The sequence below is a fragment of the Manacus candei genome, unplaced genomic scaffold (genome assembly GCF_025592945.1).
Source record: "Manacus candei isolate 608988 ecotype Guabito, Panama unplaced genomic scaffold, ASM2559294v1 h1tg000014l, whole genome shotgun sequence".
Taxonomy (NCBI): Eukaryota; Metazoa; Chordata; class Aves; order Passeriformes; family Pipridae; genus Manacus; species Manacus candei.
The window spans coordinates 77,134,463-77,206,551 of record NW_026138062.1 but is presented as its reverse complement, the minus strand read 5'-3'; the positions used below and the strand labels follow the sequence as shown (position 1 = coordinate 77,206,551).

General features: G+C 37.3%; 1 long non-coding RNA gene across 1 annotated transcript; it reads right to left on the bottom strand.

Moving 5' to 3' along the window:
* Positions 1 to 11,461: 11,461 nt before the first annotated feature.
* Positions 11,462 to 41,463, bottom strand: LOC127467475 (uncharacterized). The gene is made up of 3 exons (XR_007903144.1): positions 41,217 to 41,463; positions 35,102 to 35,229; positions 11,462 to 11,577 (listed from the first exon to the last, which is right to left on the bottom strand). It is a non-coding gene; the product is annotated as an uncharacterized LOC127467475 (long non-coding RNA).
* Between the last annotated feature and the right edge of the window lie 30,626 nt (positions 41,464 to 72,089).

Below are 72,089 nucleotides of genomic sequence, written 5' to 3'. Positions count from 1 at the left end.
GAGGAGACTCAGTAAGCAGAAAATAGGTTTAAACCCACACTGCATTCCCCAGCTTCATTCTTCTGCATTCAGGATTGTCCTGGAAGGGTGGAGGCTGCTCCAGCACATCCCAACAATGGCGTAGGAGATGAGAGGCCACCCAAGGGATGGGTGGAACACCTTCCGAAGGAAAGGAATCAGGCTATTAATAAAGGTATTAATGGAGATAGGATAAGGTTTGAAGTAAGATTTCGAAAAAAAAGCTTTGAACTGTGGATTTTATGCATGTTGGAAGAGAGAAAATCCAAGTCTTGGCAAAGACATTACAAGGCATCGTTTTATCTCATTTTGGGTCCTCACTCATCCACGCCACCAGGAAAGGATACAATCACATGCATCTTGCACCTATTTTCAGTGTGAAAGCTACAGGTAAGAGAGAAGCATTTGATTTGTTTCTGCTCTCCAGGACAGTTCTGATGGCAAATAAACTGACTTTGAAACTGGTCTCGGTAAGCCTTGAACAGTGACTTTCACTGCTTCCTCACTTTACTTAAATCTCTTTCGGGAACTAAAGATATTCTGGAAACAAGAAAACTGATGTTACTCCCTGGCAATCCAAGGCATATGCCTTGGGTGTTGGGTATTCCGACTGAATTTTAGCTCTTTCTATGCAGCCATTTGATATCAGATCTCTATGTAGGGATAAAAATAAAGAAATCAATCCAGTTAATAGTCTCTTATAGCCCAAAGAAAAAGAAATAAGGTGTGGTATTTAGTCTTTCAAATGCCTGTTTGGGGAATTTCTCTCCATTTTTCTATGCACACAGGAGCAACAGCTCTCCCGGCTGTACCATACTTAAAATTTTCAATATAATTATCCCCATAAGACTTAGTAGAGATGGAAAACACAGAAATACTAGTGACTGCTTGAAGTGCAGAAGTGCCATTAATCCAAATTTACCAGTCGTGGGCTAAGGTCAAGTGAGGTTAAATAATTTACTTCAAAACATACAGTAAATTGGTAAAATAGTCACTTCAACAAGTGATTTACAACAAGTGATTCAACAAGTGATTTACAACACTTCAAATTTTGCTTGAAAAAGCTATAAACTTGAAAACTAAATGTTTCAGTTCTCAATGAAAATTGTTTCACAGGACCTATGAAGATTATCGGCATTTGACAAAATTTGACATAAATAAATGGGCAGCTGTAATTTTGAATTAATTGGTACATGATTTAAATTGTTCAAATTTGATATTGGTGAAAAAAAGTTATTTGCATACTTCTATAACCTTTTAAGCCTCTCTGGACACTTTCCATCCTGAAAGATGAACTGATCTTAAGACATACTAATCACAAGACAATTGTTTCAAATAATAAACTTCTTACTCTCTTTCAAAAGACTTTAACCCCTCCAAGATCTGATTTGTATTTTTTTCACTCTACTAAAGAGAAGAGTCCAAGGATGCCGCATTTCCTTCCCAATTTCTGTTGCAAGGGTTGTCAGCAACTAGATGTAGAATTCTAATGCTCATTAGACAGAAGAGATTTGCACATATGTGTTTAAAAGCAAAAGAACTGTATTGGTCTCAGTTGCACATTGCATTAAATTAGCAACATGCTACTGAGAAGGCTTTTTTAATACAAGATTCTATTAGATCTTGAAATAAAGCCCTCTGAAGTATATGTAGTAGAGAATGTTTATGGCAATGAATTTGGGGGGAAATTGTAGGAATAACAAGATTTTTCAGATAATAATCTTTGTTAAATTTTTGAGTCCTAGCCTTTTCTAAAATTCCGCTTTAACTTAAAAATACCAATTTTTTTCCTCACAGGATATTAAGACTTTGCAGGCAGCTGAGCCATGACACTTTCAAATCACTAAGATTAAGTGGCTTTCATGGCTGAGCTGGGAGCTGAAATTCCTCAAGTCATTGACTTGTTCAGCCTATTTCTATTATGAAAGTCGGGTACTTGTTTTCCCATCTCTTACTTGCTGGTTGAATGAAGTAAGCTTTAACTTATTTCTCACTTCTCAACAGCAACTATGTCCCAGGTACAGTTCAAGTCTGCCCAGGGACAAATGACCAACAAAGCAAATGCTGCCTTATTGTGAGAGAATAAAGAAATACATCAAGAATTAGAGTCACATTAAGCCTAGAAACATCCCCAGGTTCAATGCCAGTTTGTTTCATTAAGCTTATATTTATGTTTTTTTTCTCATAACTTCCATTTTAAAGCCTGCTGCAGGACATAATTTCCCTATATTGGCAATCCTGTTTTTATATTCTTTAGATTAATTTAAAGCTTTATCTTTTTCTCTGCTATTTAGGAAGGCTATTCTATTTTAGTGGAATAATATTTGAGTGAGTCTGGCATGGCTCTCTTTGCAATTAGTCATTCTACAAGGAGGATAAATGTCAATAATGGAAGAGAAATGTAATGATCTCTGGAAATCTAAGTTGGCTTCAGGTATTGTTACATTGCTCTTCAAAGGTTTTCTGAAAATACATTCTAGTAAAGTACAACATTGGTTATCTCACACCAGACTTGATCTCCTCTTCTTAAGGACATTATAATTCATTTATTTCAGCAACACTCATATCTGTGTTAACCTTGTACTCTACCCAAGCATTTGAATACTATAAAATACATATGTTATCCCTCTGCAAGAGTGCACAGAACTCTTGTGGGGTAGAAAAGACATCAATAATTTCTCACAGTTGGATATTCTGGGTTTCTTTGCCAGTTGTCATTACTATCCTGCCATTAAAACCAGCAAATTATACACATATTACATTTTTTATATAACAGATGCATGAAAGAGAGAAAGGTAGTGAAGAGGCATTGATTCAGTTTTAGTTCTTTAGCATTTTGTGGAGACTCAGAGACACACAGGGATGCTGAACCATTCCCAAATCCCATGAATGCAAATGAGGATTATGAATGGTTAAACCTCAGAAAAAGGAAGGCATTTTTGGAAGGTGCCACAGACACTGAGACATCTCCACAGTTCATGCTAATATCAAGGACGTCTTCAGATTCTGTGTCTGAAGATTTTTTTCTCAATTCTGACTAAAAACTGACACAGCTCTGCTTAGAAATTTCCTTCTGTTAATCTAACTTCAGAATGTACCCTTATTATATTATACTGGCAATAGGCATCTATATTAGACCTCCAAAATTTGAGACAATCAACATTTTTAGGAATGTGAGCAAAAAGATTTCTACAGTAACAGAAAAACCCCTAACCTTCTAGCTCTGAACAGTTGCATCCTGTAACTTGCATTCTCTAAACACTCTGGATGATTTTTTGATAGCCCATTCCATAACAAGTAGATTATATAATCTTCAGAGCTCTCAGAAGTGACAGATCTGAAAACTATGGAAAACAAAAGTTGGAAACATAATACTTTCATTTTAAAAATGCAGTGCTTAAGCTTTTCCATCACAGAGAAAACCATCAGGTTACCTCACCTGAAGGACATTAAATGCTAAATCAGACAAATCAATGCTATTAATATTAATTTAAAGCTGTTTGGATCCTTCTCTGGGTTTTCTCCTTGCAATGCACAGGACTTCATAGTGGCAGCAATTCAGAACAGAGAGGCAAAGCAGTTTCCTTGACAACAGAACTACAACTTGATGCATGAGATATAATTAAAAGGTCCAGAACATCTCCCTTGCAGCCCAGCTCTCTTCTCATTATAATGCTTCACATCATAGATCACTTGGGTGACCAGGCACCTGGGTTCTCTATACTTTTAGCTTTCCCTAGTCATGTTGGAAAGCAGCAAGTAGAAATTGTGTTCTCCTAATTAGGGAGTTCACTCACCTTTCAAATAGCAGCCAAGCTGCTGAGGCAGAATCTGTTGTTACTGAACTGCCTCTAAAGAGGGAAGGGTGAGAAAAAGCATTAAAAGCCAGAGAGAAGCCTAAATCAAATATTTCCTTAAGTGTCCTAGCTTTCTGGGAATACAGTCTTTGAAATACTTTTCTTGATTCTAGAGGCTAAAAAAATACATTGTTTTTTCCATCTGCCTCAGCTGCTTCTCATCTTTGCATAAAAAAAGCCAGGCTGTGCAAGTTCTGCACAGCTGCAGTGAGCAAGGCTTGATCAGTAACACATCCCTTTCGATTCCAAAGTGAAAGAATTTGGCTGGATCCTGATGCTCACAGTACAATCCACACAACATCACCCTGCAAGGATGGCAGACTCTGCCACCCAATGGTTTTTTATGCTTTATGGAACATCTACTACTCTTTCTTAACCGCACAGAGTTTTAAATTCATTAAAATTGCAGCAATATTAAAAATTATTAAAAATGTTAAAAATTACTAATTATTAAAGGCTAAATTATCACTTCCATTCAAAATCTTTCCCAAGCAATGTAGCTCAAAATAAAAGAAGAAAAAAAAAAGAAAAAGAGGGAACATTACAAACTTCCATTTGATGCAGAGGAACTTTTCAACTGAGTCAGCTGTAGGTTATCCACCATGTGACATTAAAGTGTGTCCAGAGGAGGGCAACTGATATGGAGAAAGGCCTCAAGGGCAAAACTTATGTGGAGCAGCTAAGTCCACTTGGATTGTTCAGCTTGGACTCATCACATCCTACATCCCATTCCCTACAAGGGAAGGGATAGAGGAGGGGGAGGTGCTGACCCCTTCCCTGTGGTGACAAAAGGAAATGCATCAGAGGAAGTTCAGATTTGACATCAAGAAAAAGTTCTTCACTGAAAGGGTGGTGAATTTTATGAGGAGAAGCTGACGGAATTGGGATTGTTTAGCCTGGAGAAAAGGAGGTTTCGGGGGTGGACCTTATTGCTCTCTATAACTCCCTGAAAGGAGGGTGTAGCCAGATGGGGGTCAGGCTCTTCTCCCACATAACAAGTGATAGGACAAGAGGAAACAGCCTCAAGTTGTGCCAGGGGAGGTTCGATTAAGTATCAAAAAGTGGTCAAGCATTGGAACAGGCTGCCCAGGGAAGTGGTAAAATCACCATTCCTGGAAGTGTTCAAAAGATGTGTAGATGGGGTCCTTAGGGACATGGTTTAGGCTCTAGTCACTGTTGCTTATTTTACATAGTTTCCTGGCTAAAATATTTGAGACCTTCTTGATACTGTCATTAAAGACAGTACTTTACTTTTAAAAATATGGACAGGAAGATAAGCTTCATCACTAGACTTAAACGTTAGGTACATTGCTGATGTATATATTTGTTTGGATTTTTTTCTTTGCTTGAGTTTTGCCAGATCCCAGAGCAATATTCAGTAGCATAATTCTACAAACATGGCACAACACTGAAGGAAGTTATTTTTGCTGAATTAAAAAATAAAGACATTGGATTAACTAAAACAGGTCTCCTAAGTAAGGGCAATATGACCGTATTAAAATCAACATATGAACACATAAGTAAACTCCATAAATTTGTTATTTCTTAGCACTCCAGTGCTTCACTTTCCAACCTAAACAATGCTTATGACCACAGCTCTTTGCACATATGGGTGTTTTTTTCTTCCAAAGTAGACTTAAAGGGTCTAAATACCTATTTTAGCACAGCTATACTACTGCTGTGGTTACTGAACTAATTTCAGGGAATGGCGAGGCAGGAGAGAGTGGGTGCTTTCCCTCCCTGCTGTTTTATGAGTCCAGTAGATGCAGCATCATCTGCTGCTTTGCAGAAGATAGCAGAAAATGTGCTCTTTCAAAGGTGTCTCCCAAACTGACTGGATTTCCTCTGTCTGATAGCAAAGGCTTTTTCCAAACACTGCACGGACTAATATTGTTCAAAGAAAAGGTCACACAAATCCTTTCTGATGAGAGAAGCAAGCATTAAGTGACTTGGCCAACCCAGCTGATAAACAGCAGCTCCTATAATATTAGTCAGCAGTGGCTGAGGCTTAGTTATTAACAGGACTAAAATATTCTGTGGTATTTGTACTGTGACTTCACCTAGTGCTAAGCAGGGATACCATGATTCCTTACCAGAAGCTGAGCACAGACCTTTCCCCTTTTAAAGCCTTACTTAGGCTTTAGGGTGGGAATAATGTGTGCTGGATCCCTGAACATCTCTTAGTGCCAGGTTAGTGGGAAAATGTCATGTTCATTTTTAAATAAAAATTTCCTGACTTTCCTACTCAAGCACACTGTAGCTCCAAGTTACATTTGTCTTTCTTTTCTATTCATTACAAAGCTTTTCGTTATATTCACTTCCTTAACATGAAGAGGACGTATATTCCATTCCTGATTTATCCATATCACTCTATTAACAGAGAAGTATGAAAGTACCCAAGGGCAAAATCTGGATTATTATGCAGTAAATGCCTTAACTTGTGTCTTGAAAATATGAAAACCTTATCACAACTATCTTTCTATAGACCAACCTCTTTTACCCTCACAGATAGCACAGCATATGCAACAGTGAGGTCTCATTAGTAAGATTTCATTACCTTGATAATAGATTACCAACATAGAATAAAATAATATTATAGTGTATATTATAAATAAAATATAAAGTATGTTAAAATAATAATTTTTGTAGTAAAGAAACACTGTGGTGCAGTTACTTTGAATTTTCTTTGTGTCTGTTCATTTATTTGTTAATTTACAGAATTCAATAAACTGCTGTAAGTGTCCAAGTGGGTTGTGAGACTTGGTAAGATTTTAATGTACTACAGTACAGCATTGTTCACTGTGTAATTAAGAAATAAATTAATCAAGCAGTACTTTAAATATATGGTCAAGCCCACTTACCAGCTCACAGTTGTCTCAGATAGATATCTATTTCCATGTACAAACCATCCTGCATTAGTGCAAGGTAAATCTGCTCATTTAATATAATTTGTAATAATAACGATTTCCGTTTTTAATGTCAAGAGAAAAATCACTGGTTGCTTGCTCCAAAGAGCACTTAATGTCCATTATTACACATGGCACAAATGACTTTGCAAATTTAAATGGACTTTTCAGCAATAGTTATTATCTTCAGTCTATCTAGACAGTGCAGGTATGGTAAAAGCTATTTATTGTATTTTTATTCATAGGCATAAAAGCATTTTAAAGTCTTCAAGATACCAAGAGTCTTTACATTTTAAAGATTGCAGAGCTATTTAAACATATAAAAAGTGAAAATCCCTTTTATGTACTCTACTTCAATGACCATAAGTTGTGTTGATTTTATATAATTGTCGCCTCCCAGTTTAAGGTTGGGAAAAATACTTATATTTTCAGTAGGTTTCTTCTATAGTCTTTCTTCCCCAGAAGACTTTGTTATATTCTGCTTTCCCATTATTCCCAGCAAATAATGAATTGAATTTAAATTTAACATTTTGGTGTCAATTTTACCTTCCCAAAGACCTTTCCACTTGATCGTTACAGTATCCTTAGCAAAGCTGTGCTTCTTCCAACAGATGAACTTTGGTGTTGTTTTTTATAGCACTAGTATGTCCTCCATGCATGAAACATTAGGATTATGACAGGTTGCCAGTCTGGAGGCAACAGACTGGTTTAAATGCCTCAGGGGTGCCATGCCAATCAATTCTCTTGTCTCACTCTTTCTGGTCCTAGAAATATATATTAATGAAGGGTGAATAATTAAAGAGAGGGGATGAATTACAAGGGACAAGACAATGTCACAAAAATGGGAATTCAAAAGGAGTTAAAGACCCAGTCTGCTGAAACTAGGTCTCAAAAATGCAGTAACATTCACAGTGTGACACTTGAAACAGCCACACATTTCCTCCTCATCTGACTCATTTTGAAACTTCAAAGCACCTGCATCTGAAGGTGCCAGGAGCTGATCTGAAGGGCTGCAGAGAGATGAAAACTATTTATCCACAGAAGTCCTACAATATTCAGAAGTAATTCTATTTGCTGTTACTGACTTCACAGCAGAGTAGTCCTCCTAGTTCTTTCAGAAGCCTCATACAGGAAAGTACTGTGTGCTCTCCAAATGCTGGACTCAAGTTTCTATAGAATGCACGTTTGAAGGCTGTAAGAGGAGTGCCTCCTTCACCAGTTTAAGTTGCTTTAAGCACACTCTTATCTCAAGAAATACTGGAGAGGAAGGAAATGTCAAAGAAATATTGTCAAACAGTTTTGGCCTTCAGAAAAGACCTGCTCATCAGGGGTCCCTCTCAACTCGGCACGTCGGTCTGGATTTGTGTTTCGAATGATGTGGCTGAGCCTGGAGTATACATCTAGAAATAATAATAATCATCTCTGAGGCAGTCAGCAACCTCAGCAAACCTCAATTTTAGTTATTATTCTTGGTACAGGAATAATAACTATACACCTCTTTCATTAGATATCCTTGATCTCCTTCCCTTTTTATTCTCAGAATCGCACAGTGAAAGGCAAAACAAATTCTGTAATGATTCTCTGCATTTATCCCCATGTTCAGCTCTGGGTGAACCTACCACTCTGTCAAGTAATCGAGAAAGCAAATCAACCAATTCTCAGAAGTACTAAATTTTATTCTCTTTTTGAACATAGAAACACCTTTGGCAAAGTCCACAGAGGCTCAGCCAAAACTATTGGAATGGTCAGCTTAACACCATCTTTAAGCACAGTTCCTTTCCATATTCATGGAGTTGAATTAGGTTCTGTCTTATATGTAGTTGCAAGGTAATGCTGTCTCCAAGAGTAAAGGTAATTATGAATAAAGTCAAGAACAATACAAAGTAAAATACAAGGCTAATACAATTACGTATTAGGTTCAGATATCAAAACCAACTTAATAAACCAAGTAGAAACAGCTTGCAGTCCAAACTAAGTCTGTATAAGTTCTGTACACAAAACCTGTGATGTTTATCACTAGTAATTGTACAGAGTGGAAAAAAAAAAGCTGAATTTGTGTGGAATACTGATTAAAGTAATAATAAAAATGTTTATCCAGTTGACAGCCAAATTATTTTTTTCCACCTACTATGAAAACACAGCATGATATTATAACAGAGAGTTTAAGAAAAAAGTATATTTCTCAGAGGTTTTTTTTTGTGATCACATAGGTTGGGACTCTCCATGTATAATAAGTAAAATTCATGTTTATGCCCTGACACAGGATGCTTTATGAATACGGAATACAATGAATGGAGTAGATGAAACACTTAACAATGGATGCCACTTGCTAACTGGTGACTGCATTGGTGGATAATGGGAAGTGGGATTCAAAAAAGGATAGAAAAAATGAAAGTACTAAATGTGGTGATTTAAAGTAAGATTAGTTTAGAGCCCACAGAGCTAATATGCTAAGGTATTGTACTCTGGCAGAATGGAAAACAAACTTTACTCATTCTTGAACAAACTAGTTCTTATTTCCAAGAAGTTCCTGAATTAGAGGCCTTTCTTGTGCCATTTCACTTGCTAAAAGGCTAACAGTTTTCTCAACGACTATCCCAAGAGAGCAATATTATACAGAAAATCTTACTGTTCTCTGATGCAGATTTAAATATTCATCTTTAAACAGCAGTTAGTTGCAGGAATCTAAGATAATGGATTATTTCACACACAACCAGGTAGAAGCCAGTAGTCTTTAGTGGATGTTTATTTCCCTATAGATTGTTTTCCAGAATTTGTTTACAATTATATGGTACTGTTAGCAAAGAAGTTATAATTTCCACAGAAACTGAATTTCTCAATAACTGATGAAGTTTTAGAGCACTCAAAGGCAGTCAGATGTTGAAATGCTGTTGAACAGTGAGCAAAATTCCTCCTTTGTGGTTAAAGTGTAGCTCATCCAAAAAACTTCAGCCTCTGAAAATGACAGAGCAGTAATCTTTCTTTGAACCTTAACATATAGCAGCTTGTTTTTGCTTTAATTTCACTGGCATTTGGAGCAGTGGCTCAGTGACATTTGTTAGATTAGTTACGACACATTCCATTGCAATCCCAGAAGGAGAAGCAGCAACATCCCGGTGCTTGATTGCCAGCACTTTGAACATATAGTGAGCCTCTTCCTGAAGACCTTGCAACCATTTGTAAAGTGAAATGTAGGTCCCAGATACTTTGTATTCCAAAGCACCGTGCACAAGAATATGCCCAAATCCTAAGTTAACAAAATATAATTAAGATCATGATAGTAACCTGTAGATCGTCCCCATTTTTCTACAAAGTTTTCTGCTTTTCCTCATGGTTTGTTTTGGAGAGTATGTAAGGCATAACACATTTTCTACAACTGGCCACAGTCAGTAGAAATGCATAACAAAAAACGGAGCACAAAGATGAAAATCCTATTGTAAGTACTACCAGCACTACTGTAAACCTTGCTGGATTAAACCAGAATTACAGCAGAGTTCTGCAGGAATTACCATACCTGCAGAACAGGGTTGTAATCAGATTTAAAGGATCATTATTTTTACCTTCCCATTTACCAGGCTTCAGACTACTCTGGAGATATGTGGTAATATTGCCTGAGCAAATACTGCTCCTGGCTCTACCACCTGAATGTTGATGACCTTCAGCCCTTCCTCTATTCTCCACATATCTTGTTTTCCTTTGTGTTTCTGAATTTGAAAAACAAAACAACCCACAAAAACAAACAGACAAAACAAAAACCCAACAAAACTCCTCCAAAACCCCCCAAACAAACAAACAAAAAACCCCACTACATTTGGTTATAATTACTTTCAGGCTACCCATTTTCTGTCTTCTGATTTTTCTAGCATCCCACTATTCATAAATACAAATATCTATATCTATATGTATATATCTTTTTTAACCCTCTCAATGCAATGTAGTACTAAACTATGAGTTTAACACTCCATTTGTATTGTTCTTGTCAATTTTATGCATATAACTAATATCTGTTAAACTTTTTAATTATTTTCAGTAGGTGCAGACTATTGGTGTTCCAGGTCTAGTGTCATTTGTAACTCCTATTCATGCCTGCAGAAAAATAAATTAAAAGTTGACCTATTTGTAAAAGTTTATTATTGAACTGCTTTACTTAACATGGTGATCTAATTTAGTAAAGTTGAATCAGAGGGTAAATGTACTTGAAAAGGGTAGTTTTACTTCCTCAGTAGGGAAAAATGAAGGGCAGTGATGTGCTAACAGAAATGATGTTCTTATGTGCAGAAAAAATTGAGAGAAGCACCGTGCTTAAGAGTCTTCTGATTTTACCATTGGCTCTCAAATACAAAGGAAAAATGTAAAACCTTTCCAATGTAGCATAAAGTTAATCCCTGTAAGGAGGTAATCAAGCTGCTAATGTTTGGCTAAGTATCATCCTTAGCTGATACAGTGCTGTGTAGGCAAAGGAGAGTAAATGACTTACCTCAGCATCTCACACAACTGAACATTTATTACTGCAGTAAAGGCCAGTGAGAATATCAGTCAAATTACTCTGGTGAGGGTTGCCCTTACACAAGCCATAGCAGAGCAGAAAACCAAAATACTGGTTCTAATTAACAGCAAAGACACTTACACTTACCCTACAACTGGTTTTCTGCCTGCTTGACCTTCTTAACTCTCCTCTTAGCCACTTAAAACCATTTTCCTTATTTAGGCTTGATTAGTCATCATCTCATGCCCAACCTTGGCAGTGGAATCAATAAATGTATATGTGTTTTGAGGAAGTTCCCTCACAAAACAAACTAGAAGAAAAACAATGTGGACATCTCAGGGCAAAAATACACACACTGATTCTCTGTTGATTGCTATAAACGGTTACTGCACATTTTGTAGTGATTATTTTGCATGTGTTACAAGACAGCAGGGGGCCACATAATGTAAGACATCAGGCAAATGAACACAAAACGGGTTAGAAAAGGTGGTCACAAAAGAGGAGAGAGCAATACAATTTTTGAGGATAAAAGCGTGAGAGAATGGCAGCAGTAAGTTACATTTCAAAAATTAACGTTATCATAATACAAAGTGCCTAGAAAACCAACTTGGAAAGCTTTAAAGTCTGCCAATCATTTAAATTAAATACTAGAGCAAAACAAACTAAGAAATAGTGGATATATGATTAGATTAGGTGTGACAAGAAAAGGTTCCTGCACAGGGAAGAAGGGCGTCTCATTCAGGCTTTTTTCACAAGTTAGCTCCCTCCTTTTGGAAGTAAATACTTGTTCATGCCACAGGTTGGTCCAAAACTACCCCTACTTATAACTATTAATGAGAAATAACATCTATTTACAAAACCTGACAACTGTTTTAAGGTACTAAGGTAACTCTGAAGTTGGATGGCCTGCAATCAATGAATACACTCCTGCAATTCTCTCTGTGATGTTGACACAGAGTCATAGAATGATTTGGGTTGGAAGGGACCTTAAAGATCATAATCATAATTACCATGGTTTCCACGAAGTTAGGTATTAGAACCACAATAATAATAATAATAATAATAATAATAATAATAATAATAATAATAATAATAATAATAATAATAAATTATAATAATGTATAATTAAAAATTAGAACCCACTCTGGATTAATAAAATGTCCTACAAAACCTGTTCACCTCTCAAGTGTGATTTGTTAGTGTAAATGAGGATTCTTAATGAAAAAAAGGATCCTCACATGTTCAATTCTTCATCCTCTCTCACTGATTTAACAACAGCTTTTACAAACAGAGCAAGACTTGAAAAGAATTACTACACACTTCTTTACCTGCTTCTCAGAAAGTGATTTTTCAAGATGAAATTAGCAAAATACACACCTAATACCCAAGAATATGTTGTCTATTCACTTATTTTAGAAAAAACGGGTAAGGATATGGAAAAAAAAATAAAAAAATTATGCACTTACTTGAAAAATAACCTTGAATAAAAAACTTAAACACTGGCTAAAGAGAGAAAAAGAAATGCCAAAGCAAACAACAAAATCTCTGTGGTTTTAATTATTTTTAATTAAAATTATATTATTTTTAATTAAAATAATTTACATTTAAACTAATTAAAATTTTAAAATATTTTTTGAAATAAATTATATTTTAATTAAAAATTACTGCACACTGTGGTGGATAAGCCTTTATGACAAATTGAGCAGAGCTACAGGGAAAAAATAATTGTTGCCTTACATTAGAGCAATGTAAACCCCATATTTCCTAAGTGATATGAGACATTGGAAGCAGTAGTGAATAACTTATATCTTTAAAGAAGAAGAATGATATAAGCAGAGATAAAAAGGCTCTACTCCTTTCTACTGCATTGCAAAAGCATCTCTTCTGACCTTGAAAAAAGAAAGTGTTTGGTTTGAAAATGTAATGGATTCAAAACATTTGTTTTCTTTATAACTATCTTAATAATTTTCTGCTTTATTTCGAAATTTAAAAGAGAATTATTACCATTTTACTTATTTTCCTGCAGGTGCAAAATTTGGGTACAAGTAACCATCTAAATGACAGCTGATACTATTTAACTAAAATATTTTAAAAGTATTTCCATGTGATATGCTGACTGTCATCATACTTCCGTCTACGATCAGTCTTTCCAACTTCTCAGTTTCAATAAAAAAGTACAACTGGGGTTCAACTTAGAAAGGTCTTTACTCTTTCATTGCATTTCTTAATGAAGTGTGTGAAGTGAAACAGAGAATTAGATAACAGATATGATAGTGAAATACAATGTTAAGAGTAGCAAGTAGGGACAGGAAACACCTTCCCTAGGAGTTAAAACAGCCTTCCAGGGTTAGAAAGCAAAAATGTAGCTGAGGGAATGTGATAGGCTGGGAAGCTCCAAAACAAAAACTGTAAAAGCCCTGATAAAACTGAAGCACAAAAACATTTGGTGTTGTAGAAAGACATCAGTTAGTACTGTTTTGATCACCAAAGAGGAAAGTATTTTAAATTTCCACTAGATTGTATGTTTTACATGTATTTAAGCTAATGAACGAAAGAAAACTGGTGTCAGAGGAATCTCATCTGATGGCACTGCATCAACATCTGTAATTAAAGTAATGTCTGATGACTTTCCCTGTTCTCTGATACAGAAAACCCAACTTTTTTATTATCATTCCCTGGAGGAGTCAATATGAATGAACTCAATGAATCTCTTTAACTTCTGTAGACTTGGGAAAGAATAACCCAAGTGTAAATACTTCACAAAGGATCTCCTGTTTTTCTGAGGAGTATCACACATTGTGTACACCACATCAACATTCATAAAAGCTTGGTGACTGTGATAATACTTTCACATCTGAGAGCACAGTGTTTCAAGACCAGCAAGGCACATCAGCCCACAGTGGGCACTTATTTTTCCCAGTACACTCAAAGGTCACAGAGTAAATCTGCAGGAGTAAAATAGTCAGGATTGGACAGATGGACAAATAAAAGTGTTCATTCTGCCACAACCACAAAACCAACCAATACAGGTTGGTCTGAATGACCCAGTGAGACAGCTGTTAAAGAACTGCCATGTTTTACCCCTCATTAGGCATATTTACATGAAGAATAAAATCAATAAAATAAGAAAACCCACATAAACACTACCTGTAGCACAGCGAATCTCTTGCCAAGAGGTTTCATTACTAAAACTTACATATAAGTGATTCAGATGAGAAGTACCATCTGGTCTGCATTTTGATACAGGCATTGTTTTTCTACCACTGAAGACACATGAATGGACTTGCAGGATAATGGAAAGTTCAAATATCTGTCAAAAGTAGCTATGACATCACACTACTGTGTTTCTTCCCATTCTTGTCTTAGAATAATGTAGAATTAATTTTTAAATGAAATTTTCTCACTTTGCCAAGTAGCAAGACAACCTTTATTCAAAATAAACAGACAGAATTTTCTTTAACATTCATATTGCAAGATCCATGAGCCACAAACAGACATTCCAACACAGGAAATTCCAATAATATAGTAGGGGGGGAAAAAAATCACCATGAGGACACATAAACACTGAAACAGATTGTCCAACTAAGTTTTCAAGTTTCCTTTTGTGTTGATTTTCAAATTTTAACTTGTCAAAAAATCTGACCAAAGTTCAGAGTCACCCAGAATTTCAGTGGGTGTTTGGATGTTCAGAGTTTTTTCCAACCGCTATACAACTCTATGAAACTATCAGAAACTATCAGTGAGACAACAAAAAATCTATCAGTGATCCTGTTCTCCTTGCAAAGCACAACTCCAGTTTCAAATGTGAAGTTGTTGAGGAGTCTTTCCTTCCTCTCCATGAGGAAAGAAGTGGTCAATAATGCCAAAGAAGGAAGATATTCCTGCCAGACATGAGCATTAAAAATCAGTGCCCACTTCCAACACTGTCTCCTAAATATCTGAAACCCAGAAACTTTTTATTTCAAATAACAAGCTCCTGGTACCTTATTAAATACCCAGACTTTATCAGGAAGAAACAAAGTATTATCAAGATTGAGTGTACATAGAGAAATTAAGAAAAAAGATTTGAAACATTCACAAATTTTGGTTGCAAATAAGACAAATACCTAAGAGGATACCACATAAATAATGTTTCTGGAATTAGAATTGTTTAAACCTATCTATAGCAGGATATGGCCATTTTATCATGGTCTTCAGGCTCATATATCTGTAACGTTCCCAAAATATAGCATTTTACTCAAAGCTCCTTGAATACATTTAAAAAATCATTTGTAAATATACTCTAAACAAAAAAAGAACTGATGCAGGTGGTTATAATTCTGAGTTTTGTAATAAATATTTGAATGTGTGTGCACTGTTGTTAGCATTCATATAGCATTTGAAAATCCAATCATCTCCTCAGATGGCATAAGAGACACACTTTTTAATTACTAAAAGTGTTTCAGGGATCAAAAACAACGCACAGGTTAGGTCCTTAAATATAAAAGGTGCATCAAGAGAGCTTGGGATGTAAAACTTCTGTTATGAGCCTGTAGTCTAAATTATTTTAATCTAATTAATTAAATGATAGCTAAAACACATTCTAAGTATCTAGAAAGCACTTAGACAACAGAGAGGCTAAAATTACAGAGCTGTTGTTTCTATGTAAATGGCTCTGCCTTAACCATCATCCTCATTTCAAGTAATATTTAAGCAAGTGTGCTTACTGCTTAGGTTTTGGGGTAGTTGTTTTTTTAACAAGTATCCAAAAGTTGAAAATCTACCCCACTTACTTGTTGAAAAACTTTGGAATTTTATGATTTCTGAAATTTCCAAAGGGAAGAAATCAAGGCAGTTGAAGACAATTGCTTGGCACTTCCCCTTTGCTTGTCTTCACTGAGCAGTAATTTTCAGGGGGGTGGGTGGGAAACAAAGGTTGTCAAGTGCTTTTGAAAATCTGTGTCTCATTTCAGGGCCTCTCCTTATTTAGCAACAATTCCACTTTGGAATCCTAATCTTAACTTCAGGTACAAAATACGGTTGGATGAGTGGACTGGAATGGGGATAAACCAGAGCAGCAGAGGGGAGAGAGGTGAAAATATGGGCTTTGGGGGCCTGGCATCTTCAGCAAATTCCTTTTTCCCCTCAGGATTGAAATGACTGAAGAATTCTTATCAATTCTGAGGTATATGACCTCAATCCCACCCTTCTTTCAGGCCACATATAAAGAGGTAACTTTAGACCTTCCTCTGAGATGTGATTAAATGGTAAATGCTCCCTTCATTCTTTTGTTATTTCTAAAATACACAAGTGCAGTAGGAATGCCATGACAATGCCAACAACTTATTTCAAGGTATTGGGTGTATGGTGTCACTGGCACTTCCTCTTTAATTCCAGTTATGGACATCAGCACTGGTTTCCACTCCTGTTGTGCCATGTTGATAATTATGCTTTCTCTGCACAGCTCCTACTCTTCAGCTTAGCTGAGCTGCATGACCTGGCAAGAAAAAGCCCTTGCTCTCCTAGGTGGAAAGAAGACTAACATATTTCAAGTGTCAAGATTCCATTTGTTAGTATTGCACCTCTAATGCAGAGGATTTATCCACTGAAACGTTGAAACTTTTAATCAAAGCAAGCAGAGCTTCTGAATATCAGTCTCGGATAGCAAAACCCATCTAATATAGCTGCTTTCCTTAACAAAATCTGCTACTTCAATCTTGCATTTGCTAATAAAATTCTAAGGTACAGCAAACAAAAACAAAGCAAGTCAATCAAAGTGACACTGCATATCCAGACTGCAATTTGCACTCAATTGCCCTGTCCTGAATTCCAAGGTTTTGTTCTAGTATCTTGATATCCTTGATACCAACTCCCAATAACAGAGCACGTTTGAGTGCTGCCTCTTTTACATTATTGTGTCATTTAAGTTAAAACAAAGCATGTTCATTTGTTTGCTTGACTGAATAAATAAAATAAATAAAACTACCATGAGTGATAAATAACTTAGAATGAAATTTAAGGTACATTAATTTTTAATGATTTTCCCACAGTTCATTTTAATTTGGCTCTATGCATCATTTACCTTCTTAATTTTTCTGTTTAGTGAATTTATATCCAAACAAATCCTCTTTTACAGGGGAGAGATATGGAGTTAGTCTTTCCTTGCATGGAAATCATTGATCATTTATTTACAAGTAGTAGGTAGTGAAAGAAGATTAATACAGAATGCACCCTGTTACATGGAAATATATGATTATTTTTGTCTCTGACAACCTCTCCTTGTTGAAGGTAATTACTTTTGTGTCTACTTTATTAACCATAATTAACAGCTAATGTGTGGGAACATGCATTTTATTTGTAATTAAATGGTATTTACCAAGTCAAAACAAGTCAGTATTTGAAGGAAAAGTTCTCCTATTAAATCTGTTATTTTAAGTTTTCAATAATTATCTAATATTGCATTGGCTTTCCAAACTGTTTCTTTTCACAAATTTATGCTAGAGTGAGCAGGTCTGCAGTGGCAGAATAAACAGTTTTGAGGATAAAAACCCTCATACAATAAATATGAAAATTCTTTAAATGTCCTTTTTCCTCTCTAGTGCAAAACAAATAAAAATCAAGCTATCAAGAGCATTTATCCAGTTGTACAAGCATGACTTACAGGAGAACTTCATTCCATTTGAGCCTATTCTTACAAAATTACATCTGGCACTCAGCTGTCAGAATTTCTATTTTGATATCTTGAAGGTACATAATATCCCATTATTCTCAGTGTGAAAAAGTGTTTTCTAATCAGCAAATTTCACTGTTACACAATCCTGTCTGCACTTTGCAATCCTTATAGCCCTTTTACTCTCAGACAGCTGTAGAATAACATTAAATGCTTTGGAGAGAATCAAATCTAAGGGTCTCCAAGAGCCAGAAATGTTGGTTTGGCTGCACATCAAATAATACCTGGGTGGTCCCTTTAGAGAGTTTTTGTCAATGTTATTTTTATTAAAAAGTTCCATCCCCCCCAAAAAAACCCCAGATCCTTCCTTCTTCTATCTTTTTTGATCCTGTTCCTAAGTTCCAAAGTGTAACAGATAATGAAAACAGAAAGATCGTTCAAAGCAGTGTTTTGATCTTGTAGCTGACATCCATCAAACTCCTTGAGAGTCCTGTGTCAGCCTGATTTCCCCTCTCTCACTCATGAGTCTCTGTGAAATAATTTCTTGAAGTGTGGTCTTGATAAAATGAGCCATGTACAACGGAGAATAGCAAAAACGTGACACTAACAAGAACCAAAAATGAAACAAAATTCTGTGTCTAATAGGAAAACACTCAATTCTAAAATGTACCCATTTATTACACATTCACTAATTTTTCTTTCACATTCATTAAATTCTGAGGAGGTAATTATTTCCTACTTATTTTAAGGCTGCTATAAGTAACATGAGCAGTTTCTATACTTTTGGATACCTTTTCCTAAAGGGAGAATATTTGTTAAAGCTGACCTTTTCTTGAGAAAGGTTTTGATTTTGATGAACTGAGTTTGTTTTTGTTTTGGTTTGTTTTGGTTTTTTTTTTTTTTTTTTAACAGACAAATACCTTACATAAATCTGAACAAGCTCAAAATTAAAGTCTGTCACTGGCAGCATCTCTCCTGTAGGAGCACACGAGCCCAATGCAGTTCTGTAACCCAGGCAGAACATGCTCCTCCATGCAGGACACACAGTCACAGAGGATCTGCCCCCATCAAACTCTGTTATCACTGGTGAGAGCTGCACGGGAGTTCAGTTCCACTGAACACTTGGGGATTATTTCTAACCTGCAGATTGATTTGTCATGTTCTGCAGCAGCACCTTTGAACTCTGAAGACTGAAAGGAAGGGTAGAATGTAATATTCTCATAAATCTTGAAGGTTACTCCTTTCTTAAAATTTTTCCACTGTGTACACAAAATTCTCTGAATCAGAGTACTGAGGGAGCACAGCACTGAACTTTACTGCTCCAGTCTGCTCTGCATGGATAGTCACACAGCATTCATTAAAGTGATTTCTCTACAGTTTTCTTCAAGCATGCAGTTTGCAGCTTGGTTGTAAACTGAAGATTTCACCTAAGCTTGGCTTTCTGACATTTATCCAAATCCGAACTCTAAAAACCTTTAAGGATTTATTTCATAATTTAAACTCTAAAAAATCCATCTTAAGTTATTTCCAAAACCAGGTTTGCTATACAAGTTGGCAGAGCCATTGTCAATGTCACTAAACAAAGTATTCCTAAACTAGACTTTCAAGCCAACAAAAATAATTGCCTTCAGAACAATATAATAAAGACCAAATTCTTATGCCCCTAGAAGAAAGTGATATATTACTGAACCTTTTCTACAAGTCATAGGAAGTACTGTACACTTAAAAATTAAGCGTATTTGAAACAGTATTCATTAAAATGCAGCAGTTCAGAAAGATCAGCAAATTACTGATGCATTTTTGAGTGGTTCTGCGCATATATGTGTTTCACCCACATGTGTATGAGTGAACATATGGACATACACATTTATGAGCACATGTGTACATGTGACAGATTATCCTGTAAAGCTTAATCAACTTCTCGTTCTTCCCACCTCAACCTCCTCATGCTCCAAGAAACATCTATTATTCCTACATCACACTCTCCAGTGATTTTCATCGAAACATAGAATTGTTAAACTTGGAAAAGACCTCCAAGATCATCAAGTCCAACTGTTGACCCAGTACTGCCAAGTCCACAATTAAACCAGGTCCCCAATAGCTGCAGTCACATGTTTTGGTTCCACCAGTTCCTTGGACAGCCTGTTCTAATGCCTGACCACCCATTCAGTGAAGAAATATTTTCCCAATACAAACCTAAACCTCCTCTGGCACCACTTGAGGCCATTTTCTCTTGTCCTGTCACTTGTAACCCAGGAGAAGAGGGTTCACCTGGTATAGCCTCCTTTCAGGGAGTTGTAGAGAAAAACAAAGTCTCCCCTGAGCCTCCTTTTCTCCAGGCTAAACACCCCCAGCTTCCTCAGTCATCCCTTATAAGACTTGTGCTCCGTTAGAGCCCTGGAAGAAAAAATACCCCTGGACAGTGTATTTTGATTGTTTTCATCTTCTCCAAAATTGTGTAGGCTTTGGGACCTAAGTGGAGAGCTAAGGTAAAATGCATATTTCCAGAGCCATCACGTTCACAGCAGAAGATGCTCTTGATGTAGAGTCAATGGTTGGGCTATTAATGTCTGAAAATTAGGAAAACATTTTCTCGTAGCACATTTAAAACCTAAATTCACATTGAATCATACATTGAAAGATATTACAGTTTATAAATGGCTACAAAGTAGCTATTATAAAGTCTTCCATCGAGTTTCTAATTAATCTCTAAATTGTAAAGCAAAAAATGTGTCAATTAGCTATCAAAGAAAAAAAAAATCCCAGCAGAATTCTCCCAAAAAACTTGTGGGCTATTCAAGCAGCTTTGTAATGTGACCCTGTAGGATGTCAAGGCAGCCTGCTGAAAGTTACTGAGATGTAACAGAGTTATGAGCCCTGGTGCAACCTGATGTACTTTAGGGGATTTCTATGCTGGATTCAGTGCTGCAGACACTTTTATGACTTTACTTACTGATCTCTGTACTGCTGCTGAAATCAAAGATCCAGAAAAGAGGTAGGCATTACCCTCTGAGCATCCAGCTTTCCAGAGTAGGGTATGCAAGATGTAATTAAGCACTCTCGTGAATTTTTCTTCAGCTTGGATGCTCAAATTTGGCTCCTACATCTATACAAGTGACCTATTTTTTAAATATGCTGAGTGCCTGCAATTCCCAGCAATTTGTGCGATCAATCATCGTTAAATTGTATGAAAATACTGATGAAACCCAACTTGCCCACAGGCATTTATTTCTTCTCTTTGTTACTATTAAAGCAAGTAGCATTTATTCTGAGAAACACTCCTGTGTTTAAGGAACAAAAATGCATTTTTAAATGTTGAAAAGTCGCATACCATTCACTTTGTTTCAGGAGGGAGGAAATATTCTTGTGATACTTGACTATAGTGTATCACTGAATAATTAAATGGATCATATCTCCAAACTTTAAAATGGTGAAAATATATAGGGGAAAATATATAGCAGATTCTTGAAATAAAGTATGACTGCCCTGCTTGGATCAAATGTGAAACAGCAAGACAGACTGCCCCTCAGCTTTCTTAACAAACTACTATTACTTTCTCTTCTCAGAATCTTAAGCACACTAAATTTCCCTCCTCCCTTTGGTGAAAGCAACTAGAGAACAGATAGAAATGTGGATCATGGAAATGCCCCAGGTCTTCAGCTGATGGAGAGGAACTGCTTTATAGTAACTCTATGGCACTGCTTAGAATAGGGCCATATTCTGAAACATGACACATTTAAACAAGAGGTTTTGGCCTGAAAATGCATCTTCTAAAAGGGTGAAGGATACACTCACTCCTATACAGAAGCAAACAATTTTGCTTCTAAGTTTTCTAATTTTCATACTGTGCTGGTTTTGGCCAGGGTAATTTTCTTCCCAGTAGCTGGGATGGGAATATGTTCTGGATTTTCTGCAAACAGTGTGGATAAATGGGGGATGTTTTTGTTATTGCTGAGCAGGGCTTGCACAGCACATCAAGGCCCTTTTCTGCTTCTCACTCCACCAACCAGTGGGTTGGGAGGGGGCACAAGAAGCTGGGAGAGGACACAGCCAGGACAGGTGAGCCCAAGTGATCAAAGGGATATCCCACACCATATGGCATCATGCTGGGCATATAAAAGCAGAGGAAGAAGAGGGAAGGGGGGGGGACATTCAGAGTTATGGCATTTGTCTTCCCAAGTCACCATTACAGCTGATGGACCCCTGCTGAACACCTGTCTGCCCATGGGAAGTGGGAAATTAATTCCTTGTTTTGCTTTGGTTAGCAGTTTTTACTTTGCCTATTAAACTGTCTTTAACTCAACCCATGAGCTTTCTCACTTTTACCCTTCTTTTTCTCTCCCCCTTCCCACTGGCAGAGCGTGAGCCCCACAGCTACGTGGGGCTTTCTTGCTGGTTGGGGTAAAACCATAAAACCTACAAAAAAATTCAGTTAAGGAAACAGAAAATTGACACTGGACTTTTTGAGATCCCTGAGATAGCAGTTCTTCAAAACATGGTATGAATATATTGTGATGTGTGGAGTTTTAGTTATAAGAGCATCCTAATTTTTTATAGACCTGATGAGAGCACATATCCTTGGTGAAGTGAAACACTGACATCCCTGAGACAGCCTGAGCAGTCAAGTGAACTAAGAGGGTTAATGAGAGGTTCAAATGCTCTCCATTCAGGTGTCTGAATACCAGCACATCTTGGTCCTTGTGGATATACTATGAATACAAAAACAAAGTTAATGACATTTATTTACACCTATGCTGACATTTCTCTGTATGCAGAGGAAAATCATCAACATATTTTCTTAAAGGTCAAAAGCCTTTGCATAATATATTTCACTACATGGAATGGATACCCTCTGATAGAATTCAGTTGCTGTGTTTATCTTGTGTTATCCCTAAAGAAACGAGTCTTTACTCTTTTTAATATAATTGTGTATTTTCTGTATTTTATTTCCCATTTTGGAATTATATTCTTTATTATCTCAGCATATAGCATATGTTTACTGTTCAGTTTGAGTTGAAATATTTTAATTTTTGTGTTTTTCCTATCCAGTTTCTCTATCATCATTTATTACACTGTGATATATTACATATATATGTATATACATATATATTACATATATTTGTGCCTCATATGCCTTCAAAACCAGTGGTATCCTCCCTGATTCTCCCTATAAATTTCCTTATACTTTCATATTCTTAGATATTAAAGATGCCACCATTTTTTCCTTCATCTGGATGGAAACAGCACTGAGGTTTTTTAATTCATATAGCATCTTTCTTTAGGGATCCCACTTCTGTGGCTTTGTTTCTGAAAAAGCAGACTGCAGTGAAATGTTCTGTAGTAAGCAGAACATCAGAGGAAAAGATTTGCCTGGTGTATGAGTACAAGGATGGTATTCGATATTTTTATTCTAATCATTTATATTGTGTGGGATGATATTTCCAAATCTGCTCTGATATCTGCTGTTCGACCTCTAAGTCTGTCATAATCAGGCCTTGCATACAAAACAATAGGGACAATCTTATTCCAGATGGCTCAGAGCCAAAATTTAGCTGAGGTCAGAATTTAACAGAGGGGGGAAGGGAAGAAAAATGTAGTAGAAATTACACTATTTACAGTATCTGTCACTCTCATCAATTTTAATTTAAAAACAGGACATCAGTTTACAAAAACTTCAAACTTCTTGTTTATCCTTTTGTATTATTAGCCTTTGTTCTTCAATTAATTTAGTTTTCAATTTTTTTTCATTTAACATCCATTATCTCAGGGGGTTTTAAACATTTTGGTAAGATATGTAATGTAGTATTATTTCATAAGGAGTAAATATTTAATAAAGCTCTTCAGAGCCATTTTTCCAAAGCACACTGAGAACTTTGTGGCATATACAGCCCTTTTCTGGTAAAACCTGAGTACAATCAAACAACATTATTCACTAATTCCTTCCTTCCTCAGCATTTGTGCGACAGTTACTATGGTAATTGCTTGGTATTAAATGACACTGAAAGTAAATGCATTAAATTGATACTATTTATAAGAGCCTAAGTTACCTGGACCCAGGTAGTGGTTAAACAGATGCTTACACTGGGACAATATTTACAGAGACTTGAAAGAATGAATGCATTTAGTATGTTAAGTGATTTCTCATCTCACTTCTCATCTAATGGTGTTCCTTGATGAGGAACTACGTAAGAATCAGACCTTTGTCAGAGGGGGAGAGAAAAGAGTTAAGGGTGCAATGAGACAGTTTTGTTCTGGAATGGATTTTAGAAACATGCAAACACTGTGTAATCTCCACCAAGCCTGAATAAGCAGAGGAAGAGCAAAGCATTTGAGTTCCTACGTGCCAAGGCAGAGTTAATCTGGCAGACAGAGTAGCAGAGGGAATTTTATCAGAGGACTTGCATCTTCCCACTCAGACACAAGTGACACTACACACTTCCGGAATTGAGTTAGGGTTAGGAGGCATATGAAAACAGGAACAGATTTTTCTCTTTCAAGCAGAAACAAAAGTAGATCTGGGCTTGAACCACCCTTCAGGTTTCTGGACAGTGGTTTGGGTCAACAGAGACCTTTATATAAAAAGAAGGATCATAGGGAGGCGCTACACTCAAAATCTTGTTGTGGCCTAAAAACACACCTCATAGTTAAGTCAAGAATTTGCTGCTACTACACCTGAAACGTTAATAGCTTAAACAATGAACTATTATTAATTCACATCTAATTATTACAAAAACAGAAAATGAGAGAATATGAGGGAAAGTTTTTATTATTCTTCTTCTTCCTTCACTGCTATTAAATTATCTCTCTGATGTATGGGGTGGGAGGTGTACAGTGACTCCTCAGTATTCTGAGTCTCCTTCTCTGGGAGGAGTCTGATGTTGATGATTTCTACCTCCTCCCCATTCTAGGATGGGCTTGGGGTCGTGTCTGGATATATGTTAACACATATTTACACCTCGATCTTTCTTCGTTGGTGTGCAGGGTGACATTACATCCAAATGTACTATAAAAGACATTCTTTACATATGTTGGATGGTCACCTTTGCTTTCGTTGTTGTCCTAAAACTCATTGTACTCAGTTCCATGCCTATAATTCTATAATTGGCCATTACTAACTACAGTGCCACTACATTTCCCTTTTCCTAACATCTCATGTCTGGACTCCTTTCCACTGCATCCTATATACCTACTTGAAAGGAATTGGCTGTAATACCAGGACTGCATTCCTCCACACTATATCTTTATGATACAATCATAAATATTTCAGTCTAACAGAATAACTACTTATTGCTATTATCTGTGTAAAAATCATGGCTATACCACACTAAGATAAGCAAAGGGAAATGCAAAGTCCTGCACCTTGGGAGGAAAAAGCTCAGCCTACAGAAGAGAAGGCTCACTAGGGGATCTTATCAATGTACATAAATATCTAATGAGAAGAATAAAGAGCCAGAGACAGACTCTTCTCAGAGGTATCCAGTGAATGGATAAGAGACAATGGAAACCAAATGAAATACATGAAATTCCATTTCAATGTAACCAAAATTTGTTTTTACTGTAAGGGTGGTGAAACATTGGAGCATGTTGCCCAGACAGACTGTGGGGTTTCAGTCCTTGGAGATATTGAAAACTTGACTGGACATTGTCCTCAGCAACCTGCTCCAGCTGACCCTGCTTGAGCAGGGGGTTGGACTAGACAAGCCCCACAGGCAGCTTCCAAACTTTATGAGCCTTGATTCTGTGAGGAGTAAAACAAATTAGTCATATCCTCCTGGCTGGCAAGCCAAAACAACACCCCAGGCAGTTCAAGGCAAGTTAAGGCAAATTAAGCTTCACAAATTCCAGTTTGGAGGGTCTGGAACTTCAGTATATCTGTTTATAGTACAGGCTATTGAGGTGTTCTTTTGCTGTTTTTTTTTTTTTTTTAAAAAGCAGGTGTAAGTGAATAACATGAAACTATTCAATTCTATTGAATTTCCTGTGTATTTCTCTTTACCGTATCTGCAGGATGCTGCACAAAATAACTTTTGCTCATTTTTAATTAATTTTGTCCAATGTCACATGTTTATCCTGTGACTAATTCATTGATCATGAATTATCTGTTTGCATTGAATAAACTCTCCTTGGAACAGCATTAGAAGCATAAAGGATTTGGATATTAACACTTCAGGATTTTTTATTTATAGTTGTCATTCAACATTCAGGCACTGCACTGTTCTGAGGCCTTTTACCCACTTAGTCCAAATCAAACAAAGTTAGACTTCTGAATAAGGAAGAACATTTTGATAATGGAATGCCTCCTCCAAGATGAATTTTTTTAATTCTGTTTTACAGTAAATTACCTTAAAATTATTTAAAACATAAAATATTGACCCCATAGTGCTAAGTTTCACAGTCCTCAAGAATTTCACTCTGGTTTGCATTTAATTTCATTCTGGAAAGCCAGCAATTCTTTTAGTGAATTTAAACTCTGTTTCACTATATGGAAAAGCTTAATCCTACAATGCATTTTTTAATATCTGCCTTCTAATAGGAAATGGTTTAATTAATTCTTTACTCCCAAGTACCCACATTAAATAGCTTTATGAAATCTTCATGTATTCCCTTAGAAACTTAAGGTAAACAATCCTGAGATGCATGTAGCAAGTTAACTACAAATTTCCTCTATGATTAGATGCAAAACAATGTAAAGATGTAATGATATTCACCAGTTTGCTTCTTTTCTCCATCAGACTGAGATAAGGTAATGTGAACTCGTAGATAATGAAAACACCTCTTGCAATTTGTCATCGTTAATGGAACCAATATTCTAAAGACACATTATTAAAATTTGTTATTCCTGCACCAACCTTAATTTCCCTTCTTATTATTTTTTCAGTTTTCAGTTTAACCTACATATCCCCATTAGCTGATGCACATACTGCCCACCTAAACGGGGCTTTAGTCTTCCCCCCCCCGCCCAGTATTTAATTTACACACAGGGTAAAAAAATGCAAAAGTTAATAGATGTGCACCCACCAAATCTACTTGGGCAAATATGCTGACAGCTCTCTTATAACAATATAAAATTTGTGTTTGCTTTTTGGTTTGTTTTCTTTTTTTTTTTTTTTTTTCAGAAATACTGTATGCACCTGATAAGCAGTGTATCATAGAACCTCATACCTTTTATTCCACAAGGATGACACTGGGAGCATAACAGACTTCATGAAGTCCTTATTTCTGACTTAAGTACAGCAGTTCTAGAGGTCATTGAACATTTTTAAATGTGAACTTTTATCTTCTACAAGAGAATTCAGCATATCTAATATGCACCTTCTCTAAATATTCACAGTCACTTCCTAATTATTTTCAGGATATTTTCCAGCATGACAGATCATGCTAACAGCTTCATTAACTCTGCTGTGCACTACCACTGTATGGATAGTATGCACAGCCTAAGCTATTCAAGAAAAACTATGCAAATTCCTGACTTTAAAAGAATAACCATTGTTGTCTCTCAGTGTGTTAATGACACTGGAAAACTGTTTCACATGAAGCCATCAGAACAGTAATACAAACTCTACTGGTTCTCCATACAGTTATTTTTTAGCAGTTGTGTTTGTGCTGTTTCATTAAAGAAGACAGATAATTATGCCCTTGACAGGGTTCCTTCATTTACAGATCACACAATAACAGAGCTCGGTGATCTCTGTTGGTAACCATAAAAATTTCAATCAATTCAAGTTTAGCTGTGAAAGATCTAATTTTTTGAATAAAATTTAACCTAAACACTCACTGAAAAATGTAATAGGTGGCACAGATAAGATAAAAAAAAAGAAAAAAAAAAAAGAAGGTAGATTATTTTCTTCTGGGAATCTCTGAAATCTCAAGTAAGATTCTCTGAAATTTCAATTAAGCTCATTCATGTGGTGACGCCTTTCCAAAGCTGGAATTTTGTAGCTATGGATTATCACACCAGTAATAGCTGCTGGAAGGAGGCACAGTTATTCTTATGTCTAAAAAAGCCTTATCAACTACTGGTAGAAGGTAATGGAAAGACTACTCCCTGTGATGAAGAGCAATGGATCCTGGATCACAGCCAAACAAGAGTTGGAAAATTTATAACAAAAATTTCTAACAGGCTTGCCAACAGCAATACAGAACAGCAATCCCCAACTCCAAATTCTCCCTGCCCCTTTAGAGGCACAGGGAATTCTCAATTTCCTTCAGACCATCAGGGAAATTTGTACTGTGAATAAACACTGAGGATCTTCAGTAAAATCTTCAAAATGCATTTCCATTCTCTCAGTACATTAAAAATACTCAATATATACATAGGCTAGAAAAAATAGAAAAAAAAAACCCCACAGATCCTGAGAAAACCAAAGAGATGAGCATGGGTGACTCTTTGAGGGCACTCAGGTGTCCATGTTGAAATTCCATAGTCATGCAAAGCAAAGGCTTGGAACAACACATTTACTATTGCATCAGCTCCTTCACTCATCTTTCTGAATCATTACCCCTTCTAGTGAGTTTGTAGAGGACTCGAGATAAATGTATTTCAGAGTTACTTTTATTTTTACCCATCTTTGAGTGTGGGAAGAAGTCACTATAAAAGAGTGTACTCCACATCCCTCCAAACCAGTTTTGTGACCAAACACTAGATCCACTAAAAAACCTATAACAATTTCTTGTGAAGTAAAATTAAATGCAGAATTTGCCTCTATTTTTTAAAGTACCAAACACAGAGATTGTGGTTTTCACGTTTATAAACAAAATTCTCCACAGAAAAGCATTCCTGAACCACTAGTTCAGGATACATATCTTCTCTATATCCAAGTGGGATTTGGCACTATGATTACAAGTTTGAAGAGTTTTCCTCTTTCCTGTTTCATCAGAGAAACTTGTAGCTTCATTTGAGTGTCTTAACTGTTCATGCAGATCTTCCCTTAGGGAATGGGGTGGGCAAGTCTGGCATAACAAATCTGCCCAGTACTGCTTTAATATCAGGAGAAGGAGGGAGAAGGAGGAGATATGAATTCGGAGAGTGACAGTAATGCCATAATAAGCATCTTGATCCTTTCAGCTGAACTCAAGAATTGGCAGATTTGTGTTAAGGTGGAGAAATATTTAAGAGTTTGCCATTGACACAGGTCAAAGTAATAATCCTCATAAATGTATACAAAATAACCCCTTGGCTATGCTAGTTTATTACCATAAACTCAGTATTTCACCTTTTCTTGTATCAACGCAGGCCAGCAATCAATCCTGCATGAACTATTACTCTTCCATTTAGACTGGCCAGAAGTCTAGTCCATATTTTTGTATTATTTGTGGCTGCAAAATGAAGGGCATGCAAAATACCACTTGCAATAATAGGTTGATAAAACTTGAGTTTTCCTGAACACACCAGTGTCAGCCAATTTGACTTGTACAATAGACTGCCTGTCCTTCCTTTGTCTCCACTCTTTCCTTCAATATGTGACCTAAATTAATTTGCTGGGAATTATTTTGTCTGTAAAATGCCAATAAATAGCAGCAATCTATGAATCTATGTTTCAGGCTTTACTATCATTAGTAGGTGTCCATTTGTATTTAAGTGTTTTAATCCCAATGGTGAGTTGTAAATGCTCAATAAAATTAGGAATTTAACAAGATTTAAAAAAATCCAGAGACAAAGAATGTAGACATTGCTTTGATAACCTACTTAAAATAAAAAATACCAGGGAAAGAGCAACACAAGACAAAGCTCCCCTTTCCTTGAAAAAACACACATAATTGACCTCAAATATTTCATGCATAGGGTTTAAATTCCCACACCTTTTAAAAGTTGATATCTGAGCTGATCTCTTATCCAAGGCAGTTTTTTTTGATAGCTGGTGGCAAAGTGCTATGTCAGACTTGGTTATCTAGTAAAGTTTACACAACCTTGTCTTGACTTCATTTTGTGTGCAGTCTGTGCATTGATTCATTGCATAATCAAACTGGGACCTTTGTGGCAACATCAAAGGGGAATCACCTCCTGGCCAAGCTTGAGAGAACTGTGTTCAACTGTCTCCATCTGAAGTCACAAAGTCAAATTCAGCTGTGGCAGAAACCGGCTGCACTGAATCAATAAGATAATCAAAACCTTATAATTAGATCGATAAAAAAACCAGCAGCAAGCCCTGGCAAAAATCTGCAATGGGCTTAAGTCTAGATATATCCAGGGCTGAGTTTGTCCCAGGAATTTTTCATACCTTTGAAAAGCTGTACTGGGGCAGAAATCCAGAGCATATTTCACTGGTACCTGATACTTCAGCCTTCTCTGTTTGATGGGAAGCAGAGCAACCATGCAGCCCATTTCAAGCCTGAGGAACTCACTGAGTGCAGGATGTAATTTATTCACAGAGGTAATAAGTACTCAGTAACAGTTTCTGAATTACAAGTTTTTGTGCAGAAATTCTGAAACCTTTTAAGAAGTTTCATAAGTTTTTTTACTTTAGTGATTGGAGGAGAAAGTAAATGCTGACAGTACCTGTAGCTTTAGTCCCAGTTTTATTCCCTCAGGAAAAATAAAAAAAAAAAAAGAAAAAAAAAAGAGGGTTTGATTTCAGAAAAGTCTCCACTAGAAAAAGTAGGAAATTGTACAAAGAATTGTACATTCTGCATATCTCATGTTCTCTTTCTGTCAGGAAATATTCTTTCAACTCAAAGGCATCTTCTGCAGAATCAGTCCCATCATGCTGGAACCTGTGTATTGACAGAAATTGCACTTTCCTTGATGTGCAGAACTATGTATGAGCACATTACCTTCCATGGTTATAAAATGACTCAGTGGCCTGTGAATGGATCTGAGATTCACCTGCTGTAACCAAATATGAGTGTCAGATGAAAATATCTCTTGTGCCACAGCACAGCAAGTAGCCTTGAGGGAGGTTATGCATTTGTCCTTAAAACAGAAAGCTTTTCTGTTTTCAAGGTGTGAAAATCTCAGTGCTATTAATGTACTTCTACTCTAATGCCAGGAAGAGACAAAACAAAAAATTAGTCACCTTGAGTAGAAACCTGAATGAGCCCCAGTTATATGATTTTGCTGAGGTACAGCAGAATTTGCAGCTTTCAAGCTATTGGCTTAAGAACTGTTGTGTAAAGGAAATTGAGACAAATGGGCTGCTCTGCCAATACCAGTAAGATAAAAGGAGGTTTTTATTAAACAAGAGTGTTCCACTTAGATCAGGCATTCAGTTAAAGCTGGTCATCTTAACCCACCCGTCTAGGAAAAAGGCCACCCTGCTCCTTTTCTCACAAGTGTGGTGATTTGAGCTGTAGCAATTTCTGTACTACAAATGTTCTGAGCTGATTTGGGCCAGCTGCACTGCAACAGAGGCCAAAAGGCATTAACCATTTCTCTGCTGCTTCACCAGCCTCTTACACTGTACACAATTCATCCCAAGTGTGCCACTCCTTGTGACAACATACAGACCCCAGGTGTTAATGCTCCAGTGGAAAACTGGCCTAATCAGCTTTTATATACAAACATCAGTAAAAGCCATCAGAAGTAAAGGCTAATAAGCAGAAGGAAAAAAGCAACCCCATGCATTATTCTTCCCCTTTGAACAGAAAAAAAAATATACTTGCAGCTTCTTCAAAGTGCTGAGTTACACACTGAGACATATCAAGCCAAGGCTTTTAGAAGCCTTTTAATTTCGGGTGTGTAAGTGATAGTGCATGAGTCACAGTGAGTGGCAGCAATTCAGTTCAGTGGGGCTTCTCATATGATTAAGAACTAATCAGTGCGCTCAGCTCTGATCCTTGTTGCATGTTACAGCCGAAGGGATCAAGAGGGCAAGAGACCACTGTGGCACAATGTATTTGTGGAGCCAGATACTGCTCAGAGATCAGCATGACAGGTCACCCACAGCGAGGACTATACTCCCCTGTATGAGGGGGCAACAACAGTGAGGTAGGGATAGAGAAAATGAGAAATGAAGAAAGTTTCTTCCACAAACTGAAAGGCCAGTATGAGAAACAAGGCTTTTTATTTAGTTGAATAACTTAATATTGAAGGGAGAGAGAGTTAAAGTTTTTAAGAAGGTCTGTACGCGCCTCATTCTTCAATGAGCAGTGAAATGCCTTCCTGCAATCCTACCCCACAAGGTTCTCTCTCTGCTGTCATTCCCAGGCATCATAACATCCCCCAAATATATCTGGAATATGAAGAGACTCGAATATTTTTGCCTTCTGACAAGATCTAAGTTCTTTCTTGAGTGTTATCAGTGGAAAAGGAAACAGGTCGTGTGAAGACTGCCTGAGGAATCTAAAAACTTTGAAGAAGCAGCTGGCAAAGGTGTCAGCCAAGGGATTACAACAGATTAACCTCAAAAGATTTCATTCTTCTTAGGTATATCTCTTCATAGTTAGGTATCAGACTGTCTATTAATAGATGTGCAGTAAAGCAAGAGAATAGAGCAGTAGTTTTTTTCAAGATATGTGGTTATCCTTAACCACCTATCTGTGATGAGAATCAATCCCCTTTTTGTACAAACCTTCCTTTCCCGGGAAGATAAGCTTCCCTTTACCCTTTCTTCCCACAGTTAAAAAAAAAAAAAAGGAAGAAACACACAGCAAGAAGTCTTTTAGCATATCTGTACACACAAACACAAACCCACAGGCATACAGACACACACTCCCTTCATACTGGATTTCCAAGGCATGCATGGAATTCTACTGCTGTAACTGCTACAGCAACCACTGACTATATAATTTAATTCACCTGTAATTATTATCCCAAACTTTTGGGAGATTGTCCAGCAGAGCACATCAGCAGATTTGAGACAAAGCTTTTTTAAGTTTTTTTTTTTTTTTCATTAGCGGAAAGGACTTGGTCAGTTATTTCTATACTTACAGGTCACATATAATTCATTTTTTTTTTTTACATATTCAACATTTAAAACCAAACTTGCTTTGACAAGATGCAACACAGAAGCTCCTGGAGACCTGAAATCCTCCCCGGAACCTGCAGATTAATATTCCTGAACATGGTGACACTGACGTGCATTTTAACTCATAACCTTAAGTGTTCAGATTCAAATATTTTGCTGAGTGATGACAGAAAAGGAATGCCTTTATTCAAGGAGGTGTTTATGAAATGTGTTCTTGAAATTTTCAAAATATTGCCTTGCATTTGCCAGCTGCATGAATGTTCTTGCCAACAAACTTATTCAGTAGACTACTCACTTATAAAAGCTGCATAAATACCAAAGAGGTAAATGTAATTAGAATTTGAAGCAACTGTTTATTATGTTACCTTCAGTCCCTCTGTAATACACATCCTGCTCTTGCTAATATAACCATGAAAAACAATCATGGTAAAGGGAAATGAAAGAGCCTTATTAAAGGCTCCAAACAGACCTTTTCAGACAGAGCAATGCCTGACCTCTCCCACACAGGTTGCCAATTCTTAGAGTGCATCTACAAAACTCTCTTATACTTGTAGCACCAGAATTTAACATTTTAAGTTCACTGATACCCTTGTTAAGTTTTACTAGCCAGCAGAATTAAAATCTAAGCCTTTCCTAACAACTGGCACAACATCAACATACGTTTATTTAACACACATATTGCATATGCTTGCAAGAAAAGTGGAAAAAAGATAAAAATATTCTTCCTCCATTCCCCTCAGAGCAGATTGGTTGCCAAAAGAATTTAAAACCCTGTTGAGAGGAATTTATGCATGCAAAAAATACCCCTGTTATGCGCAGTTTAATTAATCACCTACATAAAACTCAAGGCCATCTGTTCAATATATGGTGAGGAAAAAAAGAGGAGATGAGCTTGCAGAAGGCAATTATTGTGAGAGTACTCAAGTATACTTACTGTGGCAATTGAAATACAAAGGTATTTGGCCAGTACTACTTTGAAGAACATTTAAGAGAATATTCTCATACCTAAAAGAAAGCCTCACACAGACCACAAACATTTTTAGGGGAACAAATTCCTAAAGCAATAGTAGGCTCTGCTGCAGCTGCAAATTTCTATTTGAATTGCTGGCAAAACTTTGAGAAGGAATTTCAGCTCTGCCAGTGATCACCCAGCCACTGAACCTGTGCTTGCATTCCAGGACATGGAATGGGTGGGTTTTGCTAGAAACTGCCTCTTGAAACCTGCCTTTTCTTCCACTTTGACAAATTCTTTGCAAGTATAAAAGCCAAGATGTTACCAGGTAATTCAATCCCACCTGAAGTATTATACTACATGCATTTCACAGAGAAGTAACATTTGGATTATGTAGTTGCTTCCATTTCTTAAGGCCACTGATACCAGCAGCAAGCACAGACATTATCTAACAGATTTTTATTTGTTTGGGGGAAAAAGCTACAGAAAACATAAGGAAACTGAGAATCCAGTCTTATCTTCCCTACTTCCAAAATGGTTAATTCATACCTTGAATAATAATTGTCATAATAAACTAATTCATCCACCAAGGTTACATTCAGAGACTTTTCACCTAATACAGTTTCCCAAAAATAACTGTATATAGCCAAACTGCTACTACCATTACACAATTTGATGTTGCAAAGCACACGCTAACCTTTTTTTCTTTTTTAGTACCCCACAAAAAATAGAGTGCCCTGTTGCACTTTGCTGGCAAAATTGTGTACATTTTAATGTTATCGACATGTTGAATTCATACTAGAAACAGCTCACAGCTGGCAGCTTGCCTAGTGAGGTTTGATTATTTTTCATATCACACAATGGCTTCTCAGAGAATATTCTTTGTATGCACACTTTTGTTTTGGAAAAACTAACAACTGGCAGGTTTTTGAAGTTTTCCATTGTAATTAATGACACTGATTTACATGTCTACAGTACATTACACAGACACATGTCAGCCTATGAAGCTGCTGAATACTTAAAAGCTGTAATTCCTCCATCATTAGTACTGGATTTGCACAGACCAGATACCAACAGCAAACATTTTTACCCAGCTCAGTGACAGAGGGAAGGCAGGCAACGTGACAGACTTTCTACCAAAATATCCTCTGCACATGGCAGGGAATCAGCCAACTTACTGCTCTGACATAATGCCACAAATGCTCTAAGTTTTCTTTTATTCTTTCCAGTTTTTTTAAGGTTTGTTTGTTTCTTTGTTTCAAGTCCTTCCTTGTATCTGACCTTTATTCCTTTCTCCTTTCTAAACAAATGGAATAAACTTGAGACTTACCAAACCAGCCTGACAGACTTTTTTTGCCTTGTGACAGTACTCTCCCATCTCACAGCAAATTTATCCCAGAATGGAGTAGTCGTAACCCTCTATTTGGCTTACATCAGGAAGACTTTAACACCTTTTACCTGAAAATAAAATAGAATGAAAATATGAAAATCAGGCAGTCATCTTTAAGCTTCTATTTTAGAAACAGCTGTCAGAATTGTGTGGAGTTTGTGGAATTGTGTGGAGAATTGTGTGTGTTTGGGTGAGTCAAAAAAAGCTTACAAAAGTGTGGTTTTACAGGTTTATAGTTGAGACCAAATTAAACTTGACAGTTGCCTTTAAATTATATTACTAAGTTCAAGATCACAGTATAAATAGTGTGTGATTAAAAATAGTTTTCTTGTTCCTTAGAAATGTTCAGAATTAGGGAAGAGATCTTACTCTTCAGTTGAATGAAATAGGCCAATGTATTTTCCCTACCTTGGTAAGAAAAGGGGGGCAAAGAAACCCTACTAAATCATCTCTAGTGTAGATCCAAGGACAAGAAGCGAATTACTGACACAGACTCACATAGCAGGATTTCTCACAATCTCCTCCTAAGTAAACACCTGCACAAACTCCTTGCTTAAAGTAAAATCAATTAAGTTGTGCTTATCTCTCAAATTAATTACCAATTAATGAGTTCTATGTATTTATAAGCTTCATTATTAGTATGATATTCTTCATCTCTTTCCTAATAATTGTTTGTGTCTGTCTCCAAGGCTATTAAAAAGATATCCACAAGAGTAATTATAAGGACATACCAGTCCCTTTTACTTCAGAAGAGATAAGAGATTTCCACAAAAGTGTCCTGAAGTTCACCATTTCAGAGCTCGCAGACTTTGCATTAAAAAAAAATATTACAGCTCTAGAAGTTTTAAGATTTTAAAAACTATAAAACAGGAGAGAATAAGGTTCCTATGATGACACGAAATACTGGAAGAGACAACACTTTCAAAGCTAAGTATCATGATGACAGGAAAGCTAAAATCAATGGTAAAATATTTTTTGAGAATGGGATTTGGACTTGCTCCTCTTCAAAGACTGATTAATATTGGAAGTGAGGGAGGAAATGAAACTACTTTCAACAATTCTCTCAGTTCAAAATCACTTGTCTGAAACCTGGAAAGTGTAATGTGTAATTTTGGTGCTGGAAGGTTCTTTTAATTATAAATTGAGGGGAGGATGGACAGCTCTGGGAGTGAGATGACTTATCTGATCCTTGCTGTCCTACAATCCCTGAAGGATCTGTGGTACTGAAATTAGATTCTACTGGCTTCCTTCAGGAGATAAATTCTTTCTGCAAGGGGGCTGTTCACAGGATGTAGCTATGAGTGAGTGGTTCCAGTCAATCATACCTTCCTGCTGGTCATTTGGGGGCATATTCTGTTCTCAGTCTTTTCAGTTAAACCATGGCCTGTCTTGAAATTAGCATTGAAATGTACCCCCCAGAATATGTACTGATTTTTAAAAATATATCACTTTCAGTTTTGTTCCATCAAAAACAACTATACAAGTGACAGCATGAAAACAACATGAATCTGTATAAAAGAGCAATAATGAATATTAGACTAATAAGATACTAAAATACTGTAGTAAAACAGAGGTAAAAGAGTATCTCAATTACTAAAAGCTTTCCAACCTGTTCATTGACTATTGGCCTTATATAATTACAGTGATGTGGTAAGGTGTCACAAGGTCGAAAGATCAAATGCTTTAAATAACTGATCTTCCCTCTATTAACAAATATTTAGAAAATAAAACTCAGGCTTTATATTCAAGAATATTTCTATTTATACGAGTATTACTGAATAAAAAGAAGAGACACATAACACAACAATAAAAGCTATTATCAGAACTAATTATATTTCTTACTGTAAATCAATTACTGAACCTATTACCAAGAGATTAGATAAAGAAACAAGTTAAAATTATAATCACATGGCCTGACTAAAGCATGCATGACCGCCATACACAGGAGAGGTAAACCCATTCTACCTCTCTGTATCACCTATACATGAGGGTCCATTAAAACATGGAACAACCCTGTAGCATCTTTTAACTTCTTTGTACCAAATAATCTTACCGAAATATTTCTCTGAACAGTTATTCTCTGATCATTTCTGCTTTCATCCACAAAGAAAGAACAATATAAATAATGTAGAAAATTTCCTTTTTCCTCAAAAAAAAAGGAAACAAAAAATGCATGTTATTCCTAAGTAATTATGTTCCTTGATTAAAAGCAGAGCAACTCCACCAGCTCTATCTATGTGTAGTTACAACATTCAGATAGAAGATGTGAGAAACCCATCAATGTAAGAGTAGGAGGAATATGATATTATCACAATTCGGCTGAACTTTGTAACTAGGCATAAACAACTTAGTCTAATGCCAATAGGAAAGAAAACATTATACTCTTGTGAGGTAGTCTTTTTCAGAATGCAAGCACTCACAGCAGAAAGTACAGCTGAACAACAACAAACTTCGAACTATGCAAACCAGAGCCTGTTCTTCTATTTCAGCAATTTTGTGTTAAAAAATGTGTCCTTGTTAACTGAGGAGGAAAGAGGAACAGCTACTCAAGGTCAGCTAACCCAGGAGGACAGTGGGCAAGGACAGTGGAAGATATCATAATTGAACAAAAGGTGAAATAAAGGAGTAAGAATTCCCACACTAACTGAGTTACCCTCTTTCTTTTGGATTTCAACAGTCTTTTAAATAAGATTATCACAAGGTTGACACACACTTCCAAATTGTATTTCTTCTGAACAAAAAAGCCTATGAAGGGTCAAATGGTTGTTTACTTGGCAGTCCTTAAACCAAGTACTTTTTTACTTAATGGTGTCAAAAAATTATGGTTTATTCCAGGTACAAAACACTTCATCTGTTTGAGCTGGAAGGAGGGAGATGCTCATGGCTACACCTTTCATCACCACAGGGAGCATGAAAAAAATAGGTAACAATGAGATATTTGTCCTGCTGTTGCCTATTCTACATTACACATATAAAATTTCTACTGAAAATATAGGAGGGAAACAAAGGAGTTGGATGCAGCAGAAACCACTGCTTGGGATATGACAACAGAAATGCTTAATTCTTGAATGCATGATGTAGAATTTTTTACTGGTTGAATGGTTCCATGAAACCTTGTCTGCTCTGAATTTTTTTATGATCCACTAGGATGATTAACACTATAATTGATATAAACTTCTTGTTCTCAAGCCATCCTTATCAAAATGAGGCTTAAAATATCAAGTACTCTGATTTTATATAGTTCTCAGTACCTAAAGTACCTTTATTTGTAAAAATATTTACAGAGCATTGTACTTGCCCAGTATTGTCACAATATGGTTTAATATGAACATCCTTCATTCTATATTTCTTTTGATAGGAGATATCTTAAAATAGACTAACAGCCATATTAAACTGCACTAACCTCCATCACAGAAAGAAAGAAACCATACTGTTCTTCACCAGCCTTCAAGGACAAATCTTAAAGGCTTCTATCTTCCCTGCTTTGAGCCCTCAACTTATAACTCATAATGAACTTTTCTGCCAACAGGCACAACTGTCAACAGGTGACAAATCATTGTATCGAACGGCAATTTTTCACTTTTGTTGTTCCACTTTCCTTTCTGGCATCCTCTTATAGGATATATATTTGCCACAGAAATGAATACATTATGTATTACCAGCCTTTCATTTCTCTAAATTCCACTAAAACAGGTTGCTCAAAGCGTCATCCAACCTGGCACATTCATACAGCAAACAAATATCTAAAATGCACATTTTGTCCCCAGAAAGGAACAAAGAAAAGTACACAAGTACCTTTTCATTATGTACCTGTAAATTGCATTATGTACTTTTCCCTTAAACACTAGTTACCAAAACACAGTAACCTACTTGTTCTATCCAGTTCTCTTGCAATTTTTCCAACTTCCTGATACTCCCAACAGAATTTGAGGAAGAAAAACCAAATGGCACAAACATAATTGTAAGAGCTAGGACAAGGGATGCCATTAGCCTAGCATAAAGGTCGCATCCAAAACTACTTGTCTGCAAAGATAATAACATTTAGACAGACTATCTTACACTATCTTGAACAAACAAACCCAGAAGTTCTGGTTGTCTATGCTTTATTTTTATGTCCTGACATTAATAGTGTTTTTAAGTGGGATTTGTTTGTTGTTGTAAAGATTAATAAATCAGGAATCACAGGTAAGCAATTCTTTAGCAGCCTTAAAACACACTGGGCTTGCAGAAAAGACAAATAGGCAAACTGTTTTGGCAGGATGAAACACTAAATTTTCCACACTGAAGGACTTGCTGTTGCCTTGCAATGAAAGGGAGTGAGAGAGCGATGGAGGAATGAATCAGAAGGGAATTCCACATATGATTTACTAACATATTCACAGAGCATTTACAGCCATTAAGGCAATCCTTCCTCTAGAGGCACCCAAGAGATTTCTCTAATGCTTCCACTGGGAGTGAATGCTTCCACTGTCAAGAGTGAATCCTTGCAGCTTCATGGCACTATTATGCTCAGACTGTTTGCATTGTCGTCTCTCTCTTCTGCACATAAATGTAACTCTCATTACAGCTAAAGGGGTGATGTGGAAGAAGCCAAAGGAGAGAAAAATTGCAGAGTGCTGGTCAGTAAAATTAGCTCCTTACTCCACGCTAGGCAAAGCCTCATAATTTGCAGTTATTTAGTTACTCAGAAGGTCATCTACACCTCAGAAATACCAACTGACACCACATGAAGCTGTTGTGCACATTTACTGATAAAAAAAAGAAAACTAAAAGGGGAACCACCAGCTGTGGTCTAACTCCACCACTGAGACAGGAAAGGAGAGTAAGAACTATCCCAAAGGCCGTGGTGGCACCAGTCAGAGTGACAACAGTGGTACAAAATGCTCCATAGGACCTCAGTTGTTTCTCCAAGTCCCTTAAATCACATCAGCCTTCATTACTAATGTAACAGTGGCTCTGTTATATTTCTGGATCCAGAAGTTTCTGACATAAATGCCTAATGCAATGGTAAATAAAGGCCTTTTTTTTGTGAGTGCCTGTGTAAAGAAGGGCCTGGCTTACCCACTGATTTCCTGCCTATTTCTGTTACACTGCATAAGGAAAAACACTATAGTTCAAATAAGTATCTACCCAATTTTTACAAACACATTAGAAACACATTTTTCATTTTCAAGCAGACTCTCGCATTGATCAAATGAAGTATTAAGACACATTCTTACTCACAAGTAAGCCCTTTGAAACAGAGTAAAATTTAGGGCACATATTCCTCTAGACAGTAAAAAATGAAATGCAGGACTAATAAAGCAAAGCAAATTACTCATTTCTCCCAAGTCCTACTTAAAAACTGCATTTTCCAGGTAAGACAAAGGGTGCACATGGATCACAGATGAATTATTTCTACACACAGAAGTCAGGGGGGTTTTCTGCATGCTGTTGCTGGATGGAAAGCACATTTTTCAAAATAAAACAAAAAAGATGATGAAAAAAAAATTATAAAAGCAGGTAGAACTTAGTGAAATATTGTAATTGGTCATGGTACGTAGCACTCATTTAGAGACTGTCTTGGGCTTGCTAAATTATATATAAGGCTAACAAGGGATGAAATATGTGAAAAACACAGGTGGTTTTTTTTCTCAGAAGCTAAAAAAAAAGAACCTTTTTCACACTCCTCATAGGTTTACTTATTCTAAAAAAACAAGTAGGAATTTTTCTTTCTCCTGCCCCACTGTAAAAGAAAGATGCTGAATGAGGGAGGGTTGTTTACTTTGGGTGATTGATCTGCACGAACGAACTAACTTGCAGGACTGCATTCCAAGTTGATGGCCCCCCTAAGAACTGCGGGGAGGAGCGATGAGTTTTTTTTTCTTCTCCGAAACGGGACACACTTCATTTTTGCCTTAACTCAGGCAAGGTGTGTGTTGGAGAGGCTCCAAGGTCATTTTGTTCTCAGCCTGGTCATCTGGTTGTTTGCTGATTCCAGCTTGCCTTTGTTTCCTGCACCCTGTTCTGCCCCCAGCCCGGACCTGCTTGGACTTCATTGAGAGGTTTGACCCACCTGCAGAGGAACTTTTTGGGGAGGAGGTCGCTTTTTCCCTCCTCTGCTCCCGTGTTTGGCAGCAGTTTGCGCACATGGACAAAGGGGGGGGGGAATCCCGGCCACAGCCAGCTGCAGACAGTGTGAGTTTTTGTGGGAAGAACCTGTTTTTCCCCCTTCCCCTCTGGGTGGGGGTGAATCCCCATTTTCGGCTCTCCCGTCACCGAGGCCCCACACGCCAGAGCCCCACAGCGCCCCCTGCTGGCCAACACCGAGTACAGCGCCCCCTGCTGGCCAGAACCGAGCACAGCGCCCCCTGCTGGCCAGAACCGAGCACAGCGCCCCCTGCTGGCCAACACCCAGCACAGCGCCCCCTGCTGGCCAATGCCGAGCACAGCGCCCCCTGCTGGCCGTGGTTAGAACTGCACCAAAAGGCAGAAAGTACCAAACTGTTTCCTTTTGGAGATTTTTGGGTACAGGATTATTGTTTGGTTGTTTTTTTTTTGTGTTCTTTTGTTGTTCTGCCAATACACATATATTGTTTATTAAAGAGTTGTTTTTTTTTTTTTTTCCTCCGTACTTCCTCAATTGGAGCTTCTTAATTTCGGATTTACAATCGCTTAGAGAAAGGAGTGGGGTCTACCTCATAACTCATTCTCTTTAGCAAAATACTTCATTCTCATTAAACTGAGACAACACTACAGAAAGTCAAATGCACCAGCAGTGTGGATGAAGCAGTTAAATGGATGTTAGGTATTATAGCATATGAAAGAGCAATCCACGGTTCACAAAAAACAGGTGGATAAATGGTTTTCCTCCCTCGGTTTGTCAGAGTGAGAGCTGGTCACTTTTTAGAGTATGCTGTAGAACTTTATGAATATGATTTTTGCCCTCTCTCTGTCATATACACACCTAAAAGAACACACAGAGGTCAAAAAAATGAAGCTTGAGTAACAGTAATTAAGGAGATATTATCTGGGGACATAACCAGTGACCTATAATCAGCTGTGGACCTAAAGTAATTGACAGGCACATGGTCAAAAAAATTATATTTAATACTCACTGAATACTCTTTGATACCTCAGTATCACATTGCAATATCCATTTAAATAAATTACACGGTAATTGCTGATGTAATAATAATCTAAACAATACTGAGGCAGGAATTTATTTTTCTGAGTTCCAGACTGGGGTTTTGGTCATATGGAATCTTTTTTGGTGTTTTTTTTTTTGGTTTTGCTTTTTAATTCTTGTCCTAGAAGCGTCATGAGAAATGCAACTTAAAAGAAATGAATTAAATATGTTTGTACTTATGTGGCAGGAGTAGCTGGTTACTAGGTAAAAAGCTTTTGGTCACTAATTAATTTTGACAGTTCAGTCAAAAGTGAAAAAAGCAGCTCCCACCACCCACCAGTTTCTCAGTGCTATGCGAAACAAGGTGGTGCCTTTATTCTGCTTATAACAGTCAAATGCTGATGTTCAAAGGAAAAAAAAATACAACCAAAACAGTCAAGGAAAATATTATTATTGCCAGTTTTAAGACAAAATCTAAAAAAATTCCAGGCTCTGCACATCAGATTTGTGCCATATTTCCAGAGCTGCCTTTCCCTCTAATTCTTCAGTTTTATAATGCAAAAACAACACATGGCTACACCTTAATCTACATGAGAGTCTAAAATTGAAAAGAAGAAAAAAAAAGAGAAAGAAGAATGATTCTGAGGACTTACACATAAACATGACATACTTCAGTTGCAGAAGTCAGTAAAATCTGTATGAGACTTAGGGAGGAGATATTGCTAATATTTTGCTTAAACCCAGATCTTCCAGGCAGAGAGTTTTGATGCCATTAGCAGCACAAGATCTAGCACTGAGTGCCATTTGGGATAGACTCGTTCCTGTCCTCGTGGTGTACAGCAGGACAAATGCAATGCACTGGACCTGGCTGGTTAGAAACCATTTATACTTAAAATCCCTTAGAAAATTAAAAGTAGCTGCTGGAGAGCAGCAAGAGCTTCGAGAATCTAATTCATCTTTTCTTAGTAGCTCCACTTGTGAACTTTACAAATACTGCAAAAGTAATCTCAGTCTGTGTAAGCTTCCAAAATTTTCTCATGGATTTTTTTCATTGCATCTACTTTTTGAGGGCATTCCTTTTGAAGGAGCTTATATGATCTTCAGTAAAACATTAAGGAACCTGCAATGCAGTTAAACATTACATCTCACCCTCAATGCAAAGCACATGGATCAGGACTTGTTTGGTTTCACTGAGCTCTAAATAAGACTCTTCTACACACTCATATAAAAGAAAAAAGCAGAGCAATCACTCCATCCCAGCAGCACCCAATACTGAATAAGAAAACTTCACCATTTAGTTGCTTATGCTAAATCTACTTGTTTTGCTGTTTATTCAGAAACTCAAGCTCCTGGAAAGTTTGGTGCACAAAATGCTTGGCATCAATCATTTTCTTCTCCATTTCAGAGATTAATTCCATGACAGAATTAGCATTCATCTCCAGAGTCCCAAACTACACCATTTATTAAAGTCCCTACCTGAAATATCTTGAAATATTTCAGCTCTGAAATATCTTCACTTCAAATTCTGCTTTTCAACAGGGAGGAATTCCTTGCAGTAAAAAGGAATAGGATTCTAAAAATTATTTTCCATTCCAAGAAAATGATATACACATTTCTCTTCAAGATAAAAAAAGCATGGTTTACTCTGATCAGATGTATTTAAGTTATATCAAAATGCTTAGCATACTACTTTGTTATATATACCCCAATGTAATTTTATATTATTTCTGCAAAGAGATTAAATTATTGTGGTGAATGTCTGGAATGTTTAAGAGTAGAATAAATTCCATCATGGCCTCCATTCGCATGCCTTTTTTATTTACTGGTGCCTGTCAGGGATTGCAACAACCTGCAGCAGTCGTTTTGGGAAAATATTTTCCAAAAGTCTGAAGAGATTCAGCTGTGATTCCATTTCATATTAACTGGGCTTGATGTGAAATATTTTTGTCACACAGGCAAGGGTAAGGACATGTATGACTAATCATTAGTATGTTTAGATTTCATTGCATTGTTTGCAAAGATTGGGGGACTGGTTATTGACCAAAAATTATTACACCAATAATGACAATTTCATTCTTCTTATATCAGTGGCAAACTATTTTTTATCAACTCAACATTTATGCATTTTTATCAGCACATAGACTCCATCCTGAGCTAGCAGGTGCTTTAGTGTCTTCTTCTATAAACTTACATAAATGCAGAAGTTATGTACATTAGAATGTATTAATTCTAACATTAACATTTTTCAAAGTCTAAAGAAAACCCAGAAAGAAAGATTTTTAAAAAGTACAATTTATTAGAACTCCAGCAGTCTAAACATCATTTTAGAACAAAAACATTTCAAGAGCTCTAAAACCTTTTGTTGCTGGTAGGAGACCAAATTATGCTTCTGGTTATGCTGCTGTAAACTTAAGAAGACACTGGATTAGATGTAGTTTAAGTAAGTGTTTGCCTCCATGAGAGCAAACCTTAGCATCCCAACTTGGAAAGAAACTAAAGTAATATTACATTTTATTTTTTTAATACTAAATTCTGATTTCTATGATTTCTCACGCAGGAAAATAGACTCACAAAATGCAGATGAAAGCATTTTACTGGGAAAAGTAATTTTACCTTGGTATTAAAAATTACATCAAATAGTAAAATTACAGAAATCTTGTCATCAAAGATTTTCCACACAAGCAGTCAAATTTAGTACAGTACTAATTTCTGACTGCAGAAAAGGATTTCTGTCTCGACCTGAAGCATGTATTACTTTCTTATAGCGCTTTTTTTTCGTGTTAATAAAGATGTCCTTACAAAGTGAGCCCAAAGTCCTGAAAAAAGCATATGAGTATTTTAAGACTCTGGAGAACCACAGCTGATCTGTGAGCACACTGTTAGCAGGAGTTGTAATTCAGTTTAGGGATCATGGTTCCTATCTAAAGCGCTTCCTCAGGCAGTCAGCCTTGAGGGGGTGAAAAACGGGAATAATCTCTTCTGGATGAAGCTGCAGAGCAACAGCAGTAATATAGTCTCAGCCCAGTAAATCTCTTTCCCACACCTCCTTCCCTGCCCAGGGGAAAAAAGGAAGAAACTCTCTCAGATCAAAGGCAAATGAAGGACAGGAAAATAACAATTAATGGCATCCTAACTGTTGTATTTTGTTTTTCTTGTTTTATGAAGCAATTTCTAGAGACTGCCTATCAAAATATCTCCATGAAGTACCAGTAGTACCTTATTTTAATGAATATTTTCTAGGTAGCTCTTGGGAAGCAAGTTTCTTTATTTGTACAGTTATGTTGCCCACAGAACTGTATCCATTTGCGTAAACACAGCACTGTATCCAATCAAGAAAACAGGTGTAAGTCTGATTTGCTTTGGAGGTACCAGATACTCTCTCATACAGCATCCTGACACACTTTTAATGTGCTTGTGTAGCACACAAACATGGTCAAAACTGTCACTGCTTTCATCCTCAAAACATTATTTCCTTGGGACCTTCATATTAAAGGTCACTGCAGAGGAATTCAGAAAATTCAGGCTCTCTCAACATGATCAATGTTGAGCTATCAGCTCACAACCATTTCAGATCATTTATTGCCAGCAGACAACATAATAAAAGACAATGACATGAATAACTTGATTTATATAATTTTTACTCACAAGCCCATTTGTTTTCACCTGATTTTTTTAAAGCCATATAAAATCTTTCCTCTTCTCTCCAAAAGTAATTTCAATAAAGCACTAGTTGTCCAGTCATTACTTCTACACTTCCACTTCCCCATTGTGTGGCTGAAAAATCAGTGGTCACTAAAAAAAACATGGCCTGTAGCAAACAATGCTAATTTTTTTCTAAGAGGATGTGACTAATTCCTATCAAGTAGCTATGGAGTTTCTTTGTAAATATCTATAATGAGTCTGCTACATGTCTCTTGTATTTGAATGTCACATATCCTTGACTGCAATGACATTTTGAACAGACTCAGCAGGGCTGTCATCTGGATCACAACTGCAACATCAACCTACTCACAAATATTTTGGCTGTGAGCACCTAAAGTGCAAATGAGGAGACTTCTGCCCTGCCCTGAGAAAACATCTGTGTCTCACAAAGGACAAGCACATCCTGAACCAGACTGTGAAACTGCACCTGCTCTGCACTGAAATCCATCCCAGCTCTGCATCATGATATAATGCCAGAGGCAGATATTAACATTTTTATTTTAAGAATTAGTGTTAGTCCAATTTCCAAACTGCCACCTGATTGAAAAATTATGGCACACTGTGTACAGAAGGATGTCATCAAGCAAGCAATAATACACTGTGCAAGATCCATTAAAACAAAAGTATAGATATCTACCAATTCCACATCAGAGCAAGAGCTGTTTCATACTAAATATCTTTCCAGTTTACACATGAGGAAAAAAATACAGCGAAAAAAAGATGATATCCAGCAAAACATGTTAGTGTGCACACAGTAATAAACAAAGAGAAATAGTAGTGATTCTAAATGAAAGAACTCAATTTGGTAGTCTCTGACATTAAGGTTCAGACTTGCTCTGGGCAAATGGCAGTAAACTTTCATAGTATGACTTCACAGGACACCTTAATTCCAACAGTAAGTCTTATTTCTAAGTCTCCTGATTGTTAGAATCACGCGTTCTTCCACAGATTGTTCCACTTTAGTCCAAAGGATCCAGAGCAAAAGCACAATCATTGAAACACATCCAGTTCCGCGTGCTCAGTATTAAACAACAGAACACCAGTTACCAGAAAATGCTGATTGTATTAAACTGCCAATGGCAATGACAATAGCAAGAAATTTTAGGAACAGTTCAAGGACAATGAATTGTCTCTGTGAAAATCAAGACGTAAGTTTGCATCCAGGTGGGCCTCACTGAAGAAAGCACAAAACTAATTCTAGGAGAAACTAAGACCAGCAGGATAATAAAGCACACCACTTAATAAAGCAGCAGAAATGGGTCAGCAAGTATCCATTCTGTGTGGCTGAGAATTACAGGGGAACATTTTCTTGGTGAAAACAAAGTTGCAATGACAGCGCATTTTGTGCAAAAGTCATTCTGTAATTCCTTCAGTGGGTGAATGATAGTTATTTCAACTTAGAACCCAGGGACTGACACAGACACCAGAGCAGTGACTATATTAAACAGACACTAGAAACTGCACTTCTTGCCCTTGAAAGTTATTTAGAACTATGACAAAACATGAAGTAGGAAAGAAATAGGAGAGTTCTCCCCTGGCAGAAAGGACCAAACAGGAGGACACATCAGTATTTCTAAATAATGAATGATGTGGGCTCACTCTGCAAGGCATGTGTGAGACTGGCTCCATTTGTTTCAAGACATTCATCATAGCCACTTCCTTGCAAGTGGAAGAAGGGCATAAAAGCTAAGCAGATCTTCAAAAATAAATCAAGAAAATTCAAGGGATACTCATGCCTTCCTCCCCACCAAAAAAAAAAAAAGAAGAAGAAAGGAAATACAAGGACATAATTAGAAGGCATTAACAATTGGATAGAGGATAAGATATTGGCAGAAATTTCTTGCATGTTATTTTTCCTTCTCTCACTTAACCTTGATACATTTCTTTTTCCTCATTCTTCTTCTCTGACATAGAAGTCGTGACTGTGATCATCTACCCCCATATTAGACAGGGTGACTGAGACAAAAGAAAGCCTGACTTCAGCATATATACAGAGCCACACAGTTATTTTTAGAAGAAAGGTTCTGCACGTGGAACAGAAGGGGGAGCAGAAATTTAACTGAGACACCAAAGGAAATCCAGCATTATGTGGGCTGAATTCCAAACAAAGCAAAAAGAAAAATATCAAAAAATGGAAGAAAGAAACTTATACGGGGATATCAGAAAATAAAACTACAACAAATAAGTTTAAAAAATACAAGAGTAGAAGACAAAAACAGGTTATCTTCAGAATCATTGAAGGCAGATGACTCAAAGTCTGCTCTTGGTGCTGAGCCAGAGCATATCTCTCCATATCAACTGCTCTGTAAAATAACTGTAGCTCTGTTCAAGGTGTAACAGTCTTCTTGGACATTAGGAAAAGATTCCTCACTGAGAGGGATCAGTCACTGAGGCTTTCCAGGGTCATGGCACTAAGCCTGTCAGAATTTAAGGTTCATCTAAACAATGACTAAATGCATCTATGATTCCTTCTCCAGGTTTTTTTTTTTCCCCAAATGATCAACTCAATCAATGGATGAGCAACAACTACTAATGTTTATCTTAAACCCATGCCTACCTTAAAGCCAAATTCAGGAAAACTGCTAATGCAGCTCTTAACAACATCCAGAACAGACAATTCAATTTACAATTGTTACCTTATTAGTAAACATAAAAGGTCTCTCCCGTGTGTATCCAGCTCATTTGATGATACTAGATATTTTCCCAGTACACATTTCCAGAGGGATTCTGTCTTCCTCCTCACTCTGCAGCTCAGGTTGCATTTACTGGGAAGAAAATTCTCAATGGGAACACCTGAGCTTTTGTAAGTCAGGTCCTTCTGGGAGTAATGTAGTTAGAATTAATTTATCCTTAATTATTTCCCTGAAAAAGTGTCTTGTTTCTAGACCTAGATCTATATAGGCCTAAAAAGTCTAGGCCTAGAACAACTTTAACTGAAGTATTGTGGATACAAAACCATCAATTTGCTAATACATAAGTTGAAAATAATACTACATAATAATATAATAATAATACATAATACTACTATATATAAAAATATTGTATCCAATAATACTATATGTAATAATACTATATATACTACTATATTTTATATATAAAAATAACATATATATAAATACTATATATAATAATACAAAATAATACAATAATAAAAATAATAATAAATATCTTGAAAATTTACATTTCTTGTCTGAATGACAGGTAAACTCCTTTGTCACTCACTTTAAGACTCTGATGGGCCAGTCTAACACACAAAGGTTGCAATCCTGGTTTACCACCTTGCTGCTTCTCTCTGCTTCCCCACTTACCCCTTCTCTACACCTCAAACTCTCCTAACCCTCATTCTTGTTTCTGATACTCATATGATCTTACTGATTCCAAGCAGTAACTGACAGATAACTATTCCTCAAAAAAAGAAAAAAAAAAGTCACTTCTGAGTGACAATGAGTTGGAATAGCTGATTTTCACATATGTAGCATTTAGGATATAGGATATATAGGATTTTTTTCTGTTGTTTGTTTGGTTGTTTCTTTAAGGCCATCAAAATCAGGTCTGTAGATCTTTTGTAAAAAAGGGAATCCAGTCCTTCTCAGCTTGGACAACTCAAAGCTTCTGACATCTTGTGCTGGACAAGGAATCTACTACACAGCTCCCAGTCAATAAGGAATATATTATTTTCTTCGTATCGAATACCTTTAAAACAAGAAGAGCCAAATAAAACTTTCTTATAGGAGGAACTTGAAAGTTGATTAAGCCAGATGGCTTCAAAGACTCTTTCTGCAAACTTATTTCTTTGTAGGAAAGAAAGAAAGGAAAAAATCCTACATTAATTCTCCAAAGCTATTAAGGAAACGAAGCTAACATTCTTAAATACTCAGTGGCAATGAGTATCTCTCAAAACATCTCCAATTAAGCAGTTTAATTTCATGAATCTAGCCATTAGCACCCCACACAAATTTTACTGCAGCTTTTAGAAAATAATCTTTTTTCCTTTTGTAATTAACAATATTATAAATTAAAAACTGTTGGATTAAAGGTTAAAAATGTTATGGTCATGTACTGGTTCTGAAGTGCAAAACAAGATATTCTTTTCAGCCAACTACAGGTTTTTTATGATCTTCAGCAAGTTAATTAAAGAGCAAACAATAAGAACCTTTCAGCTTTTTCTTTTCACCTTTGGTTTTTTAATTCATATTAAGTTTTTGAGGTCAGAAATTGTTTCTTATTAATTCTACATTTAGAGCTTGATAGGGTAGTCATTCCATCCCCTCTCTTGTATACAATACCTCATTTTACCTCAATACCAACACAAATAGTAGTAATAGAAAAAAATCTCCTAAAAAGTTGCCTGCAGGAGAGAACTAAGAGAGAAGAGGAGAGAACTAGGGATATTTAGACAAGCGAAAAAGAAGGATCCTTTAAAAGTACACCTTGTATTTCATTTATCATATTAAATAATATTAGTTCATTTAGGAACATTATAGTTCATTCAGTAACATTTTATTTCATTCATCCATGCGAAAGTAGCCTGTTTTAAGTAGAAAAAAATCACAGTAAATACAAAGGCTAATGGTTTACTTACTGTGCAAAATTTAATATCTATCTCTGAGCAGCCTTTCTTTGTTGAAGACATGGAAGGACATCAACCATCAACCACAAGCTTTTGACTTCAGATGCCAGGTAGGGCCAGGGAGCCACATTCTGCTCCATGAGTCCAGCCAACAAAATTTAACATGTAAAAGCATTCCTCTTGGCTAGAATAAAGTGCAGATACGTTCTGCCTTTGTCTGTGGCCTCCTGTTTTCCCCTCCATTTAAGAACATTTGGGCACAACAAAAATGATTAATGAAGAGCAGTAATTCCAAAAGCCCAGCGGGGACTCACGAAGGAGTTGATCACCACTTTGTTTCTCTCACCTGTAGGTATTAGAACCACTCCTTGATGGGGCTGAGAGCATTTTTGTACTTTATGGGCTTCTCTCAAGCAGAGGTGACTCTTCCCAGTGGGGTCATTATTCTTTGAGAATTGAAACAAAACATACCTTCTGCCTCCCATTGCATCAGGGAGAGATCAGTCCCAGCTTGCTGTCACTTCTCATTCTTGTTGGCTGCTTCTGCTAAAAATGTCTTCTCCTCACCCCCTCGACAGACCAGCACAGCTTCCACTCCAAACAGCGAGATAAATAAAATGAGGTGCTTGTCTAACATGTGCAAGAATTTTGACATCTTCAGGACAAAGTAATGTTTCAAAAATAAAAGGCCTATTCACCAGTACTAGAATAGGGACAAAACACCCAAAACAACACTAGCAAAAAAAAAAAAAAATCACTGCAGAAAAGAAATATCTGGCAGATAGCTTTGAACTTCTGCTAAGCAAACATATTTTGATGAAAGATTATTTGCTTGGCAGTAAAAATGTTCCAAAATAACAAAGAAAAGAAACCCACAACCAAAACACTAGAAGAGTCACCACGGATATGCTTCTTGAATATACTCCATTATTTCTAGTCTTAGGCAAAAATATTTTCACAATCATTCTGTGTTATATTAAATCCATGTATAATTTTAGTCAGAGGTGTAATGAGGAAAAATAACCCCATCACCTTAATCAAAGGCAGGTTATTTCCTCAATCTAAAGCTAATCTGAAAGCAGACGGATGGCTCTAAGAAATGTTGCTTTTATCACACAACAGACAGATGTTTCTGAATTGTTTTCTTGGTAATTGCCAGATAACCTTGCACGTCTCGTGTGTGAGCTCTCTCTCAGCTTCCAGCACTAACTGTTGCCATCTATGCCTTGAAAAAAACGAAGCTGATGGTTTGAAGATGCAAAGGCTTTGCACTGTGAAAGCTTCTCTTCAGCCATGAGAAGGAAAAGCAGCTACAGGAAAGGGATATGTATCTATCTGAAGTCAACGTGGGAGTGCTGGAGCTGAAGGAACCGGCTGGATTCAGGTCCCACAGAGCAGCTCAGGTATTGCCCCAGTTCTTCAGTCTGCACATGTTCATCCCTAACTAAGCTCTGAACTTTTCTTTTCTGTCTTTTTTTTTTTTCTGCTTTTAAGAGAGCCAGAAATATTACTGCTGTAGTAGCAGTCCCAACTTGAGACTTTAAGTACAAACAGAAGATCAAAATTCCAAAGTTAAAAATAGAGTTAGATGCAGCAGACCCTTAGGAAAACAGAAATGTATGTGTACCTTACAGAAATGTGTGAAAACTGGCAGCACACATTTAGATGTCATATCTGTAACTGTGGCAAAAAGTAAAGGTAGGGGGGGAAAGCAGATCATTGGCTTAAGTACTGAAATGTAACAATTCACATCAGAAGATAATTCAAAATGTAAAAATTATGAGAAAAAACATTAAGAAGAATTGAGATGGTGGCTCATTTATAAAAATTCTAGGTAGTTCCATCAACAATGAAATCAATTAAAAGAATGGAGACTTTTTCTTTAGATGAAGATTTTGAAAGAGTTCACTTAAGTCTAGTCACATATAAGTTTTTGAAACATTCAATACTACCATGTATTATTTATTATTCTTCATAATGTGCTTTTAAATATTTGCTTAGTGCACCTCCTGCAGTAGTCTTTATTCATCATGCATATTCACCATAATACTGTAAAATTATTTAGCTTACTGTACATAATACCTATTTAGCAATTATTTCTCATGAAGCTGTGAATGTTAAAATTAGAGTTGCTTCTAGAAACTCACCATTTAATAACCATAAAAACTAATCTATCTGAGAGATTTCAGGTTTTTTCACTATGTAATGAAATCACTGTGGATGCTGGCAAACACTAAAGGTAGTATGTATGATTGACTCAGTCAGATACATTTGTGGTAAAATAGAAATCTGTATACTCTTGCAAAAGAATAAGATCAACACAGTTTTCCCCGGTGAGAAAACAGGTAGTGTCAAGTCTTTTTCAGTACTTGATGGAGGTCTCTGTCAAATTAAATTGACAAAAATTCAATCTACAGCCATATTCTGAACCACATCAACTGAGGTTGCAGCCTGCTGACAACTATCACAGACTTTATTTACAACCATGTTTTTATTTCTTCTTTAAGAATGCTTCAAGTTGAAGAGGACTCTGAACAACAACTGGGACACACACACACCCCAATACAGACTTTTTTTCCTTATTTAAAAAGATGAAGTCACAGATGCTTAATGAAAATAGCAAAATAGATTTAAACTAACACTTGCCTACCTTGCTAATGAAAACTACACACACATATACACATTTAAATGCGTTATTCAAACATATCTTCTCCTTAAAGACCTTAAAGGCTACAAATCCAACTCAATACCAGAATTATTTCTGAATTCCCAAGATCTATTTAGTTTTAAAACTGTAGTATGAATTAAATAAAGAAGCAATTTGAGACCCTGTTTTTTCTTCAATCCACCTTCCATTTTAAGGTTTAAATGCAGTCAGAAGACTGTTCTCTCTAAAGGGTTTTGGAAATTATGAAGAAAAATGAGTCAGATTTATAATGAAAAGAACTCAGACATTGATATGATAATTTTGCTGGTCCACTAATAGCAGAAGGAACACTGAAGGGCCTCCGTCAGCAGCAGTTATGCATCAATAAAGAGGCACATATTGCTCTGAACCTCTTAGATTCTATTGAAATTAATTGTAGTAGTGTTAGACAGAGCAGTAGTTCTTGTTTCAGAACAGTTTTTGAAGTCTATATCATAATTAAGAGCTGCTGGCATGAACATACTGCTCCCTGGGTTTTATTCTTTTTATCCACTCAGTCCAATGGAGGTATTTATACTAAAGTTTGTGGATATTTGATCAGATCTGTGATTCACTTGGTGCAATGGCCAGGTAATTCACTATGTTTACAAGAAACAAAAATTGTATGTGCAAAACTTAAAGTTTGTTTCTTTGTGTGTATGTATATTTCTCAATATTTCTTAGAATGGAAGGCTATTAGAAAAAACAGGCTCTCTCTGAACAGTAAAGTAATAGTGATTTGGAGAACGCAGCAAACAAAGTCATTATTTCCTGGGAAGAGAAGTTCAATAAATGGATGGGAGTGCACTAATTGAGATGAAATCAAGCATTTGAAAATTCTATTGAGTAGCAAGTTCACAAAGCTCTTGTGTGGAGAGTTCTTTCTAGGCTTGTCTAGAGCAACAGCTCCAAGGGCGTTTGCTTGGTTTGGTTACCATTTCAAGCAGCAAGTTTTTTTCCTTTCTTAAAGAGTCAGAAGTCTCAACTTTGTTTAAGGTTTGCAATGGCAACTAAAATGAAAATTATCAGTTCTGTGTAGTTGCATTACTCCATCTGCAAATGACCCACCTTTGAAATACTGGCAGGTAATACTTCTAATCACCTTAGATCTTCTGGAATCACTATTTTATCTAAGTTTCTCTGCCATCCATGGAGATTTGTCCTTGTATGTAATGTAATGGAAAGTGGGCATGTATGAAATATATATTTTTCATAGACTTCTCACTAAAGTTGTAATTTTTAATTATTGAGTGTGCAATTGATTTGAATTGCACTGAGTCAATGAAAACTAAGCCCTTAATTATCTGTTGGATGTTGGAAATTCCCTCTCAGACAAGCACATCTTTACCTGTAAAAACAAGTGTAATGCAGAAACAGGGTCAACAAATTCTTAAACCAAAGTAATTCTACAGGTTTCCCATTTCTTTAATAATAAAATCACACAGATAGGAAATTATGTACATTTAGATTCAGGCAGAGTGATAGGACAGAATATAGAGAAATATTTTAAATAACTAGGATGGATGAAAGCTTTAAAAGCTTTTTTCTCATAAGAATATTCATCCTTTAATTTTTTCTAAAATTATACCAGTCCCTACATCACTGTCCTTCTTAATCAAATACAGAAATTAAATCAGAGGCACTGATGAGGAAAACCTCAGCAGAAATGCACTTAAGCTTATCATATAATACTTTCTGATTAGAGACCCAACATCACTTCACAGATTGAGATACATGATTATATTTTCAATTTGGTATGACTGATATGTTTTATTTTCATTTCAATGAATGAAATTCCCGTCTAAAAATCAGAATGTAAACCAGATCTGAACTGCCCTCCTAGGACTAAAGTTTTGCAGAAAATTATATTGGTACAGTGTTACATTTTCATGTCTGTGTGTTTTCTATTCAAATATTTCAATTGCTTTAAAGGTCTGAATAGATTTTGAGAATTCATGGAGAGAGGGTAAAGATGCAGATTTTTCAGACAGTGTAAAATAGCTTTTGGGAAAAAGAACATCTTTGGAAATTACAGGGTCCACCATTTAGTCTCACTCATTATAAATAAAAGTCTCATTTTTAAACACAAAATAATATGCTACAGTGATTTATCTCAGATTGCATTTGATATCTTTTTATAGCTCTATTTGCATCTCATTTTTGAACACCCAAAGAGATCCTCCCAATGAAGGTAAGAGAAAAATGCTCCTATATTTGAAACATTTATATTTAACTTTTCAAGAAATTGTCAATCATACAACAGACTCCATTGCTGTGAAAATACAGTATCTTTGTAAGATACTGTTCTACCTTTACAGAGGAAAAAATAAAGGGAATTCCAGGTTAGTTGTGTGGAATATTCATGGCTAGGCTTCGTGAATGAAGATTTGGGAAGGGCTCTACCCACGTTTGTTACAGGCACGCTGGTGGCTAAAGAGGCCAATATGAGACAGGCACGTCCAGTTGCAAAAGGCACAGCAGAAAGACTCCTTAGGTGGAATATTCTGCAAGGTATGATTCTTTCTGCATTGTCTTTTCTCCTCAAGAGTGATCCTGTGTGGGTTCTCTAAAGAAGCAGCAGTGTTATAGATGGTGTGTCTCTAGACCTTCCAATTGGAGGCCAGAGTAGACCAGTTATGATGATCAATATGGCCAAGGCTGAGATGTTGTTTCAGGGAGTCCTTGTATCTTCTCTTTGGGGGTCCTCTCTTGCAGCAGCCACTGACAAGTTCACCATAAAACACAATCTTAGGGAGGGGGTGGTTGGTCCTTCATCCTGGAGATGTGTCCTGCCCAACGCAGGACATGTGTTCTCATCAACTTGTGGCTGCTGCTCGTTCTAGAACAGATGTATTGGTCACATCATCTGACCAGTGGATGTTTAGGATTGTACGGAGGCAGTGCTGATGGAAGCGTTCCAGGAGTCGCAGGTGGTGGTGGTAGATGACCCATGATTTGGATCCATATAAGAGAGTAGACAGCACTATGGCTTTGTAAACACTGATCTTTGTGCTTTTCTTCAGGTGTTTATTTCGCCAAACTCTTTTATGGAGTTTTCCAAAAGCACTATATGCTTTGCTAACCTGTTGTCTATCTCTCTGTCAATCTTACCATCTGAGGAGATGAGGCTGCCTGGGTAATTAAACTGCTGGACTGAATTGAGCTCTGATTGGCCAATGGTGATGTCGGGATGATGGAAGACTTCCTGAGGTGCAGGTTGATAGACTACTGCCCAGGTACTGCCCAGGTTTGTGTAGAATATATGCAAAAATAAATATATTTCTGGTATGGAGTATGACTTATAAATCTACAGTGTTATGACTGTCTTATTAATCAGTTATTCTAAGAAAGCAGTTCTCCTCAGTATATCACTGAATAGGTTCATCATAATATGAATACTGCAAAAGAAATCCTTTATGAAAATTAAGTGTTAAATGCTGATTAGTTAATAGGTTAATTAAGCTTTTTAGTTGATTATCCATTTTATTTTCACTGTGTTTCGCCACCAGATTGACCTACAGCATTTCATACCAAGAGAAAATCTATCTCACAAGAGCCCTCACGATACTGGTTTGATCATCTGTCCTCTAGTGAAATGCTTTATCCTGCTCATAGGTGTTTTGGGTGCCAGGAAACAGGCTCCAGGTACAGCCATCTGCTGGTGCATTTGGTCCTTACTTGTTCTTTTTCTGTTTTTCAGTCCAGGTCTTGCCTGATGAGAAATATTTCTGACCCTCCCTTCCTCTGGAAGGCTTGCCATCAGGCACAGAGGAGCACACAGGAATCATGCAGCTGCTGTCTGGATGATACTTTATGGGCATCAGGCAAACAGCATGAGGACAGTCCACGAGCGTAAAATTAAAATGATCTCTTTGTAGGAGGACTACCAGCTAACTCCAGCTACCATTCCAGTTATGTATTCACAGTCTGGCTCCAGTGCTCCCCAACAACAACTCCTTCCCACAACTCCCACACCTCTCCATGCACAGTGCCATAACTGGCACATCCTCACCCCTTCCTTTGCCTAAGATTTTTCCTTCAAAGCCAAATCAGTGGGTGCTTATGTACAGGACAGGTTGTCCTCATGTCTGTTGCAACCTGAGCCAAATCTGCCTTTTTCACATATCTTTCCAAGCAAGCAAATGAGAGTAGCAGTGAATCCATTGGCATTGCTTCCACTGAGTACAATTAGTTATGGTGACAAAACCACAGTGCATTGCCCAATTGCAAGGGACATTTTCTGTACCTGTGCATCAGATAGCTCCAAGGGGAGCACTGTGCAGCACTCAGCACAGTACCAGAATTCTTATTTTTTCTCCTAGGTCAGAATTCCTGCATAAACCAGGATATAACAGCATGTATCCAACTTATGTTAAACTCTCAAATTACAAAAAAATGCACCTCCAGGGCTGCTCCTCTCACTACTTCAAACACAGCTCCCCCAGGTAAAATTATTTAAAATGGCTTCTTCATAAATTCCTGGGTACATTCTTGTAAAGAGACAATAATGGGACTGGAATAATTTACTTGCACTCAGGCTGGGATGAAATCAGGCCTTGGCTATGACCCTGCAAAGGATGACATGCATATGCCGTTAAACACTACAGCTCAATTCCATACCAGGGGACCATTCAAAGACTGAAACCTTTGTGAGCTTAGGAATTAAACTGAATAGATAAAAATGGAAGGGACCTATTTGATGCCTCCTTAATAACAATAAATAAATTAAAAAACAGCTAAGTAAAAAACACTGTATGAGGAGGTAAAATTGTCCAGCACATTAAGCACTAAATTGTGCTTGAAGTGTTTTGAATGGTGAATCAAACACTACATGCAGCCCTGATTGTTACATTCTTTTCCATCAAAACAGCTGACCTTTGAAGGTGACCCCTAACGTGGCAGGGAAACCTATTGATTCCAAAGTAGGAGTACACACAGAGCCACAGAAAGCTGCAAGGTGACTGCTACCCTTCAACACTCAGCTACTTATAGAAATGTCTGCACATGGAAACAAGCCCAAACCAATTTTTGCACCCACTTTGCAGGCAAACAACTTGGCTAGAAGACAAAACTCCTAACAAAAAAATCTGACATTCCTGGGTGTCAGATTGTGAGTGTAAAATGAGTGACATACAATTATGATGCACTGAAACTGTTTGTGTGGGACTGCAAGGAAAGGGAGAAGTGCTCACATGTACAATCCCATCAGTAGAGCTGTCCCCTGGGATGCTCTGGGGGTGGATGTGATCCAAAGGACCTCCTGAGGCAAAACAGGGTGCTCAGAGGCACTCTTCCTATGCTGTGCTGCTGCAGGTTCTGCTCCAGAAGGACCTGTAGGATTTTGGAAGTTTTTTTAAAGGATTTTGAATTTTCGCCTCATTGTCATCCACGTCAGCCCTCAGAGCCTTTAGATCTGGCCAGAAGGCAGTCGTAACTAGGAAGGATGTGTGATGGAAGAACATGAAGGCAAAGCTTAACTAACACCCTCACCTATGTACTGTACAGAACATGCATTTCATATTCTTGCTGTGCTTTGCCAGGTCATTAAACTCCTCAAATGGTAGGACAGGAAGAGCCCAAGCCTGGAGAGCAGGATAAGTGGAGCCAGGGGAAACTAGAGCTGCGCCCAAGGAGAAACAGGCAACAGAATAAACAGGTCTCCCAGAGAGGCCAGAAATGCAGCAGTTACCCTGTGCACAACATTTCCCAAACTATGTAAAGCAAAAGAATCACAGGGTCTTGCTGCAATTATTCCTCCTTACCTCCAGGGTGGAGGAACAGTGGAAGAAAGTAAGGAACATTTTCAAGGAGAGGACGACACAAAACATCTCCCAAATCCTCTGTCAAATGGGGATACATCCAACAGTACATATGGGACTAGAGAGTATAGTACACACAATGTTTGCAGATCCATACCTTTGGATATAGCCAGTGGCAGCAATTCCAACTGAGGAGATACTGAAGATAACAATTCCCATCTCATTTTCTTGTTGTTTTTTTTTTTTTTTTTGCTTTTGTAAAATATACATTTTCCTCTCATTATGCAAAAAATATTAGTTTATTTGAGGCATGTTGTGTAGTCTTATTACCAGACTGCCATAGTTTAAAAGTCTAGCTCACCCCTCTGATATATCAGAAATTAAGGTTTTATGAAGATGTCTCTACAAAACAGCATTGCATTATTGGTCTGAATAATGAAAAAGTAGATTACATTCTTTTTGCCCATTGAAGCTGTCTGTCTCATGCAATAAAGGTACTGTCAACACAGTGGTTAACAGCAATGACTAAAAGATAGCCAAGGATGTTTTCTGATGCTTGAATAGTACTTGTTGCCTTCCTAATTCTCCCTGAAAGAAACTCATAAATGACTCTCTTCTGATTACAACCAAATAACAAAAAATCCCCTATGTTAATATGGGTATAATTTGGAAACCATTCTTTGTTTTAACATGGTTCAGTGATAATACCATTTTATACATCCTGCATTTTAAATCCTTTCCAAAGTGCTTACCTACTTTCTGCCTAAAGCATTAGAATACATGGTTCAATAAAAACAAACAAACAAAGCCCAGGGTGATAAACTTGAAAAAACAGGTAATACACTATTACTAGAGCTGGATTCAGATTTTGTGATAGAATTTATTACTCTGAGGTTTAGATCAGGTATAAAGTACAAACTAGCCTTAATGTACAAAAAAATCCTCTGATTTATGGGAAGACAAGATTTTGACTGCATTTGATTTCATCTGATCTGTATCAGGAAAAAAACCCAAAAAACAAAAACCCCAAAACAACTCACCCCAAACTAGGGTATTGATAGGACAGATCAACAGCAAAAAAAGATTATAGTTGCATCTGGAGCATCTGAGAAAAATTTAAGTCTGTGCTGGAAAAGATGCTTAAAAAATGATGTAAAGAACAGTTTTATAGTACCGTATACACTAGTAAGTAGATCAAGATCAAATTGTGATTCAGTTTTTGATGTTCTACAGTGTAAGATCAGACATAAAAGAAAATAAAGTCTCCTTTGCACAGAGCAGAAGGAACTGAGAGGCAGCAGGTTGGCTCTGTCCTGGAGTGACTGAAATGAAAATAAAAGGAGTCCCATATACTGGGGGTGGGGACTCCTTTATGCCAGAAGAAATTGATGAGATTAACTGATGCAAGTGAGCAAAGTATCCCATAAAATAAGACAGGCCTGCAAACCTGACTCAGAAAAGTCTTTACTCAGCTTCCCCAACTCTTAACTGATCCCCTGGGTTACAGCATGCCCCATTTAAACTGGGACGTTCAATCCAGACCATGCAACTATTTACTGTCTACCCGAAAATTTCAGTGCTGAGTCTCTTGGTTCCTTTAATCTGTTTCATTCTCATTCGAGTTTTGTCTTCTTTCTTTTTAGAATTCCAGCAGAGGCAGGATTATCTGGGTAGTAGTAAGGAAAAGGGAGTGCCTGGCAAGGAGCAGCAGTGGAGATCTGCAGGTTCTGCACAAAACAGAAAGGCAGTAAGAAAAGCCATCAGGACTGGGGAAGGCACAAAGCCAGGAAATAGTAATATTTCTACTGAAGTTTTGATAGTTTTAATTCTGAAGGACCATGTGAGACTTAAAAAAAAAAAATCTGAAAACTCACTTTTCTTCAAGGAAAAAAAATCTATTAATGAGTCAACTACCAGCTAAAGCAGAGACTGACTCTGTGACCTACCCCGTTAAATATGCCAGTGGCACACTCTGATGCTGGCATTTCTTAACTTGATTCTTGACTTAAATGCCCTTTTAACGTGCTCATTAGTGAAATTTTCTAATTAAAAAATGCAACAGCTAAAAAGACACCCTCTCCTACACAAGTCACATGGAACCAACCTGAACACCTACACGGTTCATTAGCTGAACTGGCAATTTCAGATCCCAGAGCAGTTCTCTACCGCTTCTGCTAATTGAAAAACTTGTAACAGAAGTAGGCTGTTATCTTTTTTATACACCTGTCACAAAAGGCAAAGCATAATTTATTCTATGGAAATCAGTCTTTGCCTTCTAGAAAACCTCAGGAATCCAGAGGCTTAGAATAATTTGGCCATTTTTAAGAATTGTGGAGGAAAGTACTGTCGTAGATTATCTGTCTGCCCCCTTCCAGATAACTTATACCTCCTCCTTTTTTCACCCCTCAACATTGCCATCTGCTGTGGTCCCCTGCACAGGTAGAGTGTCATTTTGCTTCATACTCTGTTCTATCTCACTTTTTTTGTGCCATGTTCTCACCACTCTTTATTTAAATCAGTCTCTTTCTCGTCTGTGTCCTTCTCTTTCTGCTCAGGAAGGTCAGGATCCTACAGACACCAACACCATTCCCACATGTAAGTTATTTACCTGATCCACAGGCATGATCTGCATTTAAATTCATTACATCTCCCCTCACCTGCTTCACATTTTATTTGTATATGTCCAATACTGTTATTATTCTGTTTGGTTTTTGGGGATTTTGTTGTTGTTGTTTTATTTCTAACTTTTGTTTGTCTCTAAAGCACCATCACATCTTTTCTAAGTGATGTGGTTCCAACAGGAGCTCCAATACTGCAGGACAAAGCAGATACTGTAACAGCACTTTCTACCTTCTCCACATATTTCTCCACACCAGCAACTCCAGCTTCCTGCCCCAGACTTCTCCTGGCTGCAAAGAATGGAGTTGAATCATTTTACACATATAACTCTCATCTACAGTAAAAAAGCAGCTTCAAACTGATGCCAGTGTCACAGGACAGCCTCACATCACAAAGCAGGAGCAAGCCATTGGCTCTTGTGGTGGTGATGATGATAATAACAACAAATCCTAGTAAAGAACTGAGAAACAAAGTAAGCAGATGAATCAAGTTTAGTCAAAATTTGCATTCACCCTCTACTTCAGCTTGTACCATGGCAATGGGCCAGTGCTTGTGGACAGGCATCAAGTTTTCCCTCTTAATAGCTTCAGGAACCAATTCGTATCACTCTTGCATATCTCTTGCATGTCACCCTGGGCTGGTTTTGGCTGGGTTAGAGATAATTTTCTGTGTATTAGCTGGTATGGGGCTTTTTTCTCACCATCCAAATTTATTTTAATTGGCTATTTAAATTAAATCAATTTTTCTCAAGTCAGGTCTGTTTTATCTGTGACAGTAATTTGTCAGTGATCTCCCTGTCCTTACCTCCACCCATGAGCTTTTCCACTTTATTCTCTCAGTCTGTCCTGACTGAGGAGCAAGAATGCAGCTGAGGGGCTGAATTTACTATCCATTCAGCAAAGAGGATAGTATGAGATTCAGCTATATGTGTTTTAGTTCATGTACAAAATGGTTATTAAAAAAAACCCCAAAACCCAAACCTCTGTATTTCTTCTGATTTAAAATTCAAAGCATTAACGATGCTTTTCTATTTTAAGATGAAGTTTCTCAGCCACTGGAGTTTTGAAAAAACTTCTCCCTCATACAATACAATGTGGGGCCATTTTATCAGTGCCACTGATTGCTCAACATCTCTTTCTGCAGGCACAAACCCCACATTTTAAAATAGATGTTGGCTTCCCTAGCCATACCAACATGCATTTGCTGTGTGGCCTAATGACCATATTAAGAATGCAAAACCTGATCATTTACCACTAATAGCCATCTTCTTATTCAGGTTGTCTGATATATTTGAGTGTCAACATTCTTCTGCCCTCTGCCAAAAATAAAGCACTTATCAGATATATAAATGGGTATGTTCTCAAAAAGTTCTTCAAAGACTTTCACATTATCACATTATATCATGTCAAATCATAATACTATCAAATTATATCACATTATTTCTAATCCCACAAATAACAGCAGCAATCTGTCCTGATAAAGAATTTTTAGTACCTACAGTGTTGGTGCCTGAGCATCCAGAATTCAGGTGCAGAGCAGCCTAAAGCTTGTTAGCAGCAGTTCTTCTCTATGCCAGATATGAAGGGACCTATCAGTTCAAAAAGGTGTTCCTTGCAACTCCTGACAGCTAAAGAGACCCTAAGCAAACACAGGGATATGCCTGAAATCCTGCTCTCATCCACAGCCTAAACACAGAGACAGGGCTTCAGAAGAGGCCCAAATTTAGCCATTTTGTCATCACAACCTGAAAAAAAGAGAGTAATCACCACTTAAATAATACCTCACAACAAAAAACATTTGTCCAGACACTAGAAGACTGATTCTAGTTTGTGACCAATGTCTTTCTCGGTCTGTAGGAGATTAAAACAACATCTCCAAGCCTTCTACAAGCATATTTACTGTCAGGCAATGCACGAAGCTGGAAGAGCTCCTCTCAGTGGAGCTGCAATATAGCGCTAAAATGAACTGAAGCTGTGTGAAACAGGGAAGTCTGGGAATCTGGTCCCAAGGCTTTTTCTCCAGTTTGTATTTGAGGATAAAGCACAGAAAACCTCCTCTCTCCTCCTTCTGCAGCAATTTTATACAGAGTAATCACGACTGCACAGTAATGCCTGCACACATTCAGCTCACTCCCAAGCCACCATACCCATAAGGACTTGTCAAGGATCCCTGCAGAGCAGCACATAGCTTCAGATTCCTGATTGGGCTTAAGTGGGATTTAGGTGTTGAGCTGATCAGATGGAAGTAATTACAGACACAAAAAACCTGTAAATGTAGCCGTTTTGAAAACTCTCCCATCAAAAAAGGACTGCTAATGAACTGAGACTGACTTAAGAGTTCATCCAAAACTGATTGGAGGCTTTCATGAGCCAAAGCTTCAATTATGATTCCATTTTGTCAAATTACACAACCAGATCCTGAGCTAAACCCATGTGTGTCATGCAAAGAAACCCAGCAGCAGTTGCTTATTCCCTGATAGCCACGTAACTCCACCAAGGATTAAAGCCATCCACGGGGATGAGTACTTGACTCCCAGTGTATCCTCACAACACTTCTATTTCTTTTAGTGAGATATGTTCAGAAAGCTACTGCAATAATTCCTGTATTCATCCTTGTCCTGCTGCTGTGAAAAATAACTCCTCCATGACAGTGACTGTGTTTCTCTATTCTATATGTTAGAGACATTCTCCAGTAGACATCCAGAAGACATATTTCAAACACAAGAACAGAGCAAGGTTTAGATTAGAGAGCAAGTAACTGTCCTTTAGATTATAGTGAGTCTTAGAAGGTTTATGTGATGTTCAATAGGCTATTCTTCAAAGCCCATTGGAAAAAATGGAGGAAGGACTCTCCAATAATTGGAAGTACTTTGGGCTCGGCTGTATTTTTGTGCTATTCCCTGCACATACTTTAACCCGAAAACAAGATGTGTGGTTACAAAATAAAGGGAAACCAGAATCAGTCTTGCAGAACCCTCTGCTATCATTTCCACCTCAAATCTGTTGCAAATACATGCTGCTTAGCTCATCAGAAATGTGACCCGGTTCTTGGACATGATCAAGATAAATGAATATCCGTCCGACTTTTAGCTGATAGTTCTATCAGCAAGACAGAAAAAATATTTTCTTCCTATTATTCAACACATTTGTCCTTAAATGAAAATATTAACATGAGAAATATATCTTTTTCTCTGACAATACCCTAGAGGCTTCATGAATTAAGATGACACTGAGTGCTACAGTCAGTAAAGGGTTTAAAAGCAACAATACTTCTCACCACAGTTATCACAAAATTTGAATCACCTGAAAAAGGAACAGAAACTTTGCTTTTAACCCACCTTACTACACTTCATTTAGCTGCGTTCTGAAAATGAATTCTATTCTCTGATGTGAATTTCCCCTGCCTGTCCAACATTTCAAATCTACATAACTTAATTTATACACTAATGGACTCGTAATTTTCTGGGCTAGTCAACCACACAAGACACTAACATAGATCATTAAAAGAAGTGCAAAATCTAAACAAAGACATAACAATTAATTCTGTGCAAGCAATAGCTCTACCACAAACCTATGAGAAAATATTTATAGCATTGTTTTTCCAAGCAGGATGTTATTCCAACAGCTAATTCTTCCACCAGTTTATTTTATGACTATCACATCTTTAATGTTTTAAAGAAACAGTCTCTATATCTGAAAAAGAACAGGAAAAGAGCCTTGTCTGTGAAATCACCTGTACAACATGAATGGCATCAGCAACTCTGTTTTAATGGGATGGAACGAAGGAATGCAGTTACAATCCTATGGGAATAAAACTGCTGTCATATCTAAGGCTCAGTGGAAAGCTGGGAGTTTAAAATCACTGTTAAATCATAAAGCAGAGAATGAATCAGAAGAGTAGCAATACACATAAAATGTGATTTTACATGGAATGGGAAATGTATGTTTGATTAATTGTAACACTCTAAAATAGGCAGTACTAAAATGTCAGGAGTTTTCCACTTACCAGCTAAAATCCCAGAAACAAAAGCGCTTCCACTTTAGTGTGGGGGTCTTTTGTTTTTTTTTATTTGGTTGTTTTGTTTTGTTTTACACAAATATCTTGATTCATCATCTCTGGCTGCTCTGTAACATTCACATTGGATGAAAAATACTGTATTATCTACTGGTAATCAAGGTTCTTTCTTTTTGATATGCAATTCTAGATAACTCATGAAATGTTAATCCCAGCAAAAGAATGAAATATTTTATTTTTTTACTGCATTTCTTTGAAGCTGTCATGGTTTAGAAAGCACCACTAAGGCATGCATATCACTTAGCACCAAAGAATCTAAACTGTTTTGTTTTCATTTCCCCTAAGCTCAACGTATGTCCTGTATATTTACAGAGGTAAATAACACTCTTCATGATGAACAGCATCAATTTCATCAATATAAGACTTCCAATAGAAGCAGATTGCTTCATGCAATGTTAAATTTGTAAGATAAAGTGTGTTGCCTCAAAAAAAAATCCAAATAGTCCTTTTTTTCCCAAGGGAATATTTTCTTCAATCATTCAAATAAATATATGTGTACATATATTTACACAATTCTTTTGTACAGCATTCCTATTTCTTACTGATGTTTTAATCAGTTTCTCTCATAATTACCTATGTTGTCAAAATATATGAAATTAAAAGCCAGAAAGTGAATTAGCCTTGTAGTTAAGCAACAGTTTTATTCAGAAATGATTTTTTTGTTGTTCAATGGGTGTAGTTCAGCAAAGTATAACAGTAAAGCTGATGGCACTGCTGATTGCCTTCAAACATGTGTTTGTATGTGTTTCAGCAGGTACCTCCCGGGCTCTACAAGTAAAGACACAATTTTTCCACAAAAAAAAAAAAAAATAATTCACTGAAGCATATAATTGAGTCAGTTACAAACAAGTGTCCAGGTCTTAAGTCAATATTAATAGTGTATTCTTTCAGGATTTCACTAAAAATATGATTTCCAAACAGCACTGGGAAAAAGAAAGAATGGGCTGAAATGCAAAACAAAAGTGCCTTTTGTTCCCTTCGGAGTCCTTTCACTCATCTCCTTTGCTAGGGTCCTTTCAGTGCCTGTTAATTAATTGCTGTGATTGAGGTCAAGTTTGAAGATGATACGGGGTTAATTTTAGACTCTCTTGAGTGCAGACTAAGAAACTCATTACTGTTGCTGACACCAGAATGTCAGGTTGCAAGACCTATAATATCTCAGGCTCTTGAGATATTGACCTTTCTGTAAGGAAGAACTGCCTTGCCCTGTGTCACAGAGGTCTGAGCTCCCAGTACTTTTTAAATTTCCTTGCTTCTGTTGCCAGATTATAAATTACAAGTGAGAGCTCAGCTTCTAATTAGTCTGGTGCTTTCAAGGAGGCTGGTGAATATAATGTAGCAACACATGTAACTAACTACCACTCAAAGTGCTTTTAGCAGGAAACCAATTAAAAAGAAAATGAAAAGAGAAAAACTGCTCTGTGCTTACCCCCTGCTCGCTTTCAATTGGCTTACTAGGAATTACATGATTACTCTGATTGTGGGCCAGCAAGGACCTTACTGATAGAAGGCCAATTCATACTTGATAAGGGAAGCGCATGCTTATAATCTGTGTTTGTATGAAGAACATTTCATAGCAAGTCTGAAATGATGACCCATCACATCCACCTCTTACAAAGTGACAGACAGTAAGAACACAACCACATCTGACATCTTTTGTGCCAGAGTTAGAAAGCAAAGAGCAACAACACAAGTCATTGACTAAAGCCTGTTTAGATCATAGCCCTTGAAGATCATAGTCCATTCCTGAGCTGTATTTATTAAAGGAAACATTAGTCTTTATTTCCTCTAGTGGAAATAGAACAATGAGCTGAATTATAGCCATGGAGGGGAGAATGAAGTACCCAAGAAATAAAAATCACATACAGTTTGAAAGAATAGTCATGGGTTAAGCTGATGTGTCTGAACTGCCTTTAAACCACTAGGCCTGGCTGGCAACAAAGATCTGCAGCTGCTGAGCTCTGCAGAAACCCCACAAGTGTGGAAAACTCACTCAGCAACTTTTAGGAAACTCCTCAGTACTTCCATTACATCACTGTGTAATTCAAAGTCCCACAGTAGAGTCCTTTGTAATATATCTATACAATGGACAGTAATGGCAATAGCTGTGGAGCAGACAAACACTAAACTAACTTTAAAACCAGGAATTAGCCAGTTAAACCTATTAGGTCTTTTAGGCATTGTTTTGGTTTGGGCTAAAAGCACTTCAGAAACACTAGGCCCTAGTCTTTCTTTTCTGTGGCCACGTGCAGTGAGATATAAAGCACTATAAACAGCCAATTCTAAAAGAAAATAAATGGTGACAATGCAAACTGCAGTTTATACTCTGTTCATGACAGATACTTCAATACAGGACATGTGCAGGTCAAGTCCTCTGTGGTTTATGTAAAGGAGACGTCTCTTTTAATATGAATTTTCAGTGAGCGATCAAGACACTAGTCCCTAAAACTGCCAGTGACACTCTCTTATTAACCTGAATTTTGGCAAAATTCATGGTTACAAAGACACCTCCACTGTATTTTCCTAGAAAGTCATCTGAAACAGACAAACTTTAATCCCACTAAATTCCTGTAGGCAGGCTCAGCAAAACACCAAAAAACATGTGCTCAACATGGAATGTTTTATTCTCACTGAAAAGACTTTTGACATTCCCAGCATAACAGAAGTTAAGAAAATCCTTGAACACTTCATTTAATAGGAGTCCAATTTCGTCAATAAATGTAGCCTCCAGCCATAAACAATAAAGGCAAATAATTCAGATTATTCATTCTGAGATAATGAGTTTCTAAAACACTAGGCTATGCACAGAGAATAATTTTTAATCTGGTCAGAGTACAAACACTCAAGAGTAATACTAAGCTTGATATCAGAAAGACTGATGGTAGAATTTAAAAATCAAATAATCCAAACTCCTCTAGATTTTTTTTGTTTGCTTATTCTAAAGGAATCTAATTCACAAACTCCAATTTTTATTGAGGCTATTTTGGTAATTAAGTAAATTATAGATTTCAGCAGTGCTTATACACTTGACACTGCTTTCTTCCTCATATATGATGGTTTGGTTGGGCAAACTTGTCTAGTCTGAGTTGGCATATCCTGTCTTTACACCTTTATGCCTATATTGGCGACACACAAGCAACTCAAATGTTTATAAAACATCAGAATGAAATGGAATTATTAAATATAATTATTAAATCCTGATCACTGCTTGTGTTCTTTTGCCTTAAATTAGAGGATTTCTTAAATAAGAGGATTTCTTAATTTTTCCTTTTCAAATGTGTATGTGTCAAAAGAGAAAATACAAACAGGGAACATTTTAGACAGAGGAAGGGAGGAAGGTCATCCTAAAACTGAGTTTCATCATCACTAAGGATTTTATTTCACTGAATGAATTCACTGGATGAATAAAAGGGATCCCAAACGCTAGTGACATTTTCTGGAGAAAGAGAGATTCTTGGAAAACAGCCCTTCTCACTATTTAGGATTTATTTCCAAAGGGATGAATTTGCTTGTTTTGCAGAACAAGGGAAGTCTTTTCTTTTTTTTTAGTATTGCCTTTAACTGGCTTCAAACATACATCTTTGTATTTAAATCAATATATTTTTTCTTTATATTCATCTCCGTCAACGAGGACTCACATTAGAGGGATTCAAATTGAACTCAGTCAGCAAGAGCCAGTGGACTGGTTACCTCCAAGTATAGGTTTAGGTATATCTATAATATACTGGTGGAAAAAATATAATATTACTGATAGTAAAAGAAGTAAACTGAAATTAAACTTGATTCTGACAGTCTGATTCACACCAGCAACATCTCATCCACAGGATAATGAGGCTCCTTTTTTAAAGAACTAATGTTTGGGTAATCAAATACAGAGAAATTACTTATAATTAATACAGTTGTGGTAATCCATTCAATTAAAGCTCCATCATTTAATTGCTGATACAATAGATACATACACTGCAGTGGAGACAGCAAGAGGTACTTGTCAGTGGAAAATCAAAACACAGAAAGAAGATCCAATATTTATAAACCAAAATGATTTAAAGTCCCCCTACTCCAACATATGCTCTCTACCTCCCCAGAAAGTGCATCCAAAGCAAGCTGTCAATCTGAGATGCAATAAAACAAGGCAAAGATATTCTCTAATTTCATCTTGACTGAATTTACAGACAAACTGCAACACCAGGGCATCATCATTCCTCAACCTGTCCATTTATTAATGCCACACAGGGGATGGGGCCTTCACTGTTGCAGGTGTGACAAAGAACTTAATAGTTTTAACTTCTATTGTGTGGCAAACAGACAGTATTTCTTTCACACCTAATCCACTAAGACATTTTTTCCCTACTCCCAAGGCTGCTTTGCTTCTCTGCCCACTCAAGACCTGCTCTGCTGGCTGGTTTTGCATTTGTAATGTGGTTAAGAGCAGCTGTGTGGGGTTTGAAGTTAATTCCTTGCCTTTACTAACCACATGTTCAAAGAACCACAGAATCAACTGGGTTGGAAAAGACGTCCGAGATCATCAAGTCCAACCTTGATCCAACACCACCATGGTTCCCAGACTATGGCACTGATGCCACATCCAGTCTCATCTTAAAAACCTACAGGGACGGAGAATCCACCGCCTCCCTGGGCAGCCCATTCCAATGGCTGAGCACCCTCTCTGTAAAGAATTTCTTCCCAATATCCAACCTAAACCTCCCCTGGCACAGCTTAGGACCAAGCCCTCTTGTCCTACTGCTGGTTCCTGGGAGAAGAGACCAACCTCCACCTGGCTACCCCCTCCTGCCAGAGAGTTGTAGAGAGTGAGGAGGTCTCCCCTGAGCCTCCTCTTCTCCAGGCTGAACAGCCCCAGCTCCCTCAGCCTCTCCTCACACCACTTGTGCTCCAGTCCCTTCCCCAGCCTCGTTGCCCCTCTCTGGCCCTGCTCCAGCACCTCCATGTCCTTCCTGAACTGAGGGGCCCAGAACTGGACACAGTACTCCAGGGGTGGCCTCACCAGCACTGAGTCCAGGGGCAGAATCACTTCCCTGGTCCTGCTGCCACACTGTTCCTGATCCAGGCCAGGATGCCATTGGCCTTCTTGGCCACCTGGGCACACTCTGGCTCATGTTCAGCTTCCTGTCAATCCAAACTCCCAGGTCCCTTCCTGCCTGGCTGCTCTCCAGCCACTCTGTCCCCAGCCTGTAGCACTGCAGGGGGTTGTTGTGGCCAAAGTGCAGGACCCAGTACTTGGCCTTGTTGAACCTCATCCCGTTGGAATCAGCCCAACTCTCCAGTCCAGGTCCCTCTGCAGAGCCCTCCTGCCTTCCAGCTGATCGACTCCCTCCTAGGTTGATGTCATCTGCAAATTTGCTAATATTGGACTCAATCCCCTCATCCAAATCATCAATAAAGACATTAAACAGAACTGGGCCCAACACTGATCCTTGGGGGACACCACTGGTGACTGGATCCCAACAGGACGCAGCACAGTTCCCCACCACTCTCTGGGCCCGGCCATCAGCCAGCTCCTGACCCAGCACAGAGTGCCCCTGTCCAAGCTGTGGGCTGCAGCTTTTGCAGGAGAATGCTGTGGGAGATGGTGTCCAAGGTCCAGACAGACACATCCACATCCTTCCCCTCATCCACTCCCCACTTATGGGTCACTCCTCATAAGAGGAGATCAGGTTGGTCAGACAGGACCTGCCCTTCCTAAACCCATTCTGTTGTTTCATTTCTTCAGGTAGTTTAGGAGTGTGCCTACTTTCAAACCTGCTCTGGCTCCAGAGTCCCATCTGGGGGATGTCTGATCGAGAGAAACAGAGAAAACTTGCTCTAAAACAAACTCTTTTAGGGGTTTTGGGGTTTTAGGAGTCTTCGCACAAACCTCCTTAATGTGCCCTGCAATATTAAAGTACATGTAGACAAAGTGTTTTAATACACATTTAGGGTATCATTACACAACCTCTATTTGCAAAAGTCACAGGGCAGTCACACAGATGATTTGCCTGGGTGAAGATTACTTTCAGGAGTTAAATTACTTGAGTTTACTGTAACTAGCATTCATGAAGATTGCATTTTTATTTAATTACTTTTTAAAATGCTAATTAGCTCCAGCATACAAAGCCACCAGAGAATGGAAAATTCTCATACAAGCAGTTTGACAGTCAGAAGGACCAATTTGGATCCCATTGGTTTCCATTTCAAAAGTAATTATTCTGCAGCTTTATTGCAAAATTGCTACTTCACAACAGCAAAGCTGAACATTTGCACTTCTTTTGAAGTGAAGTTGTGAAAACAGAACTGGAGGGGAACTTCACAGCTGCTCAGCTCTTTGTTTTGCTCACCATTTTGAGGGGCAGCTGAAAGTAAAGGATAGTGGATGTTGGAAAGCACTGAGGAATGGGAATGATGCTTCAGGTTAG